Genomic DNA, 68,035 nt, shown 5'->3' with positions numbered 1-68,035 from the left:
GCACGCTACTTGGTGTCACTTACATTGGCCAACGCCTTTCCGTTTTATAAAAGCGCAACCCAGGTTATCGCTGTCCTTGCTCCCAACATTACGGGCGCGCATGTTCAAACCTTTTGATGTTAATTGTTTACCCAATCGATTCTGAAAAAAAATGAACGTTCTCAGGCGAACGTGGCATGACCTTGTTCATTTTTAAACTCATTTCGACCCACTCTGCTCAACAATAATGGAACCTTATTTCCTCTCGGCTTGAGTAGAACACAATGGTAGTAGAACACAGTGCTATTCCCGCTCAAGTGTTGAAGAGCCATTCCGTGCCATCGCCGGGTCTTTTCCAGCTGTCATTCTGGCGACAGAGGGCGGGATCTCCTAGCCGATTCGGAGGCTCTTAAAGGGATACATCATATTACATTGTTCCCCTCCTGTCGCGGTAGGCCCTCTGATCTGCGCAGTTGGCCCAGGATCAACACAGGAACCCTCGCTGACGCAACAACATCCCTGATCGTCGCAGGTGGTGCAGTGATTGTTATCCAAACACCAGTTCCATATTGTTCTGTGTTCTTCAGATATACTGAGGGTTCCCTGAACGTATCTTATGGATCGAAATTGGGTCTCAATTTTTATCGGCATGGCTGATGGCTCTGATTGCTGATTAAAGCTTTATCACATGGTTTTGAACATACACGCCCGCAAATCGTAGCAACAACAGTCTTGACACTCGGCGCTGCTGTCTTCATAGGCCGCGCGGCGTCGGCCTCGCGGTTGTGACACAATGCGCTGGCCAATGGGCAAACGAAAAAGGTGACGCATCTTGAGGAAGATGGCTGGTGAACTAAGTAAATCGACATGTATGTTAAAGGCAGAAAAGGTAAGCTAAACGCAACTTAAATCTGAAAAAGTGGGGGGAGGGACAGTTAGCATTGACCCCATCAACTCCATCACACTCTAAAACCCATCACCTGAAAAGTGGGAGGGGAGGGGCATGGCTTCCCTGCCCCCCCCCCCCCCCACCCTGTTCCTACACCCTTGATGGTGATATTTCAATAACATAAAAACTCATGGTTTGCCAGGGGACGCAAAATGGTGTCATGCTAAGAATTGTCGAGACGGGCATGAGGCTGTCCGTGAATCTTGTTGCGCATGGCTGGGGAAGAGATTTTGATGGCGCCTAACGGACGCCTGACAAGATGTGAAGGGGATATTTTGGACAGTGTGACATTACGCTTAGGAGTAGCTGCAAGGCATGCAAACAAAAAACCAAATAGAACATTTAAGGGTATGTTCCACATTTGTCTGGGGCTTTGAGCTTATAGCCATTTATATATCATTCGGTGCAGTTTATAACCCTGCCGTTCTGAAGAATTGAAGCCCTCTAGTTTTTCAACCATGCGCCCGCGAAGATGCGCAGGCTATTTCGTGCAGACTTTTTCAAAGCCTCTCAGGCGTGCAAGATTTCATAGCGTCGCTATTCAAACTCTGTCACCACACAAGCAATGGGCGTTCAAGGCTAACAGAAATATATTCGTCGAGCCGTTCAGATCTAGCACACAAAGGCACAATTTTCAAATGCAATGGGCGCCAACTGGCAAGAGACGAGGGAAGCAACTGTTCCGTTGCCATTTTTAAACGGGGCAACATTTCCCAGTCCGCCCTCCGCAATGTGAGGCCCAATGCGTGGAAACGCGTCCCTGAATCCGTCAAGCTTGATGGTCTTTTCATGACCCTTCTTACCAGTTAAGCCGCAGCTGAATGCGGTTTCAGCACGCGACAGAGACTGGAAACTTGCTTTACGGAATGTTGGCGCAGAGGAGGAACAACGCAGCAGCAGTGTGTCACCTGCATCGCGTTGGCATGGATCCAGCCCATACCGCAGGTGTTTTTGCTGGTCTAAACACATGACGTCAGAGAACGTTTGGCTGCGCTTAAAGACTCGGCATAAACGGTATTGGTGTAGACCAGGAAGAAGTATGCAAGCTCCGTGATCCTCACGCATTGTATTGTTTGGATGCTTCCATCACAACACGATGAATAGTTACATTTATGCTACTATTATTTGTCCATAGCAAATTAAACCTTTGGCATAGGGTGTCCAAGCCATATGGTAGGTACCGTATGCGTGACTAATAACGACATATCACCTTGTGAAGCTTTTGCCACTTTTGCCACAAAACCGCACACACGCTTTCACAGTAAGACGTTGCGTGGTGAACTGGTCTAGATAATAATATGCACAGTGCTGAGCAGAAGCAACTGAACTGCAATAAAACAATTCACGCCGGCATTGGGCAACGGACCTGCTACCACGTTGGGAGGGAGAGGGGCTGGTAGCCATTTGCATTATTTTCTTCCAGTCAGCGCCGTCACGACCAATACTAAATTTTCAGAAAGTTGTGGTTCGCGATGCTGTGGCGCCAGGAATATGAGGAATTTGTATAGCAGTGATCATTTACCAGAACGCCAGTTATTAAACAACTGGATGCCCACCCCCATTCGTTTATTCAAGAGTTGTTATGATGGTTTTACGACCTAGTCCCCCCCCCCCCCGTTAAAAAAGTGGTGGTGCAGCCTTTGCCTATGACCTGGATCTCGACTGGACCTCGTCCCAACGTGTTGAGTATAAGACAGTGTTTGCTGAGGTTTCTCATCATTGTATTTGTTTGTGAGAACTTTGCCGAGGGACCCGTTAAGTAAATGGCCTTATTCCTTTTTGTTGCGTGTAACGCTTTATGAGTAACCAGTCTTCAAATTCACCCATCCTACGTAAACCTGCTTTTATGAACGGTGTTCTACTGGCAAACCGGGCTATCTAGGCCGCTGTGTCACATACCCTCCCCCTCTCTCGCTCCCTCTCACACAGGTTAATGCCACCCCACCCCCATTTAGAATGTCGTTCAAATGTTTAATTCAACATGACTATATCGCTCTACGACCCGAAACTACATTGCCATACGAATGGAAGTCAGACACGGAACCATCCCTGAACAGCACGTTCTCATAGGCAGCACGCAGCCAGTCGGTAACATAAAGTGTTTGGCAAGGAGCAGGTCATCAGATCCATTCAGGTACGCATTACACAAAACAACGACGAGAAATGTGTCAGACTGGCTTATTTTCAGCGTTTGCCAAAGGCCTCGCTGCAAGATTTCAGAGCCAAATATTTTTTTCGGAATTCCGAAGCTTTTTCGAACGGCAAAACAACCATGAACAGTTTTCAAGCAGTTCAGTGTGCTGAGCCCTCCGGTATCACCACACCATGGCCTGAGCTCCTGCAGCAGACCTAATCAGGGGAGGCAACGGACGCAGCCGCTGCCAGCTGCCACGGCCGTCATTTAGTAATAGGGCTAGCAAATTGCGGAGTGAATATGGTAGGCACGCAGCTGAAAAAAAATTGTTTAAGGCACCACGACAAACCAACATGAACCGCTCATTGACATGCTACGTACTGTACCTGTGAGCGATTAATGCGTAAGTTAGCCTGTTCGCAGAGCGTACCTAACCTGACCTTTCGATGGGTCTGGGACTCACTCGTAACAAAAAGCCTCCGCCTGCTCTGGCCACAGTCGACAACGCGCCGTCACCGCCAAGGAAAGGTCACGTCGTCCTATCGGCGATCATATTCGCGTCTGATGGCACTGCCACAATGGCATTACTTGAGCATGGTCGCAACCGCCGCGCACGCATAAAAGTGATTCGAATTGCCATTCGTAGCTCTGGAAATGGCCGCCTCACACGCATCGAGCGATACAGCCGTTGGGGCATCGACCGCAAAATCGATGTCTCATCGAAGGAAGCTCTTGCACAGGCACCTGAGAGTTGTGAAACAGAGCTGACGAATATACACAGTCGCTCTATTGGCGTGCGCCTAACCTAATCTAACCTTACCTAACCTAACCTAGCCTAACCTAACCTGACCTGACCTGACCTAACCTAACTTATCCTAACCTAACCTAACCTAACCTAACCAAACCTAACCTAACCTAACATGACCTAACCTAACCTAACCTAGCCTAACTCAACCTAACTTCATCGAACCTCAATAAACTTCACCTCACTTAACGTCCCTTCGCCTCAACTCACCTCACTTCACCTCATCTCACCTAGCCTAACCTAACCTAAACTAACCTAACCTAACCTAACCTGACCTGACCTAACCTAGCCTAGCATTACACAACCTAAGAAATGGCCGGCTCGCCAGCACTGGGTGCTACGCCGTTTGAGCATCGACCGAGAAAAATCGATAACCTCATCAAAGACAGCTCTTGCACACGCAGCTGATACCTGTAGAGCAATGCTAGCGAATATATACAGTGGTTGTCTTCTTGCGCGCCTATAAGCATGTTTGCGAAGCCACCATATGCTGGTCATTACGCGACTGGCCGGCTCTGGCCACTGTTGCCAATGCAATATCATAACGTAGAAAGGGTCATGTCGTCCGAGCGGCAGCATATATTGGCGTCTGAAAGTGCTCTGACAATGACATCGAGTATGATCCCATCCTCAGCGAACACATCGAAGTAATCTCAATTGTCATCTAATAACTCTAGAAATGACTGGTTCACCAGTACTGGGTGACACGCCTTTAAGGCATTGGTAAAAAACAATGCCGCCAACAAAGACAGCTCTTGCACAGGCAGCTGATAGCTTTAGAACAATGCTAGCGAACTTACACAGCCGCTGTCTTTACGTGCGTTGAACCTAACTTGACCTAACATAACATACCTAACCTAACCTAACCTAACCTAACCTAACCTAACCTAACCTAACCTAACCTAACCTAACCTAACATAGCATAACATAGCATAACCAAACCTAACATACCCTAGCCTAACACAACTTAAACTAACCTAACCCAACCCAACCGAACCCCATCCAACACGACCAAACCCAACACAACCCAGCCAAATCTAACAAAGCCTAACTAAAACCAATCAAGCCAAACATAACCTAGCCTAACGAAACCCGAAATAACGTACCCTAACCCAACCTTACGAAACCCAAAACAGCCCAACCTATTCAAACTCATTCCAGGCCTTAACCCAACTTGTACAAATACGATTTTAAATGCAATTTTTAATCACAACCGCATCGACGTAGCTCAAAATTGCAAAATTTGTGGTCGAAATTTATAGCGAAATTTCTCAAAGTTCCAAAAACATGCAATGCTCTAAGGGTGTTGAGAGAAAGCAATCATTTATACCCAGAAAAAAAGGCATCCATCAGCAAGAAGGACTTACTTCTACATCTTTTGGTCAGCAAGATGCTTCCCATCAAAAAGTGATCCAATACAGCACTGCTATCGTGAAACTTTTTGAGAGCCAATCGTGACACTAAGGGAGAAAAGGCTTTCAAACAACCGAGTACAACTTATCAAACATGCAACGAAACTCTAAGCTGCAAAAAACATGTTCTACACAAATATCAAGCGCATTGATATGTGGCATGCAATTCCGCGAACAAAATTTCCAAGCAGCCAAAAATTGGTCGGGTTTTTTACATCACAAGCAACTTGATTTTATTTCCAATGATTGAAATACAATTATAACAAAACAAAAGCTTTTAAATCTTGCTTCTCAATTAAGTGAAGAAAGTATGTTCTGTAAGCAGAATTGGAGTATATATCCTGACCAAACCTTATGATTTTCTCGAACAAAAACTTTCAAACTGACTTTCTCAAGCCAACGCTTGGAAAACACTGCAAAGTGCAACATTTGTTGTCAAAGTTAACTTTCTAGGATGTGCGGCTGCTGAGCTACCGTATGTCAAACTTGACACCATCAATGAGGCAATCATCGACGTTTTCATATCCCACGCGTGGCGTTATCAGGAAAGCTGAAACAGTCCTAGTTTATTCCGTATCCCTACAAACAGGAATCTATAAAAAAATTGGATAGCTGAGAGTAAGACCCATTGCCTGTAAAACTATAACAACCTTGGTCGGAAAGGTGAATTGGTCATAAATTGGTCATAGCATTTTGTACTACAAGCTGACCCAAAAACTCATTTCAACCCCAAATTTCCAGGTACATAAATATTTATACACTACTTAACCATCTAATCCTGGACAGAGCATGTACAGAACATGTACAACTTGAAACAGTTTTTGACTCAAGTTCTGAGCCCAATTTTTGGCTTTATGGCAAGCCAAAAGATGTTTAGAAGTTCAGAATCGCCTAACCGACGGGAAGTACCATCGTTCTGTGAAGCCAGCTTTACTGTTATCTGTCTTCATTGCGGAGCCACAGCACAGCAAACAGCGAAGTATGAAAGCCCAGTTTAGCTACGATTCTCTCTCTCTCTCTCTTCTCTCTCTCTATCTCTCTCTCTTCTCTTCCTCTCTCTCTCTCTCCTCTCTCTCTTCTCCTCTCTCTCTCTCTCTCTCTCCTCTCTCTCTCTCTCTCTCTCTATCTCTCTCTCCTCTCTCTCTCTCTCGATCTCTCTCTCTCTATCTCTCTCTCTCTCTCTCTTCTCTCTCTTCTCTTCTCTCTCTCCTCTCTTCTCTCTCTCTCTTCTCTCTCTCTCTCTCTCTCTCTCTCCTCTCTCTATCGTCTCTCTCTCTCTCTCTCTCTCTTCTCTCTCTCTCTCTCTCTCTCTCTCTCTCTTCTCTTCTCTCTCTCTCTCTCTCTCTCTCTCTCTCTCTCTCTCTCTCCTCTCTCTCTCTCTCTCTCTCTCGCTCTCTCTCTCTCTCTCTCCTCTCTCTCTCTCTCTCTCTCTCTCTCTCTCTCTCCTCTCTCTCTCTCTCTCTCTCTCTCTCTTCTCTCTCTCTCTCTCTTCTCTCTCTCTCTCTCTCTCTCTCTCCTCTCTCTCTCTCTCTCTCTCTCTCTCTCTCTCTCTCTCTCTCTCTCTCTCTCTCTCTCTCTCTCTCTCTCTCTCTCTCTCTCTCTCTCTCTCTCTCTCTCTCTCTCTCTCTCTCTCTCTCTCTCTCTCTCTCTCTCTCTCTCTCTCTCTCTCTCTCTCTCTCTCTCTCTCTCTCTCTCTCTCTATATATATATATATATATATATATATATATATATATATATATATATATATAGGAAGGAAGGAAGGAGAGCTAGAGCTTTTTTCAATACGTCTTGATTACAGTATATGTTAAGAAAATGTAAGGAAAAAATAATGGGCTCGAAAATTTTACATGAGCCTTAGAAACTGAGACTGCATTGTGTTCACCGCATTTAAGGTCATATATGCTTAACTTACATGCATCATGACTTCTACTTACAAATTTGGCTAAAATGGATAAGGTATTTCTTTCCGGTCGCATTCTGTTAAAAAAGATACATTTTCTTGAGGCGGTCAACCCACGGCAGCGTTTTAATCGGTTCCTTTGACCTTTCCTGCGCCTGCCACGTCGTATTTGTATATACATTCGCTTTGCGCCATACATTTGACGGTTGTCAAGTCTTTTATGTGCGTAATTTTCCGTTTCGATAATTATCCACTTAACTCGTGTCGATTGTAGATAGGGTTGTTATGATTATTAATCGCGAATTCGTGAATTCCCATTGGTATTTTACAGTGGCTTCTCAGAAGCCGCTCTCGATCATGTAACATGATCTAATAGTTTTTAGCTTCCGGTGCGCGCCAGGGCCATGGCAGTCTTGACATCCACGCGACGATCGTCGGCAGCACGTGCGCGCTTGCAGGCGACAGAAAGTTACGACGGCCAACTGTACAAATATATTTATCGCCCCCACTCGTTGTGTCGTTGGCCGGACATCGCGGACGGATAGTGCCGCGATAATCCCACTCTTCATTTTTGTCTGCGTGAGGAATTAAAAGCCCCTTTTTCCAACAAAATCTCTGAACGGGCCCAACCTTGTGATTTTTAACTCAGTTTTGGGCCTTAAAATGACAAAACTCTTATACAGGAAGATAGCTCCATTATTTGCATATAAGACCAATTTTTGGTTTCAGGGTGAGATCTAAAAGCCTCTGCAGTGCCCATTCCCCCTAGACGATGCAGAGGATAGTCACCCCATTAGATTAAATCAGGATATAAGCACCCCACCGAATTTAGTGTATAAAATAGGATCACCTAACCTAACCTCTCACTTGATCATCAGTGGAATGCCGGTAATTACCCATCAAGTCTGTTGACAAGAGGGAAAATATGATATTGTTGTCTCATTTAGCAACAGTAGTCAAAATAAATATGCTGCTGTAGTGTCTTCTAGCAGCAGAAATAAAACTAATTTTGAGTTCCGTGATCGCTGGATGCTATGGACATTGATTGTCACAACTGGACGCTGCGCGCTCGGATGCTGTGGACACCGCAATGGGCACGGAATTAGACGCATGTGGAATGTTATAATGTTGAATGTTGCGATCCTGGATGAATGAGCACTGCAGTGCACATCAATAAGATAGTGACAGGTTGCAGTGGGATAGGGTTGGTAATGACATTTGTGATAGTAAGTAGGAGGAGAATACGCTGGAGTATTAAGAGGCAGCGGTAGAATAAGGTGGGACTGGAATAAGGTAGAAGTAAATTAAGGGAAGCGTAGGTTATTGAAGGAGAAGAATAAGATGGCATCAGAGTAAGATAATACATTTGAATTTCAAGAAGTTGAAGAAGGTGGGAGTAAGATAAGGTAGCAAAAGAATAAGGTAGGAGTAGATTGAGGTTGAAGTGGGAGCGGTAGTGGGAGCAGGTAAAGCCATAAACTGACCTGGGTGCAATGCTGTTGCAAATGCTAACCACTCACCTCACCTACCGAAACCAACCTAACCTAATTCAACCTTATCTAACCTAATATTTTCCAACCCGACCCAACCCGACCCAACCTAACCTAAACTATTTTAACCTAATTTGACCTGATTTGTTTCCTCCCATCCGCAAATTTCAGCTCCGGTTCACATTGCTATGAATGCTTATCCGTTTGTATTATAAATATGCGAAAAAGGTGAAGCTTACTTCCGGGCAATCTACCGAACGTTCCAATTGACATCTTCAGGCGTTCAGTTTGTCGTCAACGTTTTCGTTTTTGTCCGCCCTCTGGCCAAATCCTAATATTAACGAAGGGGCCAACGGTGCGCAGCCTTCGGAAACTGCAACACCGGGCATCCGGGACGGGGGGGGGGGGGCTTGTATAAAACTCGGAACTCGCATAGTCAAGGCTTTGTTATGTAATTCTTCCATTTCTTGATTCTGAACAAAGGTTGAACATCTCAGAACGAGCATGGATTGGTCATGTCAATGCAAGTTTAACACCCTCTTCAAGTTTAAAACCGATCTGCAATCTACGTCCATAGCGTTTCCGCACACTCAAGAAAAAAATCCGCGAAAGCCAGAAGTGCTGTCGGCTTAGAAAGAGTCCACTGAACCATTGTAAAGTGAAGAACGCTGGCGATCTGCGCTATGAAGTCATGCAAAGCCTGGTTCCTCCAGTCTGTTTTCGGAATGCAAACCGAATTGCGCGTTTCGGTCCCTTGTGGCATTACTGTCAGTTAAAGTATAGATACTTAAATGATTCGAAGAAAACCGCACCACTCCACATCAAAAGACTACTATCTGGTGACCCTTTTTGGGTAGGACCTTACACCAAGTCCATTTCAACACTTTGTCAACCCTTTAGCCCTCCCCTTCCCCCTTCACAACCAAGACTGGCCGCGCCCTTGCGTGGGCGAGCTCGTCAAGCACCGAGTATAGGCACATAGGTAGAATCACTTGGCCACTAAAGAGCCAGCTCATCTAGCAACGCCTTCACAATCAATCTGTGCTGCGCATACTACTGGCATTACTGGCGTTTCACTAAGCATTCATTCGAACTGAAGCGCGTTAGGGTCGGTTTCCCTTCCGAGGCACAACAGCTTGGAACGGTGTTCCCCAGAAGTGTGCTGGCACTGCCTATGACGACTACAGCGGTCAGCTTGACAGCACGGGGTGGTGGCATGCCCCGGCGACAAAAGTGTTTGAAACTTTTGAGTGAGGTGTGTGTGCTCAGTATCAATTCGTCGAGTCCCAGCCGCGTGGCCCACATCACGGGCTTCGATGGGCGGCCAGCTACTATATATATATATATATATATATATATATATATATATATATATATATATATATATATATACGTGTGCGTGCGTGTGCACCGCACGTTCAATCACTTGTTTTTCTTATCCGACATGAACACACACTGGCACTTCGGTGACAAATTGTACTGACTTTCTGGTTTATGCGATTTGGCTAGTGAAACCGACCATTCTGAGCTTGGGTTCTCCTCCCCGACGTTCCCTCTTATGCCTTTAGAGTTCCAAAAGTAGTCAACCCGCCCCAACAAATCCGACCTTCCAGTTCGGCCACCTGAGCTTCAGTCTCTGCTCATTTCGGACACCGGTTTCTTCAGCTGGCCCATATCAATCGCTAGTTCCTCGCAGGTCGATGACCGTACATGCATGCAATGCTGGGTGTTTTTTTTTTTTTACACAAACTGAATGAACATACGGTCCCCTTTCTCACCATCACAAACGTGCGCGCTAAACATTTAACCAGACGCAAAATTCGAAGTTGAATTCGATGCATGCTTCCAAATGGCTAAAACGACGCTTTCCCGGAACACCATAGCTACACAGCTGATTTATTTGGGGACAAGTGGCACGTAACCTATCCGAATGACAAAAAGTGAAAAAAATTAGAGCCGACATGGAAAGTAAAATTGCGACGATATCAGTAAGCGGCCGCAGTCATATGCAACAGTGAGCATATGCTGCCATTTAATAACGTTATTTTTCCAATAGTGGCAAACAGTTCTCATCATTCAGGTGCTGACTGAACCGCTCCCAGCCTCTATCATGCCATGCTTTCACAAACTCTGGGTGACCTACCAAATCTGAAGCACCTCTCCTCTTTGCAAACGAGTCAAATCAACCGAGCCTCAGTGATTTCACACCGAACAGCTATCAGAGCATTTTGGAACCATGTCATACGTGAGCTACACAACCCGGGACAGACATGCTATGCCTCACACCACACGCGTATGGCAGCCTTCAATGCCTGACAACACAGGCAAGCCGACAGACAAACCCACCGGGCGACCACGCGCTCCTCTGCAGCACCACGTTATCATCTAGCGGCTCGTGTATGCCCGCCGCGGCTTTCGCCTACTATCAGCCAATAATCAAGCCACACCCAAGTCGGAACTGACTCTTGGGATGGTTAAGCATACCGCTCAGGGCAAACGTGAACGGCAACGGCTGTAGCTTCTTCTCTAACACGGCACCGACCGTCCAGTTCGAGTCCACCATCCCACGGAAGACCAGGTTGGCCTTGGGCAGGTCGATCTGGTAGCCAACACTGCCCACCGCCTCCTGCATGCGCAAGTTGGTCTCCAGCTCGCAGCCGAACTGGATCTGGTCGGACGACTTCTGCCAGTAGCAGAGGTGCGCGCCGGCCGCGCCCACCGTGCCGCTCAGCGTGTACTCGGGCGCCTTGTACTTGCCAGCCACGGAGAGGACGGCGATCTGGCCACCGGGCACCTGCGCGCCGTACTGGTAGGCCAGCTCCGCGCCCAGGGCCAGGCGTTCCGTGACTGACTGCAGGTAGTGGCCCACCACCACCCCCGTGTCGTTGATGACGTCCACATTCGCCAGCGTCAGCGAGCCGGTAAAGTCACGGCCCCGGTAGTCCGCCGAGAACTGCGACGCCATGAACTTGGAGTTTTGAACCTGCGCAACAAACTTGCAGCGCACCTGCTCGTTGAACTGGTGGATGATGTTGGCGTTCATGTTGCCCGACGGGTCGATGTCGCCTAGCAACACGGGGAACGCTTCCGACGGGCTGAACTGCTTGTTCCCCACATACGTCGCGCCGAAGCGGTACCCGGAAGGCGTCACAGAGCTCATGTTCAACGTGTGCGAGATCTGAAAGTGATTGCTCAGACCCTTGTTCACCATAATTTTCGCTCCTTCAAAGTTTGTAGGGAAGACATCTTTGCAGGCTTTGTGAAGTTCGTCCATTGAACCAGGATTTTCTAGAGATGTCTTGGAAGCTTTCTCCTCAGTTTGGCCTGGTGTTGGCGCCAAACTTGATGCCATGACATTGCCCATCTTTACAGACCGCTGATGGTGTGGCGATCAGACGTTTTCCCTGATGATGGCGTGGCGATCAGACGTTTTCCCTGAAAAACAAATGAGGCACTGATCAAAACGCTTGATGTTCGTTTGCAGCCAGTCATGACGGCTTCACGTGGCTGCCGCAACACACGAGCGTAGTTCTTTGAAGGTTTGCTGGTCTTAAAAATGTTTAGAGCATCTTAATTAGACCTGAAGATTCGAATTCTAGTCAACACATTTCCATAGCCTCATGAATCCACAGGCTCTCAAAAAACATTCAGACCCTGCAAATTACATTCAAACCCTAAAAACTAAACGGAATTATAATACACATCATTTAAAGGCCCTCTTAAGTATTTTAAATGTTCTATTGGTTTATACTTCATCACATGAACTAAATGCAACAGACATATGTCGGCTCCTCGTCGGACAAAATAGCCAGTTCCCAACTTTTATACATTGCATTATGTCGGCATTTCGAAGCACAGATTCCAGTCTATTCTGAAGTCAAACTGGAATCCGAATTCACCTACGTCCAGATTCTAACCGAAATTCTGTGAATCTCCACCTCTACTCCGGACAGTCGTAATACGGGCAGCCGTAACAAGATTGATGTTTCCTTCAGCCATGGAGGAGGACCAAACTGCTGCCCCGACATTAAATTAGCATGATAATATACTACAGCTGCGAAGTTGTCCAGCACGGTTCGAACCCGTGCCTAGCTCTCGGCAACCCCATTCGTACACGAAAGCCACCGGCACAGTTTGCAAGAGAGGAGCACGGGCATCGGGCAGCCAAAAGTGTAAACCAATGCGACGAACGCACTTGAGGGACTTTGTGGGCACACCGGTTTGTAGTCCTTTGGCATTCGGTCACAGCACGGTAACCACAATGCGAGGGTTTCTCGGACGTATGGATCGGTACATGTCCCTGATGCAAGTGTATTCACGAGCTTAAGACAGTCCGACCCCATAGCAACGCTGATAATGTGACAGAAATCAGCCAAGGGGGGCTTTCTTCACAACCGGACTCGAAATCGTGCGTTCAGACCTACATCGATTGGCCGTGAACAAACCACACAGGTGTGAAGGTCAGTGTGACGAGCATCTACCCAAAACATTTCCGTTTTCTCAACACTTTGGACATAAACCCGAAAGCATAAATTACTTAATTTTGTCCCAAAGTAACTCAGTGCAATTTTTTAATGTCGCAGACCAAAATGCCCGCGCATGGAAGCGGACATTTCAGCGCACCTTTAGCACATCCCACTGCCTGCGGTTCCGTTCCCAACATTTTCATAATATTCACGCGATTTGCAGTTATTTCTGACCACCGCGACCGCTCGTTCGTCAGCATCACTTTATCATTTATTTGGATCTTAATACAGCATGAAACAGCAAAATCAATGAGAGGAGGAACGCCTAGCTCAAACGACCTATCACATCCATACAAACACAAGCAACTAAGCAACTAAACTGAATTGACGTCCCATCCCCACCAAGTGACCCTTTTCTATACATTTCAGTGTTGAAAATACAGCAGTCGCCAAAGGTGGATGAATTACGATTCAGAAGATATTAACCTTTAATACATTAACGACTTAAAATATCAATGGATTATCTACGCATAAACGTTATTCTATCTGATGTACTTTATTTTAATGATTCATCAGATATTGTGTGTAATTGTATGAAACTTACATGTGTTAATGCATTAACCATTTAAAATGCAATGCATACATGGGTTTAAGGTGACAAACAAACAATCATGCGATGACATGACACCCTCGGTACCGTCAAGAACAAACCACAGTAATTGTGCATGTCTCCAAACGACGGCACCTTAATCAAAAGCGAAATCATCCCAACACGGACAGGTACCACCGATATCACATTCATGCGCGTATGCACCTGTGATGCCCTGTCCAATCACCGAGGAGCTATGACCCTCATCTACGGCCCGTGTGAGCACCACGTACAGGGCATCAAGACCAGCACTACAGGGTGTCCCAGCGGGAGAGGTCATTCCTTTCCTAGATAGCCAACGCGTTGAATCCGCATACCGCCCATGGTGAAAGAGCATCGATCCGCTACCGCGCAGTTGCGATGGTCAAGGACGGCATGACCCGGATTCAGGTCGCTAGGGAATTTGGCGTCGACGTAGCGATGATTGGGCGCTGGCTGGCCCGCGACCGCTCCGGAGAGACGCTCGAAAACCGCACAGGTCGTGGGCGGAAGTCGGCCTTGAGCCGAGTGGCGAAGATCGCCATTGCAAAGTCGGCCTTCAAGAGGCGCCACTCGACGAGAACCCTGGCGAGAAAAGGGACGGCGGAGAAACACCCAGCCTCCGAGTCGGCCGTCCACCGGTATCTGAACACCAGCCTGCAACTGTAGCCCCTCAAGCTCAGGTTGCCGCCATGGACCAGAAGCGCAGGCGACTGGAATTCACCAAGGCCCGCAAAAACTGGCCCGTTCAGGACTGGAGACGAGTCCTTTTCAGGGACGAGTCGCCATTCGACCTCTTTCAAGCACCTAACCGCCAGAACGGCTGGGTCTGGACCCACAACAGTTCGGAGGTGCCGATCGCCGACAGTGAAGCAGCCGCTAAAGATCATGGACCGGTCTCAATTATGTTCTGTTAGTGAGGACTACACAACCTTGCAACCAATTTCAGGACTGTTGGCGGAGGTCCAGTGATGTGCAACTGGTATACTGAGCCTCATCACATTCAGAATAGCGGTACCATTTAAACCCCGCCACGGTTTATTCCCGGTTCTCCACACAAGAGCTGCGAGCATGATCAGAAACACCGCTTCCAGTTGGGCCCAGCTCCGATTCTGCTGGCTAGCTCGTTTCGTTATGCGCAAATGCGACAGAATTAAATCTCTGATTAGCTGAATGCTGAAAAACTGGTGTAATCTTAATCATGCGCCATTTAATGTAAGTTCAACTTGATCCATTCACACACTGTACATGCCAAAAAGAGGCAGTTGTCAAAATAATGAAATGCTGCATAATTGTTTGATTCATGATTACGCAAACAGCTGAAAAACTGCATTTCCGCAGCATTCAGTCACTCAGATGTTTGTCTTGCCGCCATAGCGCATCGTATGACATTCGATACGCATATACCCGACATCCGCCTGGACGCCACGTACTACACCGATATTACTCACTGGTCAAGACGTTATAACTGAGCCGCCACTCAATGCGTCGCAGAGCGTGTTAGGACCGTATGCTGGGAGTCACAGGATGCCCCCTGCACGCTGTACACACAGTCACACAGTACACGCAGGGACGCACTCTACCCAACAAAGCCTTTGATAACTTCCATCAGCGTGATTTTCTTGCCACAGATGGAATCATTGTCTGGACTTGCAGTCATGTCTGGTGCTCCCAGCATGCGAACCAAGACAACACATCACGTTTCGGCCAGCTGACTCTCTGGCCATCATCAGGAGTAAAAGAGTCCAAAGGACTGGATGATGTCTGGCTTTCAGTCATGTCCCCAACAAACCTGAATTCTCCCACTTCAGATTGCTGAAATTCGAACAAGGGTTTTCCAATTGTGAGCTCAATGCACTGCCAACTGAGCTAACTATGAAGGGCAGCCCTTTGGCCACCAGACAAAACATTGGTTCAAATCTCAGAGATTCAAAAAGAAAAAACTTAACTGAGACATGCACATGACTGAAAGCTAAGCAATCACTCCAACCAGGACTCCACAATGCCTGACTATGGCTGGCTAGTAAAATGGCTGCAATGATTCCTTCAACATTCTAACACTATGTCACCTATACTAATATGTCTATATATATATATATATATATATATATATATATATATATATATATATATATAACTATACATTCTAACACTATGTCACCTATACTAATATGTCTATATATAATAACTATACTAGTCACATCATACTAATATGTCACCTCAATTCTTCACTGAAACTCAAGAATTACATTGCTTCTACATGACATTTTGTATAGCTGTCTGCTGCCCAACTGAGACCAAACTTCCTAGCTGAAATTGTGACAGGATAAGCCATATTCCATTGACATAAAGTGGCAGGTCATCAGTAACTTTTTCATGTTGTCATAACTTAGCCAAAACTTCAAAAATCATTGCTCTCTGCCTTAGCTCAACCCTGCAGAAAGGGAGAACAGGATGAAGAGCCAGACACAACTTGTATATTGCATCCTGCAGTTTTGCCCAGCTTTGGTGACCCAAGCCCAGCATTCATAGTGCATGCTGTGGGCACCATCCACTGACCCACACAAAGTGCAACAGCTCCCTTTAATTTGGATTTGGGCAAACTAGGATAGTTCATACTTTCTGCACCTCCTTCCCTGTTGACATGCCACCAAACAGTTGCATAATCACCATGCAACAAAAAAGGTGAGAAATGCTGTGTGCATGATACCAACACTAATGTCTGTCTCCCCCATGTCATCCACAATTTGTATGTGGTTAGAACTAATAATTTACTTTTTTAAATGTCTTAAACCAGAAACTTCTAAAAGGACAGCCAAGCCAAAGCCAGAAAGACTCACTACGCCTTATCCTGAAGAGTGCTCAAGAAACCCATGCACTAAGCATATAGCTTATCAGCTTGCATCAACCTTCATTCTTTGATCAGTTTTACCAGTTTTTCCATTCATCAGTTTCATCCTCTTGACTACCAGCATCTGAGTCACATGTCTTTTGAGTACAGAGTCAATGCGGCTTTTACGGTGCCAATGTTTCAATAGTAAACCACTTGAACTGCAAAGCCAGCATTTGATCATGCATCACATCCATGACTCAGGGTTTACTCTCCATTGCTCCTGCCCCAGCTCAAGATGACCTTATCAGCACTCAAATAGGGGGTGAGCAGCCCAGCATGCCATCACCTTGGGCATGACAAATTGACCAGGCACACACAGGGCCTCAGGTGGGTTGGATGTCAGGATTCTGGGCCAAAGGGCAACAGATTAGCAGCCAACAAACTGAGCATTCATGGGCCCCCAGGGAGGCAGAATTATGGCAGAATTAATTCATATTTACTTTTTGCACACCCCACTGGCTTATTTTTAGACTACTGAGAATAACCCAGACACACAGCTGGCCTGCCCATTTAAGCTGATTCTATACATACTTGTACAAGCAGCCACCCTGCACCTGAACAAGCATAACTAATACCAGCAAAAATATACACCATACACAAGGCATCTAGGTAATCATCCAAAGCATAACCTGGCCCTTATCATATCCATCCATTTTTCATCTATATCAAGCACAACCCTACTGGTTTACAAGATGAACAAAACAAAAAACAAACAAATGTTCTAAGGCAGAGCTCACTGCTATTTACAAGGTGAAATGAAGACCAAGAATCTAAAACACCAAGGTGACAAAAGAGCAAAAATGTCATATTGTGCTACCACTGGCACAAAAAGATGTCAAAACAATCGATCCTTCAAGCTCCCACATCTTAATACCACATGCACCATACTACACCATGACACTATAAAGGCTGTAACTGCAGGAAACATGAGCAGCTAAGCCAAAAGGGCCTCATCCCTGCAACCAAATAAATATGTGCATAGAGCATACCAGTTCAATTCCGATTGGTAAGCTTGAGCTATGCAAACTGGAAAATATGAACTATAATAAAGCTCATTAATATTTTCCGTGCCCGGCTTACAGTTGTTTGATACGTTGCCTAACAACTGCCACGAATCCCGTTACCAGTCGCTGACAATACAAACGGATATGAATACGGTGCCGTTGGACGAGAAATGAGCCCTTCTTTACGTACGTGCATACAGGCGCTTATCTAACTCACTTCCAACAAAAATAAGAGTGACACAAACAACATACACCTTACCAGCATGTACCTTGTAAGGCGTACTTGTGACTGCCGGCCGGGCCCCACGCGGTCGCATTCAGGCCCGCACGCACACACATTTGCTGATCACCGGCACTCAACGGCGACATTAAACGGCGCGAGAGCTGCATATTTGTCGCACGTTTACAAAAGACATCTGGCTAGAAAATTATGAATTCGGAATAAGCCGTCGCAGAAGCCATGGGGGCTAGAAAGGTGGTCAGAGAACCACAGGAAGGGGGTGGGAGTGCGCACATTGAGGTAATGGAAGAGTGCTGTGGCAGTCTGGACCCCCAGTACCAAACAGCGGGCCCTCCAACCTTATTCCAGCATGGGCCTCTTAAACCCAACTAGATCCTATACGCCAATTTTCTGATCATCCGCGGCGAATAGGGTTGTTGTTGCGTAAATGACGGTTCATGCGTCGACCCGGAGCCGAATGTGCGAGTCAGGAGGCCTCCCGCGACACGGAACGGACCAATGTGATGTGATGCGTCATCCCTCTAAGGGCCTCTGGATCGGGCAGGGGATGCCGCCCCGCGTCATCGGACGGGACTGCCAGAAAATGCACTGCGTTGGAACAGAATGGCCCCTCAGCCCTCGACCGGGAACGACAATGTGTGCCGTAGCGTGGTACTAAAGGGGGCCTCTTTACCGGACAGAAATAAGAGGTCTCATTAGTGTTGAATGGAGTGGGTCGAAATGAGTTCAAAACGCACAAGGCATCTTATGTTTCCTTCAGAGCGTTCATCATTTTTCAGAATCGACTAATGAAGCAAATGCCATCAAAAGGATTGAGCCTACGCGCCGGTTGCCGATAGTGTAGAGGTGAACGCGCCTGCGTTAACCACTGCGCGGCTGGGAAACTGTAGGGATTGAGTACGATTCCCGTCGGTGCCCTTTCTTCCCGTCAGGGTGGCAGGCTGGCGACGCCATATCTGGCCCCAGCAGCTGAGTGCGTCACTATGACACGCTCGTAATCTCAGGGAGCAAGGACTGCGATGGCTTGGGTTGCAGTTTTCATGAAACCGAACGTCGTTGACCACTGCAAGGTTGGGTTAGGTTAGGTTAGGTTAGGTTAGGTTAGGTTAGGTTAGGTTAGGTTAGGTTAGGCTAGGTTAGGCAAGGGGCGGGCGCCGAGCGCGCAACGATGACCATCGTAAAGTAATGTTTCTCAATGTCTTTAAAAATGAATTTGTGCAGCTCAAAGATTACACTGCACGATTCTTTTTACAGCTTTCTGGCTGTGATCTAGACAGATTAACAATTACGGCAAACACGGAAAAAGAGATCTTACCTTAAATCTTCCAGTTTCACCACCACGTTTCAGCACCACTTCGCGGTACTGTAAACACCAATAACTTATTGTCATCACTCTAGTTACCACGCAGGTGAAATATACACCCGGGACATCCTTAAAGGTATGATTTGGTATCCTAAAGCGCTCAAAGGCACTTCTTGAAATGTGTTACCATTTTCGTCCACCTGATGGCCGCGGTCTTGCATAAGCCGCGGGGCGACGCTGCGCGGACTAAGGAGACTGCAACGCCTGACAATGAGTTGCTTCATTGCCAAGGTATGCGAGCGCGCATGCTCCGAGCCAGGCTGCATGATTTGTACCATTTATCATTTTTGACTGAATGTTGAAGATATCCAGACAAGCATGGCCTGGTCATGGTAATGCAAGTTGTTGACCCATTTTTATATGTAATCTACGTTCGCGGAATCTTTGCCATGTCTGAACAGCCATTCTGACAAGGTTTCTGAGTTATATCCTTCTAAAAAGAGTCCAATGGACGATTGTAAAAAGAGGAGCGTCAACGATTTGTTTCACGCAGTCATTTAACGCATGATTATGTCAATTGATTTAATATCAGCCTAAAACAGAATAATCTCGTGGTAGCGTTTGGCCGATACTACGGCTATGGTACCAAAAAATGTGTAATATATATATATATATATATATATATATATATATATATATACATGCATACAATTTCGAAAAAGACATGACCTCAATAACAAGTGGGTCATATCCGGCGATTGCTTGGGCGTACTCACCTTTTATCGAAGCCCATTGTCAACTCTATGCCCCACCCTTGCTAATGCTCTGGCAGCGCCCCTAACAGGAGTATTGCACGGGCTTTATTTAAGAAAGTTCGAAAAGGGCCGAAGGGCCTTTCGGGACCAACACTCACGGGTCCACGGGACTGGCCGTATGCCACATAAAAGACGCCCGCCCGTAAGACCGTAACCTCAAATATCAGTCAGAAGGCCTCGGACATCGATTGGGAACCTCTGGGACGGTGCGGGCCCCTATTGTGACTAGAGACCACTAACGCCGAACGGCCGGCTTCGTGTCGGTCTGAGCCCTGGGGGTCAATTTTCCAAGCACGAGCAAGGCCAATTCCACGACTTGCATCAACCGGGGTCACTGAAATCATGAAGGCGTCGGTCAGGGGCTCACAACGCCTTTCGGAAGGTCCTTTGTCGGCAAATGGCCCGATTCGCCTGGGGCCGTGTTTGCGGAGGTCCAAAGAAGGGTCCGAAGGGCCCCTGTGGACCAAAGTTCAAAGGCCCGGCTATACCTGTTCCCGGACCCCAACGCGTAGTGCTGTGACCCAAAATCTTAAGACTTATTTGCCCAGCACGGACAAGGCCTGGGCCCGCGAGTTGTTATGTTCGCGGTCCCTGGGACAATGGCGGGCTCCTGTGCCAGTCAGGGAACACAAAGTCTAACACGGTTCCTGTGGCGGCAAATGGCTCCGAGACGGCCAGGAACCGTGTTTGAGGGGGCCTGTAAGAGAGCGTAGCGTATATCCGCCTGCACACGTCCAAAGACCGACTGGCGCCTGCGAGCGTCGGGTCCCTGCCGCCGCCTCAGCGGCCGACCCTTGACCCCAGGCGAATCGGGAGACCCTCGGTCACGTGACGCCCCCCAGCACCCATTCAGATGTAGAGCTAGGAAGACAGCGAGGGCGAGAGCGCACACCCCACACAATCACGCCACACCTCCACCTGACTGTAAGCAATCGTGCCACTACGCCAATCTACACACACTCGTAATCGTCAATGAGATCGGTGGGGCCACTGAAGCCGTACAACTCGACTGGTTGCCGGCGAGCGCGACCGCTCCTCCACGGTTCCTGCGACTTTCCCTGTGGAAGATCTGGCCGAGGCAGGTGGTAGCGCCACACCCCTTGCTGGGCACGAACAAGTCAGCTTTGCGCACGCCGCACTCATTCAATTCGTGCTCACCACAGCGCAATGAATGAGAATTCGTACTGGCGCTCGACACTTCATCGCGATCGCTCCACGATAGCGATGGGCGCTCAGCAGGGTCCGCGACCAACGGACTTGATGGTGTAGCAGGCGGATCTGAACCGCCCCCGTGGACCGATGATTCGACACAATGTTCGTCATCGGCAGCGTGCCTGTGTCGTCCCCAAACTCCTCACCCGCGCCGGGCATTCGGCTCCCGTCTGAGCCGTTCTGCTGGTTCCGGTGCCGCAGGCACCGCACGTGCGTGCATTTTACCCATGATACCCTGCCGCACGTGCATTTTTATGCGGACCTCATTTCGGTCTGCTCTTTTGAAAACTGATGAGGCCCCTTACGTTTCCATTCAAGGGCACCCGTGTGTTAGCCAAAGGAGGCACATTTTCATTCCCGGCCAAGGGCTGAGGGACATTCCGTCCCAGCGCATGGAGTCCACCGGCACCACTCTAGCGACACGGTGGCGAGATACCCTGGTTGGTCCGGAGGGCCTTAGAGGAATGCATCATATATTGGTCCCCTCCCTGACGCAGGAGACCCTCTGACCCAAATAGTGGGCCCCAGGTCGATGCAGAAGCCCTCGTTGACGTCGTATGATCCCGCACCGCCGCATTTCCCAAGAATTGGCACAGAGACTCCAGTTTGGCTCAGAGAGAATGCTCCACATTTGAAGATATTGAAGCAAGCATCAGATATGATGAGCTGACGTATAGCTATCAGCACACTTTCAGGGGGAAAAGGCTCCCCTTGAAAACACGATTTCTCTGTGTAGTAAATATGCTCCTCGAAACGTCATTGTTTGATTACGTCATCATACCTTGCACAACATCGATTGAGAGTCAGTTGGCCGGCGTTATGTATGGAAATTGCGTCCACGAACGCCAGATATGAACGACTCCACTTTCACATTTTGCTTGGCCTTGATCACCGCGTGACCAACGGAATGGCAAGATATGAATGACGTTTTGATGTCGTCATAGATGCCTGTATAACCTTGAAATAGTCTCCCCACAATAGTTTGCACATCTTCACGAGCGCGAAGTACGGGAGCTAAAAGGGTTAACCGATGGGATGGAGTGTTCTGCGTTCGGTTCTGGTGATCCTGACTGACACGCGGCCCGCACATTGTTTTATTGCGGATCCATCGTAGGCTCTCATATCTCCTTTCATTGTCAGAGGGCCTCGATCAACTTAAAAGGCCCTCTGGCATTCGAGATGTAGCGCCTGTCCTTGTTCAGGTAATGATCCCCTGCCCGCTCGGGTCCCCTTGCCGACACGGACCTCTGTTGGCCTCTTAGGGCCACCGACTGGCGAGGAGCCATCACTGTTTTAAGGACCCGATCAATGGAAATCGCGGCCCCGGCGTCGTTCCGGTTCGCCCCCCCCCCCCCCCCCCCCCAGGGCTTACACTAGCTCGAAGCTAGCTGTTCGGTGCTGGTAGCCTCTGGCCGAAATAGGGAACCGCATTGTCCCAGAGGCTTTTCAATCGGTGCAAGAGGCCCCCTGACTGGCATCTGAGGTCACGGCCCGCCGGTCCGGAGGCCTCAATGTGACTTACAGCTAGCCCCTTCTACCCTTCGGCCCTCCAAGCGCGCCCTGGATCGTCGGTCTCAAAAGACCCGGGGCCCTCGGGGGCCCATCAATCACTGCATTTGGTCGACTCGGAGTCCCTTACAAACGCGAGGCCTCCTGTTAGGCACCGTGGCCGTCACAGGGCCCCTCATTGACCCGGGGACCTAGACCAATGTAAATTGCGGACCCGTCCTTTCCCTGCTTTGGAAATGGATCCTCAGGCCCCGACCGACTGTATGGTACTGGTGGTGCCTGACGGACCTAAAGACCCTCATAATCTCAGGAAACCCAGTCGGCTCAAAGAGCCCTCTGGCTGGCATTTAAGGGCCCGAACCCCCATGCGAACTCCGGCAAGCCCTTCGGGTCCTCCCATCGGGCCTTTAATTGCCTGTCCCCTAAGGGGGGGGGGGGAGGTCACGTGCCCTGTGTACCCAGCCCCTCCTCCTTGTCAGAGACACGTGAAAGACGACAAAACAAAACAACCATGCGGCAAATACTTCCCTAGCGCATTATACAATAGTGAACACGACTTTGCCATCGATGTCTCTTCTGCCTGTCCGTCAAAACGATGCGGAATTGAAAATCGCCGAAACGATTCAAATAAGACATTATAAGTTCAGGTTTCTCAGGCTGACATTACGGGGCCTGGTACAGACCAGGAACCACTTAAAAAACACACATTTTCTCGGAAACATCGGTTGGCGATGCGACTAATGCTTGCTTATTAGTCATTTAACCATTACTTCCTGATATATTTAACGTCGATGCCTACTTGCGCAAGAACTGTGAACTCGTAATGCTGTAATACCAGTAGCTCCAGCCCATTCTCGCCAATACCGAATAACTAAAAATGCTTACACCTTTAACGCTACGCCTTCTTCCTGGGTTACTGCAAAACCTGACCCATATGCCACCGTTTAGCACAATTTTTCCGAAAGCTCCTCGAGGAAACGCAACGCGAAAACTATGGTACTTGTTGAAGTGCTCTCCTGGACGACTTTTGTTACCTGAGTCAAACAAGAGAGCCCATGGCTGAGGTAGGTGCGCGTTTTCATAGACTTCATTCTTTCGTGACCATCGATTTTCATGTTCAGCGGCAAACATGTGGCGTGCATTGATGACAAACCACTTGCGTGGATTCATCTAACGTCTCGACCATCGAGCGAAGGCGCACACAGCGGCACAAACCCGCCATCCATCTGATGTTTATTTCATAAAATACTTCACAAATGCCCCGAAACTTACGACGCAGAGAAGAAAACTAAGAAACGTGCACAGCAAGCAACGAACGGGACGCAACCATCACCACCACGGAGACTCGCACACACGCTCACGACCTCACATGACCCGCGCGCACCACGTCCGTCGCCACAACACTGACCTCGCACCACATGAACAGACCGGCCCGGCCCGGCTGGCTCTCCATTCATCTGCTACTGTGTGTGAGCAGCGGCATTAGGGGGGGTGGGGCCGCTGCAGGCCTGTGGACGCGCCCGTCGCGTCGCACAACTGGTGTTACATTCCCTTGTGCGCAGTGTAAGGGGGACAGACGCGGCGTATGGAAGAGGGGTTCTGAGGTCGTATATTTTTTTGTTTGTTGTCGCATACATTGTCGTTTATTATTGTTGTATATGGGCGTATTGTCGACCCGACGGTACGCACACGCCAGGTGCAGGGAGCGCCTGCCGCCCCCGCCGACTGGCGCTGAGTGGGTTTGTGGGTGGGTTTGGGTGTGTGGGTTTGATAAGTGGGTGGGTTTGCACGTCTGGACAGCTCGCTGGTATACGCGCGCCGGTGCAGGAGCGCAGCCGGCGCCACCGCCGACCCCCGGTGTCGCACCTCTCGCTCACACAAGCTCTCGCACACATGGAATATAGCCGACGCGCGGAGTACCGGCACAGCGGAGCTTCGTCCATCCCACCCATCCCAGACCACAGCGGAGAAAACGAGCCCTCGTGACCTGTTGCATGTATTTCTCCCTCGTTCGCCATGCCCTTGCTGGGCTCGTACCAGTCCCCCCCCCCCCCCCCCCCCACCCGTGTGGCGACACCGGCCGGACGATGCGGGCCCGGCAACTCGTCTTAGCCCTCCAGCTCCGATTCATCCAGCTCGTCGTCGGTGGCGAACTCGTCCACGTCACTCTCGTCGTCCGACTTATCCTCCTCGTCGCTAATATCCCACTGCGGGTGCTCCACCGGTATCTCGTACGCCTGCTTGACGTCCAGCTGGGGAGCGGGGCGAGGCGTCACTAGCCGACACGACGGCGCGGAGGGAGCGCCACGGCACACGACGGTGTTGGACAGAACGGCGATTGTGGAGACAGTGACAAGTCGCCGAGAAAACTGGATGAATGACGCCAGACACAAGGCTAAATTGGCCAACTCGCCAATGACAACGCCGAAGGCCTTGGAATTATCGCTTCATGAGCTTTTCCCCCACAAGTAACTATACCCGCAGACAACAATCTGGGAACGCAGGCAACGGCCGGGCAGTGCGAATCGACGACCAGCTACCCTCCCGGATCTACCGACAGGTCTCACCTTGATATCTTTAGCCTGGTCGAAGCCCAGGTAGGAGTCGGACCGGAGTACGACGGTGAAGGTGTACAGGCCCGGCTTGCGCGGCGCCGTGAACTTGAGCTCCACCTCGGCCTCGGTCACCAGGTCGGTCACTTGGAACGGCGCCGTCACCAGTCCCTTGTTCTTGCGGTCGCACACGAACACCCACCAGTACTCTTGCTTCTCGTCGGGGAAGTGCGGCGCGTGCACGGCGTGCGAGACGCGCGACTTCGTCTCCAGCGCCTTGCCGCGCTTGTTGATGCGCGACTGGAAGCGCTCCCACTCCTCGTCGTCGGTCTCGCGCTCGTCGGCCGTGCGGCCGGGCCGGCCGGCCGTCGCCGACTCGTCGTCGCTGTCGGAGCCGGCGCCGGACCGGTCCGACTCGTCGGCCGAGGCGCGCTCGTCGTCGCTGGCCGACGCGTGCTCCTCAGAGCGCTGACCGAGCACACGGCGCGCGCCACGTCACGTCTGCAGCTGGTGGCCTCCGCCGGCCGCGCACGGAACAACAATATCGCAGTGGTTTCGTCGATTCATCAGTCTGATGTTGCGTTGCACACGTCGTTCCACATCGCAATGAATATTCAGTTTCAGCGTGACGTAAAACGACGAAATGCCATGTAACGCTGTGCCTTAGCCATCATTAATGTCAAAAATGCCAAACAATACCAAATGATTGTATGACACATGTCACGACCCACCTCACTAGAAGGCTTCGGTGATTCGTCCGGCTTTTGAGACTTCACTTTGGTGTGCTTCTTGGCCGGCTTCTTGCCCGTCTTGGCTTTTTTCTTGTTCTTCATCCAAACAGGAGTTTTATTCTGAAAAGTATAAAAAGTATACGGATGCATGTATAGAATGCTGCCTTCACATCGAGTAGTGACTTGCGACCAAACCGGGCTGATGTGCCATGATTGCTCACCTGTGATTTGTACTTTCAGCGCAAAGACCTTCCTGATTCCACCGACATCATAACTCTCGGAGAGTCAGCGTCGAGGACGGCAAATGAAAAGGAAGAGCTCAAGAAGACCTGTTGGATGTAAATATGCTATACAGACTGTCTATGCTCTAGAAGTAGCCCCGTGCTCTTCACCGCCGCGCTTGGCGTTTCCTCCGTTCGATCGTCGGCATACCGGCTTTTTACCCTCCCCCCCTCTGTGGCAGTGAGCGACACTCATCGCCTCTGGAGGCGACACTCGCCGCATTTGTCGGTTGTCAGTGCCTGCCTCGTGCGAGCGTGACCAGTACCTGCTCGTGTTTGGCCTCGTCTCCAGCACCGTCCTCATGGTCCGGCTCCACCTTGTCCGGCTGCTCCTGCTGGTGCGCCTCTCCCAGGTCACGGCGGGTCAGGCGGACAGTCACCGTGGTGATGGCCCCGGCAGTGAACTCGCCCGAGTTCTCGTCATCCAACACTGCCGGACCACAGGGGGGGTCAGTCATCCAGCATCGCCTGACCACGGGGGTGGCAGTGCACCACACGGGCTCAGTCATACAGCATTGGCCGACCACAGGGGTGGCAATGGACCACACGGGCTCAGTCATCCAGCATTGGCCGACCACAGGGGTGGCAGTGGACCACAGGGGCTCAGTCATCCGGCATTGGCCGACCACAGGGGTGACAGTGGACCACACTGACTCAGTCATCCAGCATTGCCTGACCACAGGGGTGGCAGTGGACCATAAGGGGTGTCAGTCATCAGCGCTACCATCAAACACATTTAGCGGTCACTGCCACCAACTAGGTCCAGATTTGTTTCGTGACCGTTTCTGTCCTTAAAACTAATAGTGAAAAATTGTCTGACTTTCCACCTTTCTTTGATGCCAAATTTGCTGAAGCACCCACTCGCACCGAAGAAAAATACACTTCCTGCAAGCACCGCAAGTACCAAAAACCCAATAAAAATAACATCAGAACATCTGTCATGTTATTGTTATCCTGATGATAGGCCGCTTGCTAGCGTGCGATGTACCAGCTGGCCACGTTTTGCCAAGACGGATCTGATGTCCCGAATACACATAGTTTCTTAACGTAGTGCTTAGTCATGACCGTGGGACTTACAAATTTCTCCCGTGGCTGATACTCTAGAAAGGGCGCCAAAACCGGGGTGAACGTGAAAGTGAAGCCCGACATGGTTCTTGCTGTCCTCCTTGAAGACGGCACGGTGGTGATGGAGGAGCCGGTATCTCCAGAGGATTCTCGTATTTCATTCGAACTCACTCAGGAGTCTCCCGCTCTACCACTTATCTCACTCCCTCTTCTCGCCTCAACCCACCAACCTTCGGCATCAAGCCAGGCGTATGCACTCCCTGCAGTCCGGCATCAATACAACCTATGCTACCAACAACACTTAGTTTGTTATGTCAGCTGGACCCTGTGCTTCAGTGGGGGAAGGCATACGCCTCGTGAGGGGACGACTCCCGACCACTGCCGTGCCGTCTTCAAGAAGGGTATCAGCGACCATGTTGGTCTCCACTTTCTCTCTTACACGGTTTTGACCTTCTTCCTAAGGATCTTATATTTTTAGAAGTAAATATTACGGGAGTGTACAACAATGTCGAACGAGAGATTAAATAAACAAAATTTAGTCGGTACATCAAACCTGTCATGAACAAATACGTAACGAGCTAGTCTCTTGTCAGTTGGCAAGCGGTCTGACATCGGCGTGGTGTGAGCATCATAAATGTGACTTTATATTGAGCGAGTATCTCGGTGCTTTTTGTGTTCGCAGGACGAGGGTGTTCTTCAATGGTGAAGGGTGTTTCCACGTATTCGGTCAATTGATGTTGTGCATCATTTGAATCGTAAGCCAACGTGTTCTGTGTACGACGAATAGAAACCAGCACTGATGTTTACGACTGGCATGATGAAAACCAGAAATCGGGATAAACTGTTTTGTGGTAAACGAATGGGGACCAGGAGCTCGTGCCTGGCGTTTATAAACAATAGATGAGAGCCGGTAACCATGCTCTTCGTCTGTGAAAATCAATGAGGACCAGGGAACTGGGCCTAGCGTTGGTGTCAGGCCCGACAGGCACCATGAACCATGACCTGGCGTCTCTGAAAGAGCCGATGGTCAAATAGAGCAAATGGTCGCCAGGAATCCGAATTTGGTGTTTGTGGAAGAGCATACGGGAGCTGGGAGCCAGTGCCTGGTGCTTGTCAGAGAACCAACGATAAACACAAACCAGGGCATAGCATCGCAAAGGCGCCAGCAGGAACCGCGATCTGATGTCTCGCTTCCACGCAGAGACTAATAGAAGCCAGAAACAAGCCGCGGAAACCACGTGTTTGCTCTACTCCAGCCCCGCCCCCCAACTTGAGGTAAAAACTCTATCCGGACGGCCTCGCCGCCCAGGTGACATTTCCGAGCACCGCTTCGGCGTCTGAGAGATAACCCGTGACCTTTCACTGGGCCGACCGCAAAAAATGTCGGCCGTCACTGGCCGATGGAGCCGCTACACCCGACACTCGAGCAGCGGCCCCCACTGCCGACCGCCGCCGCCGCAGACGGCCGCCCGGCCCCGCCAGACGACGGCATGCCCCGTCAGACGACGGTGTTACGCGTACAAACATGGGGAAGCCGATCCCAGGCAGCATATCGGCCCATTGGCATGCGACATAAAAATGGCAGGGCTGAGCTACTGGATATGAAACCAGTCTGAGCCGATAAAAGGCACGGGCCAAATCGGCTAACTGACGTAAAGTTATCCTTCAAATCATACACCCATCCACAGACCTCTCAACACATCCGTCCGATAATATTGATCGCCAAGTTATTCATCGGCGCGCGTACGTACCAAGGCCATCAGCAGCACAGCCGCAGCAGGTGGAAGCCTGCCAACCCGTCGGAGCGTCGCCACTCACCACGTGACGGCACACACCGCTGGGTGGTGCCCGTCCTAGCCGCCGCCTTACCCTCGGACGTGACGTCCATCGTGACGTGCGGCATGTGCAGCAGCACGTTCTCTACGTTCTGCGCCTCCTCGTCCCCCAGGTTTCTCAGCACGTGACGCCGGTCCAGCGGGTCGAGCTCGGCAAACTGCTGCAACGTCTTCACGTTGATCTTGCGCTGCGAAGACGAAGAGCGGTCAGGGTAGCAGGGCAGTGAGGGCTGGGATAGTGGGGCGAGAAAACTGGAGCCTGCTGGCCATCTTGGTCCATTTTGAGCAAATCGTCAATGGCATTGATATGCTTCAAGTCCATACATAAAGCAAAAAGTGAATCTCGATGTTACTGCAATCGTACATGCCTATTCCAGACACGAACCCAGAAGTCCACATGTGATACCAAAAGTGAACAAGGCTCAGTCGAAGCCGTTATATAATACGCCCCGCGCTAAAATGCCGATGCGGTTTGCAAGCCAACGGCAACGGCTCGCCACTTCAAAGCTGGCTATTCCAACCGTTTGGGGCCGCAGTACACCCGCTTGTCGTTGGCCAGTGAGCATGAACCACGCACGGGTTGATATTTAAATTTGCGGCCGCCTAACATCATTCCCCGCTTTCCTATCGTGTGCCGGCCGAGGGGCGAGAGCAGCGCTGCTGCAAGCGGCGCACACATTCCGCAGCGTCGCCGGATGGCGGGGCAGTGCGCGCGCGACCCGTGCGATACGATCGGCCGCCGGCTGCCCGGCAGACTGGCGCCCGCGTCACCGGCGCAGATCCGGCCCCAGCGCACCGCCCGAATCCGACCGTCACGCCTCTCACGTTCATGTGGGGTCAAACAAATGCCACCGTACTTGCTTGAGCACATTTCACACGTCAAACGTCAAACATTTCATCTTTTGGCCGGTGAGTTGCTCGGCAAATGATCCGACACACATGCGTCGAATCATTAGTGTCCGATCCTTGCGAAGCGTGAACATGTGGCCGACGCCCGCTGCATGTCGCGGCTGAGGGTATTCCTCCGCGCGCACAGCACGCTCCCCTCCCCTGCCGGGACGGAGGGGCGCGGACACCGGTGATGATGGAGAAGCGGCACGTGACCGGCTGGCGGCGCTGGGGGCCGACGGCATACGGCGAGCGGCCGGTGGAACAGCGCGTCGCCCCCGGCCAGCCGCAGCACGCGGGGCCGGGGCACCCGCATGGCAAGAGGCGTCAGAAGCCTCACAACCGCTGATACAACCGTGCTACCAGTCGGTGTCCCCAAGCCACAGCGAATGTGACGAGTGACGCTATTGCATAGCTGGAGGTGCACACGTTTTCCACTTAGCAGCAACCGCGTGAGCCCCTGCCCATCGGAAGGCCAGATCGCCGCCGCCCACCTTCTTATCGACGAAGTAGCGGAGAAAGGTCTCGTCGACATGCGGCAGCTGAAGCAGCACCGACTTTGAGTCCCAGAGTGCCTGCACCACCATCGGGCACAGCTTCATGGTGTTGTCGATGGTCTCCAGGCTGGGCAGGCGCGAGATACGGCCGGCGTGCGCCAGCATCACCAGCTGGCTGATGCACGTCACCATCTCCTGGATCAGGTACGGGCACTTGCGCACAATTTCGCTGCCTGTCGGGGAGGGCGCACGGCGCTGTCAGGAGCTTGGTAGCCAAAGTTAGTGTCCTACGATAAGCGTGTTCTACCACATGTTCTACGATAAGCGTCATTTGAAACCAGCGCACCGTTCTAGCTCCCAGTTCGGAAATGGTTCTATAACACCTATATGTCGCATGGGAATGTACTTGCGTGCAGGGCGACGGTAAACGTAACACAATACAACCACGAACAACTGCCGTCAGCGAGATCTGCTGGAACTGCAGGGCCTGGAATCCCTACGGTCCTCCTCCTACGGTCCTCTGCACACCCAGCGCGACCAGACCAATCACACGGTCAACGTCAGCCCTCCGCTCGGCCACCAGCGAGCCCGTCTCCCATCGGCCTGTGCGCGGCTGTGCCGCAGGCCCGTCTCGGTCGCGACGTTTGGGACTTTACAAACACATCAGCTACCGAGGCCGTGCGGCGGCCCGCCTCCGCCAGCGACGCCTGTCCGCACCGCTCACCTGTCCACCTCCAGCGTGGCCGGCGGCAGAGGCAGGCGCGTCAGGTGCACCCGCCTCCGCCAGCGACGCCTGTCCGCACCGCTCACCTGTCCACCTCCAGCGTGGCCGGCGGCAGAGGCAGGCGCGTCAGGTGCACCCGCCTCCGCCAGCGACGCCTGCCCGCACCGCTCACCTGTCCACCTCCAGCGTGGCCGGCGGCAGAGGCAGGCGCGTCAGGTGCGCGTGCAGCAGGCAGCGCGCCTTGACCGAGTACTCGAAGCACAGCGGCCGCTCCTTGTTGTTCTCGCTGAGGTTGGGCAGCCGCTTGATGAGCAGCGGCACCTCGAAGTTGTCGCTGGGCCGCATCTGTACCTCTGAGTTGTGACCGCGCTCGAACTCCAGCGAAGCACTCAGCACCATGAGCACCCGGCGCAGCATCATGTGCGGCGTCTTGTGGAAGAAGTAGAAGTACAGCTGGGTGGTGTCCAACAGCACCTGTCCGGGGAGCGAGAACATCGGATTTAGCGGTCTCGATCGATCCAGGCGATCTACGCAGGCGATCTAGTTCTTATATATATATATATATATATATATATATATATATATATATATATATATATCCTCAGTTCTGAAGAAGGATCACCACAGCTTACGACACCATGGACAGTAGACCACTCACCCTTAGGCACTTGACGCCACTCTGCAAATTACACGCCACTCTTTCCAGTGCAGCATCCATCCAAACGTTCACTACCAAACATAGTGTAAAATGGCACCAGAAAGCCATCCACTCATGGTCTGCATTCATCAATTTTAAGAAGCCACAGCCGACGGCGTCAGCAGCATCTCTCGACCATGAACGGAGCGCCCACCTGATCTCCGGAGAACTTGATCGAATTGTACCACCAGACGCCAACCACCGTTGGCAGGGCGATCATGAAGACCAGCGTATACACGCCCAGCACCCAGACCGAGTTCTCCTTCTGCACAATCCACGAGGGCAGTGCGATGCCGAAGTTCATGACGCCCGGCCCGTCTGGGTTGCCGTACAGCTCCCAGTTGCGCCGCGCTACGTCGTCGGTCAGAGCCTGGTACGCTGCAAGGAAGGAGGTGTCAGCCGGCCGCCTCAGAGGATGGGGTCATCAGCCGGGTGGGGCGTCGCAGGCTGCACCAGCGTCGCCAACAGGGGAGAGGTGTCAGCCGGCCGCCTCAGAAGATGGGGTCATCAGCCGGGTGGGGTGTCGCGGGCTGCACCAGTGTCGCCAACAGGGGAGAGGTGTCAGCCGGCCGCCTCAGAAGATGGGTCATCAGCCAGGTGGGGTGTCGCGGGCTGCACCAGCGTCGCCAACAGGGGAGAGGTGTCAGCCGGCCGCCTCAGAGGATGGGGTCATCAGCCGGGTGGGGCGTCGCAGGCTGCACCAGCGTCGCCAACAGGGGAGAGATGTCAGCCGGCCGTCTCAGAGGATGGGGTCATCGGCCAGGTGGGGTGTCGCGGGCTACCACCAAGATCGCCAACTACGCGAAGTGAAACGGCTAAGGGCCTAACAGCTTTGCTAGAGCACCTGCTTTCCGACTCACCCAGCGTTATCGGGGAGGATTCAAATCGCTCCAGCCGCTCGAGCTGTATCTATCCCTGGCTGGGATGGCCTGCAGCCGGTGGCAGCGGTCGCGCTATGGCTCATCTAATGCCAGAGGGCCGGACGGACCGTGCCACGGATTACGGCACATTCAGCTTTCGCCACAAAATCTGTGGTCTGCTTGGACTGCCAACATTGGTCGTTGGGATTAAAGCTCACTCACCACACGCTGCTTTGACCACAGAAATATATGCAATTAAAGGGCTCGGAAAACAACACAAGAAAAAAACAAAACACAGGGCACATGCGAATTCAGTCCTGCCATCGCTGCGGCTGTCGGCCTTTTGTTCGGTGTGGCATAGTTGAGTTACCTTTGCTAATCTTGACGAACTTCTTCTCGTCTCCTCCCTTATCGGGATGCTCAGTGAGCGACAGCTTTTTGTAGGCCTTCTTGATATCCGCCTTGTTCGCTCCCTGCAAACGTTTGCCATGATTACGCCAATATCATATAAGATTATTAGGCCATGCATACCAACTACGGGTTATGGTTCTGAAACTTATGGTGACCTTCCTAGTGTACCACGCAAGCACCTCACAGGGCACGAAAAACCAGCCGGGAAACAGGCTTTGTCGCATTAAGAAGTCGCTTTAAGTTAAGTTACTGTGGCGCAATCTAATCCAGCTGCAATCAGTACGTGCGTGTAATGTTAACAGAACGTCGATTTGACGAAAAACGCGTTTCCGACATGCATTCATTGAATTTTTATCCCTGTATGAATAGAATCATACGTTCCGGACAAATGTCATGGCGTTCGACCACTAGCGAAGTGTTAGCGATCATTGTAAGACGTACCACGGGCATACGACATCGAGAGCAATGTAACATGTTTGATGCATGCCTCCGCAGACCCAAAAGCTGCAGATTACGGACATGACTGATCGCGAACAGCTCCAGGACCCCTGTTCGTGCTTGCAACTTCGTCACCCGCCCGGCTGGCCACCTGTTCGCCAGCACACTCCGTTCGCGAACCGTTTGTATTCGCGTTTATTACTTAAAATTGACGAACATCCAGCCTGGTTTGAAAGCCAGCCACTGACGCATGTCTGATTTGCCGTGACAGGAGGTTAAACGTCGCCTGGTGCCGCCGCCCACGCGGCCGAGCGAGCGCGGTCGGGTCCGAGCGCGCGGCGGGGAGGGGTATGTCGTACCGGTGACACGCTGAGGATGTCGTACGGGTCGAAGTTGGCGTACTCGTAGTCGAACTCGCGCACCCTCTGCACCAGCATAGCGACAGCGATCCACCCCAGTACCAGCAGCACCTGCCTGAGAGGTCGGGAGGCGGTGTCAGCTCGGCTGACGGATCAGGCCAGATCACGACCAGCTGCTGCTGTGATCTGCAGCAGATCTGTCACGGCCCGCCCGATCAAGGTCAAGGCCGGGTCAAGGTCTGGATCAGCTGGGATCACCACTACCTGCGTCTGTCAGACTGTGAGCCGCACCATCGGAGGTGGGGTCAGCAAGGGTCATGGTCCGGGCTAGATGTGGACCCACATCAGCATCCCGCCGTCTGTGAGATCGCGGGTTGGGTCAGACCGTGGCCAGGGTCCGGGTCGGCTGGGGTCACATATAACATCAGATCGGGCGTATACGGAGGTAATGGTTTGGAAGGATACGTGAATATGAGGTAGAACCATGGCAATGTTGTGTGCTTGAGGCTCTGCAGAAGACGAGAACATGTATCCCAACACTATTTGGTAACATAAGTTGATGGCGGAGACACCGACGTAACTTACAAACCGTAGAACAACGTATCCGATCATTCATGCCCGGCTTCTTGTCATAACCAACCAGTGCAGTCGCAATTTTACAAAAGCCAGTACATGTTTTCACAAATCAACCCACTTATCGCACCGTTCCATAGTGCACACAGCGCGCAAGGTCATCGCTACCACCCTTAACCGCCCACCGCCTTCAGACCAACCCCTAGACCGGTTTTTTAGCATACGCACAGGAGGGGCACGCTACAACTACCATTTTTAGCTAGTGTATCTGCAATCATTATGCGGAGTTCAGTGGAGTCACCATCCCTCCAGAACCGCTGCATTCCGCCACACGGCAACCTCCGAAGCGAATGCGCTGCATTCTTATACCAAGCGCACTTGCCGTTGATGTGAAAAGGAAACATGTTTTTATCAAAGATCAGGATTAAGCAAAACGGACGAGAGTGGGCGCCGCGAGCACTCGCAATCGCCGGTCCTATCGCGAAAAAAGGCTGCGAGCTGCTGCAGCGCCACCACTCGCGTTCTGAATGCACATGGTGATTACATAAGTAGTGTATAAAAAACGCTCATTGACTTCGTAAAAGCTGCCACTCCAGATACTAAGCCGACATTCACGACTTCGGGAGATATATCACAGCTGAAGAGGATGGAAGAGCCGTGGACGAATCAAATACATGCGACGAAACGTGTGACAAGAGGTCCAGTGACCCGCATTGACTATTCAAATGCAGATGTACGTTGAACGACTTGAGTGCACATGTCCCCAACTACATCGGTACGGAAATGCCAGCAGTCCGTAACCTCATCAGCAGGCACGCTAAATAAAGAACTTGCCATTTATGGAAGCAGCGAGCATGCACAAGGTCTTTGGAAAACCCGCGATTAAGTGGCAAGCACCGACATTTGAAGGCGTAACGACGTCGAAGTCTACGAAAAGACCGCCGCCGCTGGGGATTTTCCATGCACCCAGCCGCAGGGGCTACGTAGCGTCACCCGCCTCTCACTCTGGCAGCAAGGGCGGGCACCACCGGAAAATCAGAACACTGAGCCAGCACACAATACATACTAAGCACGCATCTCTCGCTTACACTGTCCGCCGTTTCCATTTTTTCGAAGGCTCCTTCAGCTTCAGCAAGTGCCGTTTTCTCACACAGCCACCGCACTGGCACAGGCTGACGTCCCTTGTTTCGGACACGTCGTCTGAAAGACAGCAGCACCAGGTGAGCTGGCCGTCCGGCCACGACACAACTCAGCGGGACGTCGCCGGCTTAGGTCACTTGCCCGGGAAGCGCGACAACGTTACAGCCTATTGATGCACGGATAATTTGTTCCATTCAAAGCTGTGACCATGCCTCGCAGACCGTGCGTGTTCCAGGGCCCATTCTGGCTTTTCACCATTATGGAAAGAGCGCGTCCCACAGAGGCGTCAGCGCGGAGCAGCCACCCAGTCACCATTGTGGCCTGACTAATGGGCATGCTATGTCAACAAACCATAACAGGCTATGGCTATGAGATCATTCCTTTGCGGGAAATGATAGCTCTGCTACCCTGGAATCAGATGAAATGGTGCAGCAGTATACCTCAGAGCATCTCAGCCCTCTGCAGCCGTAATTATCACCACTTCCTGGATAGGCTCACCTATCACCTATCACCTGGATAGGTTCATCTATCCAGGAAGCTCGTGGGTAAAGACCACGACAATATACACACTTAACAGTGAAAGTTGGTGTGCTCGAAGTTCATAGGAAATAAGTTCGTTGAACAAAAGTTCGTCACAGCAGTCTGTTATGTTGGGATTACATTTAGCTTGCACACAGTTTGAGAAGTTATGTGTAAGACAGACGTTAGCTAGTAAAGGACAAAACATAGTCAAAAGACAAAAGCTCATCGTTCGTTTACGACCAAAGTTCGCATCGGACAAAACGCCGCAAGGACAAATTTCGGCGTAGTTAAGCTAGAATAGGGCAAATGTTTGTGTAGGACAAAAGTGTGACGTGCATAATGTCATAAAGGGGAAATGTTTGCCAAAGGCAAAAGTATGCCTGGTGCAAAATTTCATCTTGCACAAAATTTTTTTGGAAGGGTTTGTCAAAAGCAAAACTTGTAAGCAGCTTTGATGTGGTGAAACTAGTAACCATGTGTCGTCGTATTGTTAAGAAGGCAGATGCTTGGGTTCAAAATGTGTAGCTTTTCAGCATTAAAATGACAACCAAACAACATGCTGTGGTTAAGTACTAATAGTGTGACACAAATTTTGCTGATATTGGTGATATTACAATTGGATCAAGTTGGCAAAAACACATGCTAGGTCATTGTTCATACAGTGACAAACTTTTAACCTAACACAAATTTTACATGGCTCTTTAAGAAAAGCTTACCTTCTTAACATTGCTCTCAACCTCACTTTTGTTCTCACAAGAAACAGGTTGCAAATTGAGTGAGATATGTATGGTTTGCTGAAAAATGGCTCAGCCCAAAAAATTCCCTTTCCAGTATGACAAGGAATTATGTGTGAACACACTGCTGACCTATTAATGCAAGTGATATGATATTGTCTAAGATGTGACTGGAAGGTCATGTCTTTTCCATCATTGTCTGCCAGCAATCCATCAATTGCTTAAAAAGTACATCCACATGTTACAATTGTAAGAGCAAATTGTGTTCAAATTACCTAACATATGATATATGTATATGCATAATTTGCTGTTTATAAAAATAGCAAGTGCAACTGAAGAAACACCATTAGCCGATTTTACAGCAGTGAAAGTGCCATGCAAATACACTTTACTGCTGTTGGTTGCCATGGAAACCAACTCTGAAAACAAACAGTGTAAAACAGTCAGCTGTAAGATGCATTTTGGCTATGTGAGTAGCAGATAGATGATAGCATGTTCCATGTTTCCTGTGGAAGAAAACACAAGTTGAAAAATGAAGATGCAACCATGCCACAGTGGACAGATTACACAAAAAATCAAATACAAAATACAATATATCTCTACATACTGGCACTCCCAAGGAAGTCTGGCTTGGTATAACACCAGGGTGGGGGATAGGTATGAGATGACTGGGGCTTTTTGTCCTAGCCAGTTAGTGCCAATCAGTCAGGCATGTCCTTAGTTTACCATGTCTTGCCTTTGCTTGGGGGTAAGCGGTTGAGGGTAGTCATTACTGTCGGCACTTTCGCTTCATATGTTGGACAAGTCCCCAGCTATGCATGCATGCTACTATGCAACTGCACTCTGCATACTGCACTCTGCACTCTGCACACTTTGCAACCATGCATGCAAATCCCAAGCACACAGGTTCTCCATTTGCATAAGCCTAAGTTTTTGCTGTGGGATGGATACTGGGAGTGGAACAAATATTTTTCATAGCCCACATTCTTTCAGCCTGGCATGGGGAATAAAAACAGAGCTCATACCTCCTTCAGCACCTGTGTCAGAGGGGCAGGTTAAATATGAGATTCCATCATGGCCCATAACATAAATATAGCCTCAGCAGCTACAGACAATCCATGATTATTTCTGCAATACTTGCATTATATCCCATTGTTAATTTTTCAGCATGAGAATAACCAACAACCATGGGCATATCTGCACTCTTCCATTTACATAGGTGATAGATAAACCTTATGGTGCCTGATTCACAACCTGGTATATGAGTTGAGTGTGTTGCATGCTAGACATTGTACACTGAACATAAAATGTGTCTAAGGCAGTCACTGTACCAAATGCATGGGAAACACCTTACCTTTCTTATCATCTTTAAGGAAATATACGTAGGAGGCTGGAGCCAATACTAGCCCCAGGAAGCAAAGAAGGAAGTAATAAAACGTTGAGCCACTTTCATCATACTCGAACTTTTGGCCTGCCATGATGCACAATCAATATGTTCGTACTGTGCAAGAACAGATGCACACCAAGATATGCCGCACTTCCCAAAGGACTTCGAAGGACGCAGATTAATTTGAAACCTTCTCGTATCGGTTCTTTCTGCGGACGGCCTGTTATCGACTTATACCACCCAACGCACGCTCCGTTATTACTTTACGGTTATTTAACAGAACGCCGCGCCTGACTCTGACACGGCACCGCAATAATATACCGTTATTTGCCTCTGATGCGTTATGACTGACGCATGTAAACGTCATCGCTCGGTCATACGTTTTTCACTAAAGTAATGCCAGCTTCGGTGACAAACGTCGAACGACTTACGCATAACCCTTTTTGTGAGCTTGGTTCATGCATTAGCCATAACAGAACACGCATCAAAGCACAATGTGTCTGTGGCTGATTGCTGTGCAATAGACATGTGACCTACGCGGTCGGCGAGGAGCTTTGTATTTTTCTTGGGGGGGGGGGGGGGGGGAACTCATGAACCTTACTCATCCTGTGTTCCAGACCGTTCCAGACGCGTTTCGTCATGGATTTCGCTCACCTCATTGTGGTCACAACTCAAACTTGATAAGACAGAAAGGTCATCAGCCCCTGTTCTTTGGTATGATGAGTTCAACACTATTGTAATGGATCAACGACTACTAATATGCTAGGACATACTTTAAACGGCGTTCTAGTGCTAAGCATGGATTCTATTGGTGTCATTCAATATTTCGAGACGTGCTTTCTTCAGGTTTCGTCCCACGATTCATATGTTCCAAATAGGTCATACAAATGGATTTGTCGTCATCTTTTGGTTCGAAAAATTCCTGGAGAAAAGGCCACTTGGTCGCTGCACCTCCTTGTCAAAGTGGACGCTGCACGTGACCACAAATGGTGCCATTTCCAGCCTGTTCCAAGAGCTGCAGGAAGGCAACGATTTGAGCAGCTGTTGGGCTTCTCCCGGATGTACCCACCACTGGGGCTAAAGGAGATAGTCCGTGAAGTTAACGATTTATTCAGCGATTTTTTTCAGCGACGAGCTCCAGTTTCCCCGAAGAAGGGTCTCAAGGCCAATTGTGACATCAAAACACTAAAAGCGACCCTTAGTTTCAAAAACCATGTGACCTTTAAGGTCAAAAGCTGGGTCAAAAGACGGGGAACTCGATATCAACCAAAAAGTACGCGCCGATTCGAAAACTGTGAACATCAAAGTATTCACAAGCGCAAGGGCACGTCAAACAGTTCTGACCTCTCCAGGTCACCCTTCTAGGTCAAACAGGGGCTCAAAGAACGCGGGAACTTCATGTCGCCCATAAATTACCGGCCGATTTTTAACTTACATCCATCAGGCTATTCACCACAAAAAGAGCTAGCGTCCGTCAAAAGGTTCTGACCTCTCAAGTTCACCCTTCAAGGTCAAACGCAGGCTCAACAAACGACAAACTACATATCACCCAAAAATTTCCGACCGACTTATAGCCTACAAAGATCAAGATATCCACCACAGAAATAGCTAGCGTCCGTCAAGAAGTCCAGACCTCTCAAGGCCATCCTTCAAGGTCAAACGCGGGCTCACAGGATGGGTAGCTGCATATCACCAAAAAATTACCGGCCGATTTTTAACTCACAAATATCAAAATATTCCCCACAGAAAGGACTAGCGTCCGTCAAAAGGTTTAGACCTCTTAATGTCACCCTTCAAGATTAAACGCGGACTCAAAGACGGGGAGCTCCATATCACCCAAAAATTACCGTCCGGCTTTTAACTTGCAGATATCAAAATATTCACCACAGAAATAACTAGCGTCCGTCACAAAGTCCAGACCTCTTAAGGCCACCATTCAAGGTCAAACGCGGACTTACAGGACGGGTAACTCCTTATCACCCAGAAATAGCTGTCGATTTTTAACTTATTAAGTCCAGAATATTCACCACAGAAAGATCAAGCGTCCCCCAAAAAGTCCTGACCTCTCAAGGTCGCCCTTCAGGGTCAAACGCAGGCTCAAAGTACGGGAAACTTCACTTAACACGAAAATTACGGGCTGATTTTTTACTTGCAAACATCAAAATATTCATCACAGAAAGAACTAACGCCCGACAAAAAGTCTTGACCTCTCAAGGTCACCCTTTAAGGTTAAACGTGGGCTCAAAGGACGGGGAACACCAAGTCGCCCGCAAAATTACCAGCCGGTTTAAACTTACATCTATCAGGATATTCACCACAGAAAGCACTAGTGTCCGTCAAAAAAATCCTGACCTCTCGAGGTCATCCTTCAAAGCCAAACGTAGGCTCAGAAGATGGGGAGTTCTATATTATTCAAGAATCACCGGTCAATTTTAAACTTGCATGCACCATGATATTCGCCAAAGAAAGTTTTGGCGTCCGTCAAAAAATCCTTGACCTTGAAGGGTGACCTTGAGGGGTCAGGATTTTTTATGGACACTAGCTTTTTTGTGGTGCATATTTTGATTTAAAAATCGGCCGGTAATTTTGGGTGATTTGCTATTCCCCGTTCTCTGAGACCGCGTTTGACCATGAGTAGTGACGTTGAGAGGTCTGGACCTTTTGACGGACGCTAGCCCTTCCTGTGGTGAATATTCTGGTCCTTGTAAGTTAAAAATCGGCCGGTAATTTTTGGGTTACATGGAGTTTCCTGTCCTTTGAGCCCCCCATTTTACCTTGAAGGGTAACCTTGAGAGAACTGGATTTTTTGGCAGACGCTAGCTCCTTTTGTGGTGACTATCCCAATGTTTGTAAGTTTCAATCGGCCGGTAATTTATGGGTGACATAAAGTTCTCCGTCTTTTGAGCTCGCGCTTGACCTTGAAGGGTGACCTAGAGAGGTGAGGACTTTGTACTGACTCTAGGTCTTCCTGTGGTGACTTTTCTTAGGTTTTCAACCTAAAAATCGGCCGGTAATTTTCGGGGTGATATGGAGTTCCCCGTCCTTTGATCCCACGTTTCACCTTGAAGGGTGATCTTGAGAGGTCAGGACTTTGTGATGGACGCTAGCTCTTTCTGTGGTGAATATTTTGATGTGTGTAAGTTGAAAATCGGCCGGTAATTTTTGTGTGATATGGGGCTCCCCGTCCTTTCGGCCCACGTTTGACCTTGAAGAGTGACCTTGAGATGTCTGGGCTTTTTGACGGACGCTAGTTCTTTCTGTAGTTAATATTTTGATGTTTGTAAGTCAAAAATCGCCCGGTAACTTTTGTGTGATATGGAACTCCCCGTCCTTTGAGCTTCTGTTTGACCTTGAAGGGTGACCTTGAGAGGTCAGAGGTTTTTGACGGATGCTGGCACTTGCGTTTGTGGATATTTTGATACACACAGTTTTCGGCTGATATCGAATTCCCTGTCCTTTGACCCAGCTTTTGACCTTGAGGGTCGCATGACTTTGCAAAATATATGTCATTTTTGGTGTTCTTATGCCACAATTGACCTTCAGACTCTTTTCCGGAGAAATTAGAATTAGACGCTAAAAAATCGCCGAATAAATCGCTAACTTTGGGCCATTGGGTCCATACCACCCGATCCCTTACGCCCTTATGACGTTGAAGCTTTGATGCCACGAAGTGGCACCAAAATGTCATGGTGAAGAGATACCAAAAACGATTGTTTCGAAACCACGCAGCCTTCATTTTAAAGAGGCTTCCAATTCCAGGCTCACCACAAAGGACCCCACATCTTCAGTTTTGAGCGGCACAGAATTCCAGCTGTACCACAATATTTTGGTAGCTGTGCCGTGTCCATTTGACGACATCCTGCATTGGCCAGTTCGGAAAAGGAACACCAAAGGTATTATTTCGGGCTTAATGACCCATATTTTCAAGAGGCACCTAGTTATAGCTAATTCACCTGGTAATTAATTTATATAATTCTAGCTAATTCCCCCGGTGGTGGCTAAAAACCGGGAAACCCGATCTAATTCACCCGTCAGCGTATTTCTTTAGGGTGATTTCTTGGGTTGAATTCCCTCCTGCCTTTTCACCTGCAGGGGCCCTTTTTTAACCGCGTTCATGCTCTCTTACTGTGACCGGTTGCGCCGCTGGCCTCAGTTCAGGTCCCTGGTGCAAATGGAGACCGAAACTGTTCTGTGTGTGTTTCAATGGCCGTGCTGTATTGGTGAAATGGAACATGATTTAGTCATGCATTTGGACTGCATTTTTAGGCTGATGACCGCAATTCAAACAAAAATATACACTTGTATATATATATATATATATATATATATATATATATATATATATATATACACTATGCACATTAAAATACGCTATAATATGCGCAAATATATTACACACTATATATACTTACAGTGCGATCCATCATCAGTCAGAAGGTAGATGCGTAAGGCATCAACGCAAACAGTTGAATATGTTCGTAATCAAGGAGATGCAAACAAGAAGATCAAGGCTGAAATGGCAGGGAAGTAGTTTTCTGGGCGGCGACACACATATGCATTCCAATATGTGCATACAAAGACTTGATGGACAAATAAGTCTGGGTCGTCTGGACGGAACGTTTCCCTTTGACGTTAAGAAAAAACTGTCATTCATCGAGCTCAGCCACCGGATCAAGACCTGAACAAGTAGCTCGCGCATACCACGCAGGTTGGTCTCGAAGTACCTCCAGAACCTAGATACCTGTTCTAAACAAAAAGTCATGTGCACATTTCAGGTCAGTGACCATGTTTGACCTTTCAAAGGTGATAATGACCAAAATTATGCAATCCTGTTTTGAGTTTTGCTTTTGAATAACCAACAAATATTGCGCAAGGCGGTATGTTCCTGAATACAAAATGTTCACCTGAGTCGTTTTAGGTCAGTGACCTCTTCAACCTTTGAAAAGTCCATGGAGGATGCATAATGCGTTTCCTGTTATCAATAAATTCGAAATGAATACCAAAAGCTACGCTTTACAGCAAGCCCTAGAGTAATAAAGCATGCCCGCTTTGGTCTTGGCCTAACCTTCAGACCTGACCCTTGGTTAATGAAATTTGTTCATCCAATTGTTTTATTTCCCAAGAAAGTATTTCGGAGATGTATGGCTTTGTTTAACTCCCCATCGCTGCATTAGATTAAATGGCTACCTAGAAATTGACTTCACTGAATCGATGGTCTGACTTTGACCTGCCGCAGGTCAGCGACCTTATAAGGCACATGTCAATTTGTAAAAGGCAGATCAAATAGTCCCCACCCGAGCGCGTGATAATGTTAATACATCGCTAGAGTCACATTGATCTGCAGGAATTTCAACAATTTGTGTACTTCTCCAAGGTACTTAGGCGATGCAGCACAAAATTGGATGTTATCATGTGAATGACACAAAGCGCTTTAATCTTCCAAGTATCCAGCCAAACATTTTACTTTAAGAAAGGATGTCGCAACGCGAGTCTACATTTTTAAGTATTTTCGCCGGTTTCTGCCACCACCACCACGAGCATTTCAATAGTCGCATCGGGGCATGCCACTTCAGTGACGTAGAAACTCAGACATCTTGCACAAGTTATTGCTTTTGCGTTTAACTATCCGCTGTGCGATTTGATTCCTCACGTTGCCCCCCCCCCCCCCTTTCTGCGAGAGTGAGAGGCAGGCGTCGGTATGCAATCTCGGTAGCGTTTTAAAGGTCAATGACACACAATTATTCAGTGTAAGATTCGGGGGCTAAAATGCAGCTTCCTCCTGATTTTGTTGAACTTAAGTTAACGCTGTGCGTGCGTAGATCATTCTCTGGAAAAGATGAGCGTGCATCACGTACACACATACCTACCTGCGCATGTCCAGCTCTCCCCGATACGCAGAGGATGATAGCCTTCCGATTAGAAAAAAAGGAGAATCAAGTGGCCGAAATCCGGGGAAGATTTGTGAGGGAACTGTCAAAAGGTTTCACGGACACCTCAGTGAAACGTGGCCCGCCCTGAGACGAAATCCTGAAACCGCCCCTAGTGGCACGCATAAAAAATGTAGAACGTTTTCTTTTGTCGCTTGCGCTACAGCTGTGGACATCCATGACTAGATAAGTGCTCTGCGCAGCACGAGGTCGATTGCAGCTACGGACTTTGATTTCATCCTCACTCACAGTGGTTTGAAATGTTGTTTGCGCCTGAGTTCGCAAGCACAGCACCTGTGGAACCAAAAAGTTCAGTATTATATTTTTAGCCTCAGGGATACATTTAGAGGTAAACTGCGACTTAAAACGTATCTTATATTTCCAAATTTTTAGCACAGAGTTTTTGGTCATCCTTATTTTGGCATGCGCCCGGGTGACGGGTTGATACCCCTTGCTCGGTTGGGGGTCAACGTGACCCCCCTGAGATCTCAGGAACTAAGGGGGCTAGGGACACCAAAGTCACAGTGTGTTGACCGGTACATGAACTCACTTAGGCAACAGCTTGACGTTCCTAGGTTATGGCCTTTGGGTCAAATAAGATCAAACAAGGTCAAACTCCAGGCTGGTCCCCAAAGATCTCCTAAAAACAGGCTGGCCATCGATCCTCCCCGCTTACGATTGGATGTACCACTCATCCATAGTGGAGCTCTTGATATGGGTAATACGGCTTCCACTGCAACAAGGGTGACTGGTGCGTTGGATCCCATCCCAGTCCAAAAAGAGCTCCATTTGGGTTGGATTCCATCGGATCCCAACCCAGTCCGTCAAAGGGTGCCACCTGATCCCACGCCAGAAGTACCCGCTCCATGCAGGGCGCTACCAGGTCCTGCGCCCGTGGCGCCCGCTGCATGTAGGGCGCTACCTGATCACGCGCTAGATGCGCACGCTCCCCGCAGGGCGTCTCTAGGTCCGGCGCCGGATGCGCCCGCTCTATGTGCATTCGGTAGAACACGAGCGTTCGCAACTCTTAGCAACAACAGCCTCCGCTCCCGGCGTTGCAGTCTCCAAAGGCCGTGTAGCGTCGGCCTCGCAGCTGACACTGAGAGTTGGACAACGGATGGACGAAAAAGATGACGTATCTGAAAAAATAGCTTTGAACGCCTTAGGAAAGCGATTCATAGTTTAGAAAGTAGTCTGGGGGTATCTTACACCTGTGCCATGTTTAGATTTATGATAAGAACGAGTCAGCCTTAACAGGGCGGTAAATTTGTGCTGAAATATGGTGGTCGAACTGTAAGATCAAAGACAAAATCTCTGTTGTCGTGTTGCAGTAACTGCTTATTCGACCAGAAAGCCTTCTCGTTTTCTAATGCGTCCAGTCTAATACACAAATGGCTCAAATATATTTGAAAAGACTTTCGGAAGCATTGTTTCACGACAGTCATTCTCACAAGCACGGCGACCGCCGCCTGGCCTTGCCTGCAGTAGCCAGGGCCTTCCGTTTTACAAAAACTGCACCCTCGGCTATCGCTGTTCTTGCTCCTGAGAGTACGAGCGCACAGGGTCTAAAACATTCTACGCAGTTTGTTTTATTAAGTCGATTTTTCAAAAGAATAAATATTATCGGGCGAACACGGGTTGGCCTTTTGTCATTTCCGACCCCATTTCGATCCATTTAATCCAACACTTCTGAAAACCCTTGCGTTTTCCGAGCAAGGGGCTCGTGAGTAGAACAATAGGGGGGGGGGGGGGGGACATTATCAAAATCACCCCAGGGCTTAAGGACCATTCCGTTCCAGCGTGGGCTGCATTCTGACTGTCATTCTGGCGACACGGCGGTGGGGGTGGGGTGGGGGGGGGGGGGGGCGTATGGTCCCCTGGTCGATCCGGAGGCCCTTACACGGATACATCATACCATCATCCTAAAATTCATGAACATATATTGAGGGAACTTTAATCAGCCATGCAGAAGAACCAAGGCTATACGAAAAGATAAAACTTGGCCTTTAATACTAAAGGAGCCTCGGGTTTGTACCAAAATATCCTGTCCGGGCTCTCCACGGTCAATAGTGGTCAGGATGGGCCCTATACAGGCAGGAGCGGGCCCTCCACAGTCAATAATTTAACTTCTACAGGCCATAATGGGCACTCAACGGTCAACAACGGGCCCTCTTCAGGCCCGAATGGGCCTTCGTGCATGATAGACTAGGACCCTCCACAGTCTGTAATATGCCTCCCATGGGTCAGAATGGGGCTTCTACAGGCCAAAATTAGCCCACCACAGTCAATAATAGGCTCTCAATTGGTCATGGTTGGCGCTTTACATGGCAGAAGGATAGGAACCACAGCCAATAATGGCCCTCTACGAGCCTCACTGGGTCCCGTACAGGTCAGAATGAGCCATGTACACGCCGGAATGAGCCCTCGGCGGTCAACAACAGACCTTCTACAGCTCATACCAGGACCTCTGCAGGGCATAATAGGTTCCCTACAGTCCTTAACGGACCCTCTTAAGACCAGAATCGACTCTTCTAAAGGCTAGAATGGGCCCTGTACAGAACAAAATGGGCCCTCTAGTCAGTAGTGGGCCGTCCAAAGATTAGAATGGGTCTTTACAGGACGTAGTGGGCATTCCAGTCAATCACAAAATTTATTTAGGCCAGAATGGGCCCTGTGCAGGCTCAGCACTGCCTTCTTTTGGTCAGAATTGATTATAAATAGGCCAGAATGAGCTCTCCACAGGCCAGAATGAGCTTTTACATGCTTACATAACCCTTTTACAGTTCAGACTCGGCCCTTTAATATCAGAATGGGCCTTCCATAGGACTGTCAAGTTAGGGGGGGGGGGGGGGGGCGCCGCCCCGCCGCCTTCCAAGTAGGGGCGAGCATGCCTCCCTCCAGCTCCCGCGTCCTTGCCCACTTTATTCTGTTTTTTTTTTAAAGCATTAGGTATGCTTATCAATTTTACTAGTTAGTACCAGTTTTGAAGTGGACTAGAGGACTGTTCATCAGAAGTTTCGTGAGTGGGGTATGTGGATGAGTTATGCAGCCTGTTTTTAGCAGCTAGGATTACAGTTCGGCATTTCAAGGACCAGCTAGTGATAGCTTAAATCCTTGTTATGGCTCAATCTGCCCAACCCGTGTGAGCTAAAATATCTAGGAATTTGGTCCGGTTCGAATGTGTGTTGGCGAAAATGTCTGCTCCGGTTCAATCTCATCCATGGATAACACGGTAATACAGGGACTTATATCATGCTTGGAGTGCTCTGCCGTCGACTTCCTACGTCATTCAACTGGGCAGATTTCATAAGCACGATCTGTAGCAGTGGTGTTCTGCTGCCCTTCACGTCATTTCGCGCTGCGCAACGGTGCGGTGCTCCGATGGATCCGTTGAATTAAGGTTCGAATTGTTGTACAACAACTTCATGGAACGGTTTCGGAGTTTCAGCGAGCCCACTCCTTGCTCACGCTCCTGCCCAATTGGGAGGCCTAGCCGCGGACGACGTTTCCGGCTATGTCAGAGGCAGAGCGCTGCATTTGTACCAGTACACCAGCGACTTGATACCAGTGCTCTGAGAGGGGTTCAGCTTGATTCTTCATGTTTGCTCGCGATTGGAGACGTTGGAATTGTGTGAAATGCACTGACAATGCACGTACATGCATGCTCTGGTATGAATATCCTGACCAACGATTTTTCAGATATCTGACATGTTTTTTCCGTTTACCCCTAACCGCGCCTTATACTGAAGCCTTCATGCAATGCTGCACATTTTCAGCTATTTGGCGATCCCCACAAAAGGCCAACATCTCTCAAAATTATCGACTCTTGAAGTGCCTGTTCGTAAACGCCCTCGCCAAACCTGCCTCTGCAAAACTTGCCAATCGGCTGCACCACGCAAAGCTACAAGAATCGCGCCTGGGAGGCTGTCAAGTGCAACGCACGCATTCAAAAATCGTAGCAAATCAGGTGCGCACAGGGTCTGAAATGATGTAAAGCGCGAGCAGACATCCATCTCGCACCGTCTACGAGCGGTGGATTTTTGAAACCTGACAGACAATAGCGTGCTGGCGCACACCATTTCATATTTTTGAAAGAAATATACAAAAGCAAACACAATGTCATATATTGCATGTCGCGGGATGTTCGTCCTGGAAACAGTCCGTCACATCTGCTTCGCACAGCATCCATCACCCATGAGGATGATGGAACATGAGGGGTGAAAGATGAAACGTGGAATGATAGAGTACGGGATGGTAGAACATGGGTTAGTGGGGTATGGGATATCGGAACACGTGGTGTGACATAGGAAGGCACATGTCGGGGAACGTGGATGGCAGAACATAGGTTGGTAGGGCATGGAATATCGGAACACGTGGTGTGACATAGCAAGGCACATGTCGTGGAACGTGGATGGTAGAACAATTGGCGGTGGAACCTGAGATAATACAGCATGAAGTCGTCAAACGATGCTAATGCAGAGAATTAGCACTATCAGATATGCCTGAATTTTCGTGAAGCTTCAGGTAGCGACACATTTGATGAAACATGTTGCAGGGTACACAACCCTTGTTGTATCCAGCGCCTGCTCACAAGGTAGTCCGAACCTCTAGGACTAAGCACCTCGCCGCTTCATGATCTGATAAGCGACATCGTTACTTCACAATCGTCATTGCATTGTTTTTTTCTCAGATTTTCTGCGGACCCAGAACCTGATCTTCCGCATCAACAACACCAGCCCGCTGCTGGCTTCTTCCTCTTCTGAGGAGGAGGAGGTAGAACTGAAGAAGTCCGAGCTGCTGGATGAATTGGGACTACTTTCCCCGGGATCAGGCTCTGCAGCTGCACTGAGGGTGTCCGTATGCACCTGGGCGTCCTCTACGCTCGGGCTGGGATCTGTGACGGTGGAACTATCAGCAGCTACACCCCGGTCCAATCCCTCAGAGGGCTTCGTGGAAGACGAGTCTCCACCCGAAGTGCCCTGTGGCGCCTCGTCATGCTCGTCGTAGTCGCCACTGAAGCTGACACGCTTTTTGGTTTTGCGACTTGACTTGCTAGAATCCGTCACCGAAACCGTTTTTTCTTCATCAGCGGATGATTTGTCCGATGCCGGTGTAAAAATGCTGCTATGCAAACCATCCTTACTGTTTTCGTCTTTGTGTTCCTCATCGACTTCAGGGTCAGAATATGTGACCCTTATTATCCAATCCTCCGGCTCCTCTTCATCCTCAAGGGTAATGCTAGAATCTTTCCTTGCACCGTTGAGGATGCTGGAAGGGCCATATTTCATCTCCCAATATTTTCGAAAGACGATAACGATAACGTAGTTCAAGACCATCAAACCGAATACGGCACAAACGAGTATGATTAGATGTCTGTCCTCGACCCCACCTACCACTGAGCGCATTTTGGGCGTACGGGAAAAAGTTTCATTCTTCGCCAGGTTTGTGATCGGTTCATCGTGTGTTTCAACAAGTAAGCGAGTGTCTACAACCATCTGTCTCACGTCCGCCTGAGACGATTCTAGACAGAGTAAGACATCAACGGCATTGCTGGAGACACTCATCGACAAATGTTCACCCAAGTAATCCAGAACACAGAACACCCTGTCAAAGCTACCGTTCCGAAACGCATACAGTTTAACGGTACACAACAACGCTTCCGAAAACAGCACGTTGGCGCGCTCCCTTGACACCTGCGCGCCCATCTCCAGGCCGAGTAAGCTCACCACTACGCGGGGCCGCTTCATCGTCGTCCGCAAGCTCATTAGGCAGTAGTTCTGCGACGAACCGGCGTCGTCGCCCGTAACCCCGAGCCAGGCCAGCTGCAGTTCCGTCCCCGCCTCCAAGTACCGTCCGCACTCTCCTTCACCCAGTTCTCCAGCAGTCCGCTCTTCGCACTTTTCCCCCGCAAAGCCGGGCGCACACACGCACACGCACCGCTCGTCGAGGAACCCTTCGTTTCTGCAGCTGCGCGGCGGACAGTTGTGGCGCAGCTCCGCGCATTGGTACGCGTCGTGGAGAGCCAGCAGGTCCCAGTGGGAGAGGCGGGCGGCGCGGCGGGCGCGGCCCACCGCCAGCAGCGTTGCCGCCGTCTGGAAACGCAGGGCAGGCAGCGACGGCTCGCCGCTGAGCTCGTCGGCGGTCAGCTGCAGTGCAGAGCCGGGGTCGAACCGACGCCAGCTGCATTGTTCGGAGATGCAGCCGGCCTGCCACCTCCTGTCGGTAGCGGACCCCGCGCTGGTAAAACGTCACGGCTGCATGGGTAAAAAGGTGAAAAATGCGTGTTTTCACGTCACGCTTGGCACCTTCAATATTAAGACTAAACATTGGTATGATGAGTGGCGGGCAATTCCAAAATATTGCAGTGAGCATTGCACAAGCTGAAATGAGTTTCTTATGGTGTTGCGTTTCAACAAACACCAGTAGGCTTTTTCCATTAAAGTACGTGTACCGTACCGTCAGCCACCATGGCATCTTTTTCCGAAGTCACGGGTCCGAACGACTGGCCGTAGGTCGCATTAAAGATGCCCTCCTACCCGTGAAGCCTTGACCTCAAATGTCGGTTAGAGGGTATCTTGTATCGATTGGGAACCCTTGGGACGGCGCGGGCCTCTGTTTCTGCACAAGACCACCAACATCAAACGGCGGCTACGTGTCGGTCTGGGCCCTAGAGATCCATTTCCCAAGCACTGGCAAGGGTGGGCCCGCGATTCGCATTGATCGGGGTCCCTAAAACAATGACGGTGTCTGTCAGAGGCCCACAGCGCCCAACAGGGATCCTGTGTCGACAAGGGACCGCGGGTCGGCCAGGGGAACATTTGCTGAAAAGGGACAGTGACAAAACCCCGAATGCCAGGGAGCTTTTGCGCTGGTCGGGGCAGCAACACAATATGCATTCAGTTTCCTCGAATTGCCTTATTGTGTGTCAGCTCAGTAGGCCTATATGTTCTGAAAGCTTCACTCAGAGTCACATGTCAGCACTCTGCAGGCTTCATTTGACACCCCACGATTTGGAGGCATCACGATAGTTTAACTGAAAATTGCACATGCCAGTGTTAGAGCACTTAGTCTCAATCTGTACCAGTTCACTTCTCAAATATGAAGTGTAGCCGGGTAAGTCCCCATTCGCACGGGTTGGGCTTGGTTACGCCTCTAATGCACGTGCAGGGTATCTAACAAATATGACGGATGGAAAAAACTACACACTGTTCTCCCCAACTCCCTAACAGCCAGGCAGCGCGCAATGTGTTTTTCAGTGCTGGAATTTGTATTACTCTCGGGCCTGAGTTCGTCACCGGGACGCAAGCGGGCCCGCCTGACGTTCGGCGATGAAGAAGCATGCCCAGGATTGACCTTACCGTCTGAATTGGCGTCGGGGGTCACCCGCCTACTGCACTAGGTATGCAAACTCCTGCGGAATACGCAGGACCTGCAGCACGCCCAGACCAAGGACATCTTCAGCCAGCAGCAACTCGGTAACTCAACTCAGCAACTCAGCCAGCAGCGACTGGCTAAGGGTCTATAGCCGGACGGGCCAAAACGGTCGCACTACGCCTCATCAGAGCCGGAAGACTTCTGCATTCGCTCAGCATGTCATAAACGTATCTTGTCCTCAAGTAGCACGCCCACAAGGTGGATGCGTGACTTTCAGCACGATGCCGGCATCATCCGAGCAGCACTCCGTGTGCTGAAGCCGGCGGTGGAGACGATGGAGAGGATGGAGTGCATGTTCTGCTTCTGTGTTGACGAGACCACTTTCGTTTTTTTAAACGATAAATTCGTTATCGATTGATCCGCGGTATTGATATGAAAAGCCAAAAGCTTATGGACTTATGTTGTGGTGCGCTCTCGGACCACATTTGGTTTTAGGCTCAAGCAACCCTTATAAGGTATTTGCTGGGCAGAGGTGAAACAAACCAGCGGTACATTTTACATCATAAAGCTAAGAGCCGTCAGGGCCCAGCTCTGGTTAAAAAGCTAGGTCCCAGTGCACATTGACTTGGCTGTTCCGTTAGATGGAGCCGCAGCACTCGGTAAGCAGCCTTCCACCGGTAGTGCTGGTCCGCCAGCGCCCTCTATGTTCGCCAGATGGCGCCCGGGTCAGACTCTCGCACAGTAGTCAGGGTCAAGTGGCGCCCAAGACCTGCTCCTCAGGTGATGTCCATTGCATGGCTCCATCGTAAATCCAGCATCTTCATTGTCGTAAAATGCTGCGCTTATTTGCCGGCCAGCCGCTGACTGTCCTTTAGCATTGATGTCACCATTTTGCGCTGGCGCTGCTCTGTGCGTAGGATATTCTGGCGCATTTCTGGACATTCGGCAGCTGCCAGAGTCGTTGATAGGCGAGATAACAACGATTTGGCTCCAGCAAATGTAAGACACTTATTGGGCCCATATCCGTTCCTGTGCACAGCTGGTTTGTACTGTCCAATGTAATAATTAAACTGGACGGTTGTCGCACACAGCGTTGCATCGCTTCATGTGCACTGCCAGGATGCGTGGACATCTTTGAATCAGGGAATTCTTGGAACGCTTTGACGCTTCTGGCACATGGAGCACGTAAGCTTTCATTTTTTTCAAGTGCCCCTTCTTTGGTAAAAAGGTCAAAGCAGCACTGCAACTGCATCTGGCTCGCCATGGATGGGATCGGTAAGCTTAGATCCCAGAACGAGTCAAACATTGCGGACCCGTGGTTGCATGCCATGCAATGTAGCGTTGGCTTGAGCTTTGCGACAGGTAGATCAACCAGCTGGAGTTCTTAAGGAACGGGAAACGCTGCCATGCTTCCAGCTCTGGCTAGCGCTGAGGATATTATCGATGTGGGTGGTTGTGGGCCTGGGCTCGTTGTTGACGCAGTTTACGTCCTTGCGCCAGGGCCCGAGAAACTCCTGTGCGTCGTGCTGTTGACAGTCCATGAATTGGGCTGCAGGCCGGTGGAATCGTGACTTCAATGGGGGGAAGGGAGTGATGAGCCCCTGATCAGCCTCATTTGAGCTCTTCCATAGGCCTCGCATTAGCATGGCAAATGCTCTCAAAGAGCATCCTTCATGGCGAAGGGGGTCGTGCTGATGTCTCTGTAGTGCTCGTCCCGCAGAATCTAATGGTGCAGGGCCAAACCGATTCTCAGATATTGCAGCACCGTGTTCATGAAGCACGCATTGCTAACGGTCCGAAGTCCCGTAAGGCCAGCGACCGTGTGGCACCCTACTGCCTTCTTCACTCGAGCTAATGATCCACGAGCAGCTCGACGGGCGGGCGGGCGGCAGCGGCTGGCAGGCGACCGGGCAAAGCTTTTCCCGGTTCCTCTGCTCAGGTTGCACCCGCACAGCTTGTTGCTCCCCTTACAGTCCTTCCGGCTGCTTCCCAGCCGCTCAGTGGAGTTTTTCAGCTCGGCATTCAGGTCCGGAAGGCATCACTCTGAGTCTGGCTTCACCGGGCTGTCATACATAAGTGGCAGGAGGTGATGAACCATCACAGAGTATGTAGAAGGCTTCCACGCAGACAGCGATGCGAAAGATGTCCCATCAAGCGGGCTAATTATGTTTTTGGCTGCTTCGGGTGGCAATACGTAGTCCTCCATACTCTGTCGTTGGGGACAGGCCAGTGGTGTGAGTTTAAAAGCCGCGATCCCAGCTTACTGATGAGAGCCTTGATGAACAAACCGCAAGCGCTTCCACTCTCAAAAGTGATGTGTTCGAACTGATATATTTTGGCGAAATTGGTATATTTGGGCCTTTTTAGAGTCAGGGTCTCGTGCAGCGACTCCAGTGGCTATCGCGGCAGATGTCACATGGGATTCGGCATCCGCGTTGACGAAAGAAGCGTCCCAATCCAGGCTTTTCCCCGGAAGTGTGGGTAAACTGTCGACCCGTCTGGTCGTTTGCAGTCATCACGGTCCAAGTCGGCTGGTTCGAGAGTTGCGGGTACGCCAGCAAACTGCAAGGCACGCCTGACAAGATAATTTAGCGCTGTGTGGCAGGGATGTCTTCCAGCGCCGAGACGCATGTCAAGATATGGTAACCCTGGCTGTTCGCAAGAGCTCCGCATTTGCATTGGTGTGAGCCTCACACATCGGCTCCAGCCCTCAATGTTATTCAGATGTGCAGCGTCTCGTTGTCAACCAGTGCACCGCGATTGACTGATGACAAGACGTACAGTCAGACGGCGCCCTCAGAAGTACCGTTGCTCAGCTGTGGGGCTCGGCTAAACGGGTTAGCCTCCGATAGCAAAGCTGGTACTCTGCAACTTTTTGCTTTTAAACTTTTGTCAGTCTTACCACCTATGCCCCGTCGTTCAGGTAACAGAAGTTAAAACCTGAGACGACGACACTAACAATTAGATAAATTGCACACGGGGAAATGGTCACGGCGCATGAGGTTGAAAACATTTCGAAAATCGATTTTCATGATATCCTCGCCTTCCTCCAGGCGTTCAAAGGTAATGTTTCACATCCGAAGATTTGAAGCATCAGCTATGATAAAATCATTTCACAGGCATGATTTTATCACAGGTTAAATCACTCAGGTATGATTTGAAGTGGAAAAGGCTGCTCTAGACAGAACAATGTGTTTGTTTAGTGAATATCAATACGTCATTGTTTGATTGCGTCTTGGAACGTTTATACGACGGTGAGGTGCTACCAAACTAGCTGTGCGGCATTGCGGCCCAAACACTCACATGTAGTACTTCCACTCGCCGAGAGATGGCCGAAGCGGCGCTGGAAGTGTTTGCTGACCCAAATACCGTTATGCGCTTGTGTTTTGACCATACCTCGTGACATTCTTCCATATTTATCCGTGAGTTTAAGAAGTTAACTTATATTCACATGCTGGATTATGACGCTATTCACCATGTACTTTACTACAAGTCCTATGTCCATAATAGCTAGCAATCCAATCCTGCTTCTTAAATTATGAAGCACGAGATGTGACCCGTGATCGAAACTTGCGCAAATACTTAATACTGACTAATGACCGATTGGTGTGCACCATATCTGAAAACTGTGCTCGCGGACGTCCAATCTGAACAGCTCAACGATAATATTCTTATTGGCCTTCAGCGCCGCACGACCTGTGGCGTGGCGGGATTTGAATGGCGTTTTTATGCCGTCATGCATGCCTGAATGGCCTTGAAACTATGTGCTTAAAATGGTCCATACATCTTCGCGAGAGTGTAGCTCAAAGACTAGATCTTTCTTAGATCTTTCAGGTATTTAGAAGAGCAGGGCTGTGGACCGCAACAAATGATCTTAGGAACTGCCTTTTGGCTTCAAAACCCCATGCAGAGGTGAGACACTTCGTACAACAAACTAACTAACGCGGACCGCAGTTTCACAGCCTCCAAGCGTATCAAAGTTCAGCTGAAGTGCAACAATGGATCAGTAAGTAGCTCTTGTAATTGTACTGGTGCACACGTTCGTTTGGATGCGCAACTGGCCACATGCTATTAAGTGCAATATATGGAACACCAAATGGAGCACGTGCTCTAGCACATTTTGAGGCTATCAAGTAAGACGAATGAAAATAGAATGCAGGTAGACAAGCTGCTAGAAAAATGAATACCGATTACACGCCATATAATGTTCATAAGCCATATTCCTCAAGTAATCAAAACGCATTACTATTAGAAGTTCTGGTCATGAAGTGCCTGTAAAGTATTTCCTGAAAAATGTCTGGAAAAGAACTAGACATTTAAAAGTTGCACCTCGCACAATTCTGACCGTCTAGTCTAACTAATCGTATGCATAATGTCCGTCCGTCAGCCACGCAAAGGTGCCGTCATAGCTCGGCGCCGGTGCCAACTGGCAGCCATTGCTCGACGGCGATACCAACTGGCAACGCGAAATTTAGCGTCCATCTAGACCAGCATGCTCATGTTGCTGAATTCAATTGGAGGGGGGGGGGGGGGGGCAATGAATCGGCTCTGTGTGGCGCCGTCAACGCTTCCACATGTGCACTTTTGGCATGCCATGCAAATAGCATGCAAGCCAAGCCAAAAAGTCACGCACAGGTGGGCGGACGCCAGATCGCTTGATAAACAACGGGCGTCACAGCGGGGAAAGGATCAGCTCATTTCAACTTGGAAAAGAACGACCAATGGGATAGGCAAAGGCGAAATTGATTTGCACAGTCCTGTGCGTGCGCTGTGCACAAACGACGGATTTGGCGGTTTTGAAGCGTGTTCAGGATTGATGTCAGCTTCCGCGGGCGCGAGCAAATACCGACGTGAGCAAACTGTGCCGTGTCGTTGCATGTCACAGCTGCAAGTCACCCATGCATCCCGACAGCCGGCACTGTCAGGCCCATAATGAGGCCGGCAAGCCACCGGAGAGTGACCAATGTCCCACTTGTCGAGGACAATCTCAGTTACAGCAAGATGGCGCCTAAGCGAAGCAGCCCGCGGTTATGGGATCGACTTAGGCATCCGGTCCAGTTCACGGGTGCAATATCCCTACAAATATTTGCACGTTTCACTGCACTTTGGTTGCAATGGTCTAAAACGTCCTTTGCTGCCTAATGCCCGGTCTTCGTCGTTGCAAAATGACGCACTGATTTCTCGCATACCGTCGCAATGGCATTGCAGTGGGGCTCTTCCACGCGACGGATGGCAGACGTGACACTGGGCATTCGCAGCCGAAGACGTGGCTAAACGAGATGAAAACGCTTCAGCGGAGACAATTTCATGCAATGGGGCTGACGTCCATATCCACTTATGTGTGCAGCTTGCCATGCGCAGTCCAATGCAAGAGCTGGACGGCTAATTCACATATCGTGTACTTGTGTCACATATACGCACAATTAATATTCACTGAGACGAGATCGCGTAAATGTACCCGCACCCATATCTGCCCTGGAGTGCAGCTGGCTATCGCCGCTGGGGCTATGCGACAAACTCAGCAGCTGAGACTTTATCATGTCGCCTGCCCCTAACCATGGCAGAGATACGGGATCTACGGGGAGGCGACCCACGTTCACCTGTCTTCACAGCCGTGCGGCATAAATGTGGGAACTTCTTAGTAGCCTCATGCAAATTTGTTAAGGAAGTGTTCCATATTTATACGGAGTTTTTAACTGGGATTGCCATCTATAAGACCCTTCGGTGTTGTTTACAGTCCTGCCGTTCTTAAGAGCTAAGCCATCCTAGTTTCTGATCCACACGCCCGCGAAAACGAGGACAGGTATATCGGGGAGAGGCTTTCAAAGTCACCGTGGTATTCGTGATCTCAAAATAATGTCGTTCCAATCCGGCAATTGCATAAGCCACGCGGTGATCAAAGCCCCCCCCCCCCCAAAAAAAAAGGTTCAGGTGTTCATGTCTAGCTTCCGTCAACGCGATTCCTAGACATAATGGCCCCAGTTGGCTTCGTATCATTGTTGTACAAGGTACAATGACGTAATCAAACCAAGACACATTGAGGAGCATATTTACTAGCGGAGAATTGTGCTGTCTAGAGGGATCTTTTCCACTTAAGGCAGGCCAATAGTTATAAGTGAGCTTGTTTCATTGTATCTGATGCTTGCTTCAATATGTTCAAATGCGATGCACTTCCTTTAACACGCTCCCGGGTGGCCGTTTGGATATCCTTCGTTCGGGGGGGGGGAGGGGGTTAATATGACCCCCTGAGATCTCAAGAACTAAAAGAGCTAGAGACACCAAATTCACAGAGCGTGTTGACTTGTACGTGAGCTCACTTAAGTCAAAGTTTGAGGCGTCTGAACCATGACCCTCGGATCAAAAAAGGTCAAACAAATCAAATTCCAGGTTGGTCTCCAAAGGGCCACCAGAATCTAGATAAATGTTCTAAGAAAAAGCTCACAAGCTCATCTAACACACGCCCGGGTGGCCGGCTAGATACCCTCTGCTCGGGTGGGGGTCAGTTTGACCCCCTGAGATCTCAAGAACTCAGAAAGCTAGAGATACCAATTTCATAGTGTATTAACCTGTACGTCAACTCAGTTACATCAAATTTTCAGGTTTCTAAGTCATGGTCCTCGGGTCAAAAAAGATCAAACAAGGTCAAGTTCCGGATTGGTCTTCAAAAGTGCCCCCAGAACCTAGGTTACCGTTTCTAAGCAAAAGGTCACATGCTCATTCAAGGTCAGTGACATTTTTACCTTTTGAAGGTTAAGGTCACCACAGTTATGTAGGGTTGCTTTGAGTTTTGCATTTGACTAAGCGATACAAATTACGCTAGGCAGTATGGTCCTAAAACAAAATGTTGAACTGGGTCATTTTAGGTCAATGACCTATTCTGATCTCTAAAAGTCAATGAAGGATGTATATGCGGTTCTTGCTATCGAAAAATTTGAAACAGGCACCCCAAACTATCCCAAACAGCAAGCGCTATAGTAGCAAAACTGGTTGGTTTTGCCCTTTGTCTGACCTTCATATCTGACTCTAGGTCAATATAATTTGTTCATTCAATTGTTGTGCTGCCTAAGAAAGTTTCTCAGGGATGCATGGCTTTGTCTAACACTCCGCTGTTTGATCAGATTGAACGATTCCCTAGAAATTGCCTTCGCTGAAACCATGGCCTTACTTTAACCTGCCGTAGGTCAGCGACATTACAAAGTACATTATATTTTTGATGCCAGACGACACACTATTCAATTGTCTAAAGCTATGCAAAATTTAGCGCGGCTACGCCACGCCGTGCTGAAACCATTACGGAAAACCTTTGGGGGGATGGGCAGGGAGGTCAATATGACCCCCACCCGAGCGTGTGTTACGGCGTTCTCAATTTTGGTAGAGTGAAAGGACAGAAACCAGAAATTTATGGAGGTTGTAGGCCGAGGTCACACAAACAGAGAAGATAGGCCGGGCACCATTTCTACGCTGCGTTCCAACATCACTGATGTTTTGGGCCATGTAAACATGGCATGTCAGCTCAGCTCCGCTGTTCACTTCTTGCATGTGCTTGAATTTCTGAAAGGCATTTCCGAAGCGATGATCTTCCCCGGAGGACAGTTCATTGCATGATTCGGAAGTTCCGACTGTTGCTGCTTGCCAGCGGCTTTACTACAAAACATTTTGGAAGTATCTTGTCCCACTGCACTTTTCCTCAGACTCAGAGAGCCACAAGCGTAAGGCAATCAGCCGAAGAAGTTGCGACCAGTTTTATATGTCAGGACCATTCTAACAAAGTCCTGCCTGGTGTGTTGCTTCTACAGACGTAAGTGTAGCCTACTTAATTATTGCCAATGGACTGCAGTTTTAAGCATATTTGTGACTCATTTGTAGAATCATGCATGCATCAGTTCCAACTTTCGGAACTTCCACGCTTGAACCCAGCAATATTTGATAAGTCTTTCTGCACAGAGAAAAAGAAACTGACTAGAAATTGCTCTTTCTCTTGACGAGACCATTTACATGAACATAATACTCCAATTTTACCTGCCAATTTGATCGTCTTAGGCTTTATGCGTGTGCATTAAAGACTTCTGAGAGATCTAAAACACGGCGTGCATACCATTTATCTTAGAAACGCTTTAATGCAAGCCATGTTGCGCGTTTAAACTGACAATCTTAAGCTTCTTGTGTGCCTTTATACACCGTCCAATATCAAACCACACGACACCATCATGCGCATTACCAGCTGTGACGAAATGAAGCTTATCTGCGCTCTGGAATGTGCTATGGGACGTTGCATGTGCATGTGCTATGGCATGTTTAGTTTGTTTGTGTCATGTGCGTTAATTGGTCATGGCGTCCACACTTGTTTTCTTTGACGATGCAGCCAAAAAGCTGTGGAACGTGTAGCAAGGTGACAGAATCAGTATCTTTAAATGTGTCTCCACAGGGACATATGCCCATATGTGTCAAGTCATACTTAATAGGCTTTATATGCACTTCGTCGTTCATTTAGGAAAATGTATAATCTTTCAAATCCAGTTTCTTGATACGACTCTCGTGTTATTAGGTCTATATATATATATATATATATATATATATATATATATATATATATATATATATATATATATAGGTCTCGCTACCGTGTTATCGGCTTTGGCGAAGCTGTTTTTCCATCATGCTAGTACGCGTTGTGATATTTTGTGATATCAAACCATACGGCACAATTAGGAACTTCGAAAGTTATGTCAAGGTCAAAACTCAAACACACGTACGCCGACTGGGTGCGCGATCCGACAAACCTCTCTAGGTCTTTTCAGGACCAACAAGTGTCTACGACATAACCATTACGCCGGCCATTACACGCTAGGGGAGGCGGACGGCCCCGGGTAGGCGCAATTACGACTGACCTGTCGGCGGATGTGAAAGCGGTCTGCATTCGCAACTGGTGGTCGGGACACGGGAGGGGGGGGGGGGGGAGTGCTCCAGGGAGGGGAGGGGGAGCACAATAGCTGACTGCGACTCAGGGCCAGTATTTTGCGCCCCTCTCCTTTATCCGAACCTCATTGCCTGTCCGTTTCCTCTCCTCTGCTCTCTTGCTCCCCCTCTCACCCGCCTCTCCCGTCGTACTCCTGTCCCTTACTCCCTCGCCGCCGGTCTCGATGCCTCCTGCCACCTACCAGGCCGGGTGGAGCAGCGGACGGTGGACTTGGACTGCCTCTCGACTCAGGCGGCACGTGTGCGGATGCGGCAGGCCGAGCGTGTGGCCCACCAGGTGCAGCGCCCAGAACGGCCCATCGCCGGCCGCCAGCCGTACCGGCTGCGGCCCGTCCCCTGCCACGCCCAGGTGGGCGGCCCGCCTCCGGCCGGCCAGGAAGCAGACGGACGCTCCGCCGCCGCCGCCGCCGCACGCCGTCTCACGCGGCGTGAACCTCACGCACGTGTGCTGCTCTATGGCGTGCAGCACGGCGGGGATGGCACGCCGCTGAGCGTCGCTTAGGGAGCGGTCCAGTGCGTAGGGAACTACCTGCCGGTATGAAGAAGGGATTAGCGACACAGAAGCCATCGCAGCCGTTTCTTTTTGAGATGGAAGCTGAACTGAAGCTTGCATCTTATGAGCCCTTGCCGTGCTAGGTGTGGACTCACAAGCCAACCAAGCTACTGAAAAGTGCTCTTTGACCGCTAATGTCAGGATGTTGACAGTAACTACCAGCTTGCAGCGCTTCTACTCATATAGTTCCGATTTGTAGGCTTTTCTTGTCCTCGCCCATGAGCTATGACCAGTCGGTCGCATTTTGCGTTCAAGTGTCCGATGGCATCTGCTACCTGTTCGGTATGCATTCTGACGACTTGTCCTGTGTTCACCGTATCTTACACCACGTGTTTATGCAATTTTAGGTGACACAAGCGAGCGCGTGAGTGACGACCTGTGGCGTAAAAGGTAGGCTGTTTTTAACAATGTTGTGCAATGATTAATACGTATTAATCCACAAAGCGGCTTTCAAGCATAGCTAAATATAAAGACTACCATATTGCCCGTTGTCATTTTGCGTTTCGCCTAACGATATGGAATAAATGTTGTCAGCAATTTTGAAACATTCGTTTCAGTCTGTGGGAACAATTTTTCCCCACCCATCATACAACCCATTGCTCACATCAAAGCACACGGCGGAAGTGACTAGAAACGCGCGCACGATTTGACGATGCTATGCAATCGCACTGCATTTCCACATCGGTCAGAACTTGTCTGCCACGACCGTCACGACAGAACAGCGAGCACCTCTTCGATTCTTCCGTCATCGCAGCACCAGGAAAGTCGAGGAAAGTAGGCCAGCCTAACTGTCGACAGGAAACGTGACTGGCTGCACAAGGCCGTCTGTCATAACTACGGAAGGACGGCTACTGCTTGGCTCATCAGGCATGAGAGAAACTGGATTCAATTGTTCTAAGTGCCAGCCATTTTTTTAAAGGTGTTGGGTAGTCCAGTCGGTCGCCTGCATCGTGTTGATCTGTCCTGTGTTCACACAACATAATTACATCATTCTGTATTTTGTAACAAAACTACGGAGTGATGTAATTCACATGCAAATAACATTATACTTGGCTACATCGCGCTCACACGTCTTTGCTTCTAGCAGGACGGACGGTCTCGCTCCAATGAACAAAGCACATGGAAACACAAAGCATGTGCGTGTCGACTGAGTTCCGTAGATGAGAGCTGCTCCAGCCTTATCCAAGTCAGCTGTGTATAAATTACGAAATAACTTGCTGAGCGTGTAGGTCGTTTAAAAGAACAACAAGGGACAAAGGGGTTGGTAATCTGGCCAGAGAACAATGAAGATCTTATGTGGAGTCCTATCTCTGTTCTCCACTCACGTGAAGATCAGCCAGTAACGTCACATTTAGATCGAGTAAACATGAATACCTACTAGGATTGCTGACTTTAGGAGAGCACAGAATGGTCACAGATGGATCGACATCATCCAGGAAAGGAATGCATTGTTCTTTAGCCCTGAGGCATATGCCTATTTTTGGGTGTCACTGGTAAAACATAGAAAAGTCACTGAAGTCAGTCCCACGACATTCCAATTGTAATCTATGCTTAGAATTTGCGTGTGTGTTTATCTTTCTGTGAAGGCCATGTTGGCCCATCTCCTCTCTCCGCTTTCTTCACAACCACTTTCCACACCATTAGGTCTAGCGTGCTAGCACTGCCTTTTCATAAGCATCAATTCATACAATCTTTCCAAATTTGAAGCTCCTTCACCACGCAGAGACAAAATAGGCTGTGTCCAAACATGTGTCTGAGGCCCCCTCCCCTCAAATATTCAGCTTCACAGGGACCCATAAGCCTGGAATCCCATGTGATCCTGGACTCAGCCATGGCATATAGGCACATGTCGCACTGTGTCCCTTTGACAAATGCGTCAACAATGTCAGTGGCAAAGGTTTTGAGACATCTGTATGTGTTGAATGGGTTGATACAACCCGGTCTGTTCTCGTCTTGGCACAACACGATAAGTCCCATATATTGGGGATCTAGGGTTTAAACAGAATGCTCCACATTTGAGGGTATTGAGGAAAGCACCAGATGTGACGAAATAAACTCATTTATGGCTATCGGTATGCTTTAAACAGGAGAGGACTTTTCCATACAACACAATTTCTCTTTGTAGTAAACACGCTCCTCAACACATCATTGTTTCATTGCTTCATAAAGCGTTTGCATAAGGTTGAGGTGCTGCCAAACTAGCCAAGCGAATTGCCACCCCAGCACTCGTACTTCATCTCGTTGAGAGATGGCAAAAACGGTGCTGGAAGTGTTTGCTGAGCCAAATATCGTTATGTGCTCGTTTTTTGTCCTTCATTGTGATGTTCTTGCCTATGTATCCGCGAGTTTAGGGTGTATACATGTATTTATGTATAGCTCAGAGACTAGATGGTTTCAGGTCTCTTAGGAAGGGTAGGGCTTTGAACTGCACCGAATGATCTTTCAAAAGACTTTTTAGTTCAACGCTCCCTACAAATACGGAACACTATCTTTAAAGTCACCAACCTGCTCACTAAAGGGTTAAATCGAAATTCACAAAATAAAAATACCATTAGATTTGACACACCACCACAACATAAATGAGACGGACATGATTGGTTGTCGGTCACTTACAACTTTGTTTCCAAGCCTTGGCCACAGCTTTACATCCATGTTTGATTTTGGCAGAATCATATCAAACACCCTCTTTTCGTAGCCTTCGTTTTCAAGTCGACGCCAGATACTTGCTCGCATGGCTCGGTCTGTCTTCATCTTGGTTCGATTTGACGTGGTACCATTAATAACTCTACTTGAATCTCTTTGATAGACTGAACGTGTCTCGTTGATCATCGTAGTGTGGAGTATTGCGAAGCAGATGTACAAAAATATTAGTTTATGGCAACAATATGCGTACATGGTCCATAAAAACCATAACTATACACTGATCAGCATCTCAGCTGACTGTGTTACGGTTGTGTGAAAGTAATCGCGTTACATAAATACATTTCAAACGTCTTATCTGCGTCAGTCTAAGACACTAATGCTTGGAAATACGTTACCTGCGCAAGTCCCACGTGACCCAAACCAAAACACACTTTGTCACAGGGGACAGTGACGCGAAATATGCAATGCAAATCCCTGAAGATTATCAAAAGCACGAGCCCAACAGCAAATGGGTTTAACTATCGCCGATTTTATTTCTGATCAATGAAAATGTCCGTCCAACTTTCACAAGGCATAAAATTCATTACAAAACTTACGATTAGCACTGCCACTCAAGCTATCTCTTTATTGACGGACAGGGTCGCTGAGGTATTCATTCGTTGCGCCGTATAACTTTCTTCCCTTCATCCAAATGATTGATTCCTGTCCACCATGCCTACGCGCCCGGTTGCTCAGCGGCAATCGTCGAACCGGTCCGTAAGACATTTGCCAGTGTTGCGAGCTGACAAAACCTCAGCAGCCGACAGCACAGACAGCATCCAACAATTTAAAACGACAGCATAGGCGTTCCAACTAGTGAAAAAGCTTAGCTTTTACCTGACAGTCAGTGATACACAGTGAAATTCACTAAAGTGATGTTTTCGCATCTAACAATTTTGAGCGCGTCTCCGCGTATCTACTCAAACACACATGAGCTTGTTATCGATTCGCTAGAAGCTCGACAGTTAGACTAAAATAATTATGATTTGATTGATGCATGTAACAAATAGATAACAGGTAACAGATGTGCTGATAAATGTGAGACACTTCCTTTAAATGGAGTGTTCCACATCTGTATGGGGTTTTGAACAGAAATAGCCATCTTGAGGATCATTTGGTGCAGTTCGCAACTCTACCCTTCTTAAAACCCAAATTTTTCTAGTTTCTGAGCTATACGACCGTGAATATGTGCAAAGTATTTGGGGAGCACTGTTCCAAAGTCACCTAGGCACCATGCTGGGGTCATTCAAATTTTGCCATTCTATTGGCCATGCGGTGATCAAGACCAAGAAACATATAATTGTCGAGCCACCCATATCCGGCTTTCGGAAGCACCATTTCAGATATAACGGTTGTCGACTGGCTCTCAGTAATTCTTGTGCAAGGCAAGATGACGTAATCGACTAATGATGTGTTGAGCAAAATGTTTACTAAACATTGCAACTGTGCTGTCCAGAGAAGCCCTTTCCACCTAAAATTATACCATTAGTAATAAGTGGGTATATTTCATTACATGTGATGCTTGTTTCAATATATTCAAATATGGCAGATTCTGTTTAAAGAGACAATGAGTGGGCTGGCGTTGATAACTTATTAGGTAGCTGTTCCCATGGTCAACAGTCTTATTGTCGCAGAAAATAAAGCGCAATCTGGTTTTGCTGTTGTTCGAAGTAATCTTTCGCTGATCTTATGCTATTGGTATATTCCTGACACACCACAATGCCTGTACATCTCCCAGAGAAAATAGCATGCGCAAGGTCCCTGTGCAATGGCCTCAGGCTGGGACCTTTCAATCAATCATTATGCTTAGCAATCTTATGCTTGGTAAGGACCCTCGGTCACAACAGGAACCATGGGGTTAAATTACTTTCTAAATGGTTATAAGGTATCTGGATGGTCTAGGACGTGGTGGGAGAGCGACAATCTCTCTAAACAAGGCCCAAAGCTGATGACACGCCCAAAACTTGTCGAGATATTTACTGTTCCAAGACAAATTTACTTCGGAGTAACTTCAACAGTCAACAGGGCGGCGTGTGGGTCGACCCACACCACTCGAGTATTCGGGTGATATGGGTCGTATTGGTCCACATGTCAACTTAACGAGCAGCTTGTAGTGGTAATGATTATGCTACGATACGGTGCCGTATTTCCACATTCGGTTATATTGAATATGATTCAAATGCGTACTACATGTGCAAGCTTGTTTTTAGATATCACACAGCTCCATCATGCTGACAGATGCTGAGGGATCCTGATAGTAGTGCTCACACACAATTATTACAATCCCTCTGCTGTCCCTGCAAGCTTAAGTGTGTGGCAAGAGCGGAATATGCCCATACTGATCCGCACGAAAAATGTCAAAACAAAGCGCATCTCGTGTCAGTTTTGATCCTTATTGTGTCCTCTGCTTTGATCATTCGAAGAGATCAAGCAGTCAAAATAGTGAAGTTGGGGGTGATGTGGGGATGGGGAGAGTGTGGCCAAATTATCCCTAGGTATACTGCAGTTCCGTGCGCTCCGTGACGTACTCCGTGATCTCATGCACACCGGCGTAATACCAGGCCTCTTCACCGCGAAGGACACATGATGATGTTGAGCTTCAGCGGCTGACATCACATCTGCGTACTTATGAATATCTTGAGAGGCTGCTGAACGCTACATGTCTCTTAATCGTCCTCGGAACCGTGGACCGCCTTGAACATCTTGGATGCACTTGAGGGAGACCTTCATCACATTCACGATGCTTCCCTGACATCCTCGCAGCATGTTTGCCGCCCAGTGAAGTCAAACCGTCCTGACATACCAACAAAAAGGCTACTTGCCCGCCGCGTGGAGTCCGTTTAAACTGAAACTTCCGTCTCTAGACTGGGCCATGTCAACGGCTGGGTTTTACCCTGTTTGGTTATGGTTTTAGTTAAGGTTACGTTGTGATACCCTGGGGGCCTCTAAGGATCTCTTGATAATGTTGGCAATGTTTCAGGTCTTTCCAATTTGTTCCTCCGGTATTCTTCAAGTTCTCTCAGCCTGGGAGACATAATTTTCACCCAAAATTGAATTGGAGTCAGCGGATCTTATCCCCTTCGTGTACACCTCGAGTCACCCTTGTCATGTTATAAAACACAAGACTAAGGTGGCGGAGCCTCCTGAGTGCCCAATCGATGGTGGTGTGCGGCGCTCCGTGGATATTCTGAGCTGATGGCCCGTAATCCGTAACGAACCCATAGCTCGGGGTGTCAAATTCAGACCTTTCGGCCATGGAAATGCTTCAGCATTTCAGAAGTCCGATCGCAGCCGCTGCCGGGAGAGGACGACGGTCCGCTGACGGCAGGACCGGATGACCTGACCTTGCTAAATCCCTGACAAGTGACCAGGAACGAAACGTGCGTGTCTGCCACTTCGGCTCTTCCAAGAGTTAATACTGCACTACGGTGCAAAGGCAACAGTCCAGAAATATTTCATCGGATAACATTTCAATTTAAGCGGCAAAATAATTCATAAGGCGTGGCAGGAGCTAGTTGATAACATATATGAACTTGATTGATTAACGTACGAATGCAAAACATAAGGTAATGGAGCCAAACGTTTTTGATGAATCTTTCCATCAAGTTCGGCCAATTCTCTCGCAAGCCCTCGTTTCACGGAAGCCTGGCAAGCAAAGTCTTGTGGGAGTGACGTTGGCGCACGTATTCTAGAGATTGATACGCCTCAATCGCTCATCACTTCCTCAGTGAATGATGCAGGGCGTACGTATCAAGACGCTTGCATGCGTTGGAGTAAGGCAGCACTTAGAGACGGTTGGAAAACGACATAAGGGCATTATCGTTTGAATTTGCAATTTTAGTATTTGAGTGTTTTCTACTGATCTGCAACCTTCCGAAGCTCCATCGAAGTGATGCAGATTTGTAGTCAGTGTCAACCAGCTAAATAACTCTTGGGAAACGAGACTCGTTCGTCGCCTTGTCTAATGTAATACACACCACGCCCGTCTAAATTCGACGCAGCGTGCACGCATATTGGACATCCCCGACCGGCGCTTGCGTAATACCACAGAGCCGCGAGCTCGTTTAGGCATTCGGGGCGAGCCCA

General features: G+C 49.2%; 2 protein-coding genes across 3 annotated transcripts; both read right to left on the bottom strand.

Annotated features, from left to right (window-relative positions):
* Positions 1-10,390: 10,390 nt before the first annotated feature.
* LOC119101584 (mitochondrial import receptor subunit TOM40 homolog 1) lies at positions 10,391-17,974 on the bottom strand. 2 transcript variants are annotated; one of them, XM_037224930.1, is made up of 2 exons: positions 17,933-17,974; positions 10,391-12,107 (listed from the first exon to the last, which is right to left on the bottom strand). In XM_037224930.1, exon 2 carries the CDS (start codon positions 12,034-12,036, stop codon positions 11,098-11,100), a length of 939 nt encoding a protein of 312 aa, XP_037080825.1. In that variant the 5' UTR covers positions 12,037-12,107; positions 17,933-17,974; the 3' UTR covers positions 10,391-11,097. The 2 variants fall into 2 exon arrangements, with proteins under 2 accessions (XP_037080825.1, XP_037080826.1); XM_037224931.1 differs by having other exon boundaries at positions 17,923-17,963.
* A 5,988-nt stretch (positions 17,975-23,962) lies between these two features.
* Sec63 (translocation protein Sec63) lies at positions 23,963-38,737 on the bottom strand. The gene is made up of 13 exons (XM_037224100.1): positions 38,405-38,737; positions 35,743-35,854; positions 34,082-34,196; positions 33,244-33,346; positions 32,168-32,391; positions 31,497-31,790; positions 31,093-31,099; positions 30,590-30,825; positions 29,242-29,395; positions 26,574-26,737; positions 26,027-26,146; positions 25,311-25,763; positions 23,963-24,995 (listed from the first exon to the last, which is right to left on the bottom strand). The coding sequence occupies exons 1-13, from the start codon at positions 38,526-38,528 to the stop codon at positions 24,852-24,854; spliced, it is 2,250 nt and encodes a 749-aa protein (XP_037079995.1). The 5' UTR covers positions 38,529-38,737; the 3' UTR covers positions 23,963-24,851.
* Positions 38,738-68,035: the final 29,298 nt, after the last annotated feature.

This window comes from Pollicipes pollicipes, unplaced genomic scaffold, assembly GCF_011947565.3.
Source record: "Pollicipes pollicipes isolate AB1234 unplaced genomic scaffold, Ppol_2.1 Scaffold_4881;HRSCAF=5763_pilon_pilon_pilon, whole genome shotgun sequence".
NCBI lineage: Eukaryota > Metazoa > Arthropoda > Thecostraca > Pollicipedomorpha > Pollicipedidae > Pollicipes > Pollicipes pollicipes.
Note: the sequence above shows the minus strand (reverse complement) of the source record. Positions and strands in the feature narration are given on the sequence as shown.

Bases quoted from the DNA above. Each gene is read 5' to 3' on its own strand.
- LOC119101584 (XM_037224930.1), bottom strand. From the start codon at position 12,036: ATGGGCAATGTCATGGCATCAAGTTTGGCGCCAACACCAGGCCAAACT.
- Sec63 (XM_037224100.1), bottom strand. From the start codon at position 38,528: ATGGCAGGCCAAAAGTTCGAGTATGATGAAAGTGGCTCAACGTTTTAT. The intron at 34,197-35,742 runs GTAAGCGAGAGA...CCGACCTCTCAG, and splicing joins AAATGGAAACGGCGGACAGT to GCAGGTGCTGCTGGTACTGG. The intron at 33,347-34,081 runs GTACGACATACC...AAACGTTTGCAG, and splicing joins ACATCCTCAGCGTGTCACCG to GGAGCGAACAAGGCGGATAT.